The 71,756-nt window shown below is 38.5% G+C and overlaps 3 protein-coding genes across 10 annotated transcripts in view; 2 read left to right on the top strand and 1 right to left on the bottom strand.

Annotated features, from left to right (window-relative positions):
* Positions 1-4,421, top strand: part of LOC111345487 (developmentally-regulated GTP-binding protein 1) — a 6,868-nt gene extending 2,447 nt beyond the window's left edge. The window contains exons 5-11 of one of the 2 annotated variants that reach the window (XM_022952771.2): positions 688-787; positions 1,784-1,853; positions 2,127-2,257; positions 2,766-2,933; positions 3,462-3,584; positions 3,740-3,835; positions 4,214-4,421. In XM_022952771.2, the coding sequence (XP_022808506.1) occupies positions 688-787; positions 1,784-1,853; positions 2,127-2,257; positions 2,766-2,933; positions 3,462-3,584; positions 3,740-3,835; positions 4,214-4,220 (695 nt within the window). In that variant the 3' untranslated portion in view covers positions 4,221-4,421. Of the gene's footprint in view, positions 1-687; positions 788-1,783; positions 1,854-2,126; positions 2,258-2,765; positions 2,934-3,461; positions 3,585-3,739; positions 3,840-4,213 lie in introns of those variants that run through there. The other variant, XM_022952779.2, reaches the window with a different exon arrangement.
* A 3,488-nt stretch (positions 4,422-7,909) lies between these two features.
* LOC111345660 (ran-specific GTPase-activating protein) lies at positions 7,910-10,198 on the bottom strand. Its single transcript, XM_022952952.2, has 5 exons — positions 10,055-10,198; positions 9,853-9,968; positions 9,574-9,731; positions 8,819-8,944; positions 7,910-8,402 (listed from the first exon to the last, which is right to left on the bottom strand). Exons 1-5 carry the CDS (start codon positions 10,067-10,069, stop codon positions 8,119-8,121), a joined length of 699 nt encoding a protein of 232 aa, XP_022808687.1. The 5' UTR covers positions 10,070-10,198; the 3' UTR covers positions 7,910-8,118.
* Positions 10,199-27,124: 16,926 nt separating this feature from the next.
* Positions 27,125-64,125, top strand: LOC111345090 (nitric oxide synthase 3). 7 transcript variants are annotated; one of them, XM_088743328.1, is made up of 35 exons: positions 27,155-27,239; positions 30,376-30,454; positions 40,508-41,255; positions 42,953-43,110; positions 43,782-43,944; positions 44,980-45,071; positions 45,786-45,927; positions 46,093-46,232; positions 46,803-46,913; positions 47,101-47,164; positions 47,358-47,459; positions 47,706-47,774; positions 48,216-48,299; positions 48,535-48,576; positions 48,924-49,009; positions 49,645-49,789; positions 50,296-50,400; positions 50,696-50,739; positions 51,064-51,174; positions 51,590-51,764; positions 52,111-52,291; positions 52,900-52,978; positions 56,644-56,828; positions 57,091-57,227; positions 57,702-57,746; positions 57,903-58,028; positions 58,405-58,489; positions 59,041-59,128; positions 59,439-59,892; positions 60,603-60,728; positions 61,184-61,249; positions 61,780-61,865; positions 62,195-62,231; positions 62,444-62,523; positions 62,994-64,125. In XM_088743328.1, the coding sequence occupies exons 3-35, from the start codon at positions 40,554-40,556 to the stop codon at positions 63,037-63,039; spliced, it is 4,356 nt and encodes a 1,451-aa protein (XP_088599454.1). In that variant the 5' UTR covers positions 27,155-27,239; positions 30,376-30,454; positions 40,508-40,553; the 3' UTR covers positions 63,040-64,125. The 7 variants fall into 7 exon arrangements, with proteins under 7 accessions (XP_022808112.2, XP_088599454.1, XP_022808096.2 ...); XM_022952377.2 differs by lacking the exon at positions 30,376-30,454 and having other exon boundaries at positions 27,125-27,239; XM_022952361.2 differs by lacking the exon at positions 27,155-27,239 and having other exon boundaries at positions 30,315-30,454.
* The last annotated feature ends 7,631 nt before the right edge of the window (positions 64,126-71,756 follow it).

Here is a 71,756-nt window from a genome sequence, read left to right as displayed (position 1 = left end):
AGTGAAAGTGAAAGTGAATGATTCGATACCTTACTAGCAGCATCTATAGGCTGAATTGCTAAGGTCTACAGTGCCACCAAGGTTGAGATTGGACGCCAGCATTATCAGGGGCCTCTTGCAGCCGCTTTAGTCCATGTAACGACCTCACCTTTTCCCCCCACACATTCCACCCCAGGGGAGGACATCCATCGCACAGTAATCTCCTGTGTGAGAAATTAACGTCTCCTACCCCTAACCCTGCAGGAGATGGGACCTCCATTTATTCATCCTTATCCGAGAAGACTAGAATATCTATTCATTTCATTGATGTTATAGAAAGGTAGCAAATTCTCCTCAGTTATTTTAAGACCATGTGTATTGGTCTGGCCGGGGCTTGAACCCTCAACCTCCTGAAGAACACAATCCGGCACTCTAACCAATTGAGCTAACCAGGAGGCGGTTATATTCTGCTTTGCTCAACTTTATTTCAATTGATATGAGGGCTCTGGATAGAATTTGAAGTAGGTTTGTGTCCAACCTGAATTAGGGGACTCAGATAAATGACAAGAAGACAGCAAATTATTAGTTGGAGTCACCTTCTGTTGAGAAACCTGTAATGCAGGCTATTGTTTGCTACTGTTTGCTGTTTTTAGCTTTAAAAAAAAGTGATGTAATAATGCCAGTTTTCTGTTGGTTGATTTCCTACAGTTGCCAGGACATGCAGCCTAATTTTTATTGTACTAGATGTGCTAAAGCCTTTAGGACACAAGCGACTCATTGAGCATGAATTGGAAGGATTTGGTATAAGGTAAAGGTTGTAATTAAACTTCCCACCCTTGTGGCTGCAGATCAAAAAACCACTCTGGGGGTTTCCTAAGCTTATTCAAAATGCTCACACATGCCATGTTATATTAATTTGAACCATGAAAACAAAAGAAAGGTCCTTGAAAGTGAAAAACTGTACTTTCCCTGAGGGCTGTGGAGTCACATTTCTGTGAAGTATACAGAATTCAGATTGTAATCTGATGTCATGGGATCAGATTCCTTATGAGAAATCCTGACTTTCTTGCAATGAAAAGCTGGTCCCCTACTTTATTGCTTAGCCCTTTACAAGCTAACTTTAGTATGCATATTCTCTATACTGTTCTCTATACATTTCATAAGGTGTTCACCGCGAGAATTTGTTGAACAATCAAGAACTTCTTTAGTTGGTGATAATTTGCTTTATTCTCATGATTTTAATGGTTGATTCAGAGATGATATTGTAAGGAGAAATTAAAAGTAAGTAAGTAAGTAATTTTCTTTTTTTTTTTCCTTTTTTTTCTTTTTCTAACCATTTTCACTGCATTACCGCAGTAGAGTAGGACTAGAACGGAACATATGTAAACCATGTGAGTAGTCCACCAAATAAAACCCACCCATCCCACCCCAGGGGAGGACATCTATCACACAGTAATCTTGTGCAGGGGAAATTAACGTCTGCTACACCTAACCCTGTACTAGACGGGACCTCCATTTGTTCATCCCTATCCGAGAAGACTAGAATATCTAACCATTTCTTGATGTTATAAAAAGGTAGCATATTCTCAATTATTTCAAGACCTTGAGTGTTGGCCCAGCTGGGGCTTGAACCCTCAACCTCCTGCACAACAGTCCAGTGCTCTATCCATTGAGCTAACTGGGAGGCTTGTCAAAGGGTTAAAATAAAATACATGGAGTTGTATTATTAATTTTTATGTTCCTAGTCGAACAATTGTTATTTTATCACCAACTAACACAGGTGGTGTTATTTTTTTTTGGTCAGGCTTAATAAGGAACCACCAAACATAACATTCAGAAAGAAAGAAAAGGGTGGAATCAACCTCCAAACCACAGTATGTATTAAGACACAGAACTTATTATCACACAGGAGAAATATAGCCAAAAGGAAGGCTTACTTCTTAATCACTCTTGGAAATGGTGTAATTGTAATAAGGTCCTGATTTATTTTTGAAATAGCAAATTCATTGGTGGTCAGAGAATGGAAAAATCTCTTTAATGAAGATTTAAAACATAGACATTTGCCAAGATATGCCTTGTTCATTTTGTGTTTTATTCTCTCATTTAATCAAAAAAGGTTTGAAGTGGTTGTTTAAACTCTGTTACAGTGCACTCAGTCTGAGCTGGACATTGATTCTGTGAGATCCATCTTGAGTGAATACCGCATTGCTAATGCTGACATAACCCTAAGATATGATGCCAATGCAGATGATCTCATTGATGTAATAGAAGGAAACAGGTACAGAAATACAGAACCTAAAAATCTTGATATCTCTATACAAGGCTGTTATTCTGTACCATAAAACAGAGATTAAGTTATGCAAGGAATGCACTGGTAACATTTCTCAAGGGTTACCCAGACCATACATTTTATTCTTAACCAGGGGTTTCTGTAACAATTAAATTATACTAAATCTAACTACTGTACCAACAGTAAATGGCAACAAACGAAATAAACCCAGCGAAATGAAAGATTAAAACATACCTGAGAGTTTATACCCCTAAAGGGACACGAGACGCAGCATTATAAACATACAATGACAAAATACATAACATTGATGAATCTCTTGGCACAAAACTAAAATATATACTGAAACAATGGGGACTGAACCCTATTATGTTGCTGGACTGTGGGCCCTTAAAATTTGTTGTAACAAGTTCTTTTCTGGACTTTGACCAGTTGTTAAAAGAGGCATTTGTTAACATGGTTTGATATAATTTACTGATTCCTCTTTTTTCAATTTCAGGGTTTACATTCCTTGCATCTATATTCTGAACAAAATTGATCAAATTTCAATAGAGGAATTAGATTTGATATACCGCATTCCACATGCAGTTCCATTATCAGCTCACCATAAGTGGAACTTTGATGATTTGCTAGAAAAAACTTGGGAATACCTCAGTCTTATAAGGATGTGAGTGGCCCTTGATTTAGTTTTTGAAGCAGTGTTTTGATGTATTTCTTGACAGATTGCTGGGACAGCTACTTTTAATTATTAAACTGGATATCGATTACTCAAACAAGTCTTATAAACCAGTGGTGTTAACCAATGCTAATATCAACAGAGTCATGGCCAGAGTCAAAAGCCATTATATCTTGACGTACAGAAGAAAAAAAGAAGCACTCCTTTCTTTTCTCTATGCTCTTGGGTGGCAGTATATGTATAAACAATGGGAAGAAACAGATTATGAATTCTAACAAATTCAACTCTGAACTGATGGGTGACCAACTGTGAAGGAGTTGGCCTTTTGTCAATTGCATGGTAGTAAGTGAACTTGATACTTTTGAAACACAAATCAAATAAGTGGTGGAGTGGAGGAATTGAACTCTGGTCCTACCAATTCCAAATATAACACCCAGTGAGTACAGTGAAAGAGGGGTGGGGGCAAAAGTAGCCCCAGTACTTAACTTGAAACCATGTTTTATTTCTTATGCTTGGTAGATACACAAAGCCCAAAGGTCAGCTACCAGATTATGAAAGCCCAGTGGTGCTGAAAAATGGACAGTCATCTATTGAAGACTTCTGTAACAATTTACACAAGAGTATCATGAAAGAATTCAAACAGTAAGGCTTATTCTTCTTAATAATCTATAAGCATACAGTTTAAAGTTATTATCCAAATCCAGAGCCTGTTATTACATATACTAGTATTTATCATTTCAGTTAAATTTATATCGTGCAGTAGAATGGCTGATTGTTTACTTTTTCATTCTTTGCAGTGCATTAGTTTGGGGCTCCTCTGTGAAATTTAGCCCACAGAAAGTTGGTAAAGAGCATATATTGCATGATGAAGATGTTGTCCAAATAGTAAAAAAGTAAGCACCTGGAGTAAACTGATATTCATTCTTGGTCAGTTTATTTGTCCTGATTTCTGTTTCAGTTACTTTTGACATTATGGTTAGAATGCTGCATAGATTTTTGAATTGACCAGGATATAACTAACAATTATTCACCAATGAAAGTGGAGGTGAATAATTGTTTTAGTACATACGGTACAGACATTGAAAGCTTAGTTTATATCTTTCAAATATATGGAAAACTGGTCAGAAATTAAACTTGTGATGCACAATTTTGTCTCATTGGCTCTGAACTACATGTAGCCAATCAGCATGTACTAAAAGCACTATTCACCTGTGATATATGATAATTACTGATGGTCATTTGTTTCTAATTTTACCTTTTTTTCCCTGCAGAGTGTAGTTTATGGCATACAAATCCTAAGAGGGACTATTTGACTTTTCGTGAACTGACCTGACATGAGGAAAGAACTTCCTGATACCATCACTTTAGACAGATATAATTATTTTAGACAGAGTTGAAATATTTGTCTCTAGTGACAGAATAAATAAACCAACAGAAGTTTAACTGGTGATATTGATATTAAATGAAACTTACTGGTAACTTTCCATTTGTTTCTGTTCACTATAATCAGTCTTCCCTTACAGACACTGCTCCAAGCTGCAACTGTTTTGGGTTGCATGGGGAGAAAAAAAAATTTGGTCACCAGTGTTAAGTGGAGCAAAGAAAAATGAGATGAACATCTTTATTAAATGTAGCTGAAGATCTGATGTTGTCTTTAATAAATTAATGTTCATGGTTGACCTTGAGATGTTGCATGAATTTCTGTTAATAATTACTGTCACTATGGGCCATCCTACTATTTTTTTTTCCACAAACTAACTTTCAAACTGCAGTGTAGTACACAATGAATTACAACCCACCCAGTAATTTTGCATTATTTTATTGGCCACTTTGCTGCACATGTTGCAAAATCACATGACAATTACCACCCATAACCCCTGCCTGTGTCAATAGTGGTCCTCCTATTATTTCCATCAAAGCAAAGCCAGGGGAAAAAAGCTAGTTCAAGAGTTTCACCTTTTCTTCTTTGTTATTTTACATGGAAGGACAACAAACTTGTTTGATAGAGTCCAGAATAATTACAGTAAAAAAGCTGGTCACAAAAGCTGTTCCAGAAAGTAAAAAAAAAAAAAATCAAACTATACCATCACCATCTCTGAAGGTGTAGAAAGTTATGAGTAACCTTTAGGTTTAGTCCTAAGCAATTTTCTTCAGTCATTAATTTTTTGTAAAATAGGGAATTAAGACAACCGTGTTATTATCATAAAAGAAACCAACAGTTTTTCATCCAACTTTAGCATGGAGGAAAGAGAGAAAGTCCCAACCCCACTTGAAAACTGGCATGACCATACAATTCCTTTATTTCTTAAAGCAGAACTTTTCCTTTTTATGAGTCTGTATCAACCCTAATGCACAATATTGATAATGATAAAGCTCCAGCAAACATACTTAATCTATTTCAGAAAACATCTAATATTCATTCATACAATACACAATCATTTATGTCTAGAAAGTTTATGTTAAAAATTTGAGACTAGAAATACAAAATAATTCCTTCTCTCGGATCGGAGTAAAGCTGTGGAATAAGATACCAAGCTGTGTAAGGGATCTTACAAGAAGGCTTTCTAAAAAGTCCTTTGCAAACTGCTATTTGATATCTTAGAAAAAGAAGATAACTATATTCAAACCCCCATGATCATTAAAAAAGTAGGTACATAGATACACCTAAGTTTGAATGTCTTCTCTTTTCTGTGTGACTCTGTGACTGTGTAAATAACAACTCCTTGTGCTTAGATACTAGATGATTTATGTTGTTCAGGTACTTGTCTTGCCCTGACAGGATTAGCTTTCTAGATATTTGCGGGGCAAACTATCCTACTTTTATTTTATTTAAAAAGATCAAAGAATAACATTGTCATTGTTGTTGTTGTTAAATCAAAGGCTTTTCTATACGTGGGTTTTGCATGATGTGGACATTTATGGGAGGGTCACAAACTAACCCCATCTTTTATTGCTGCTACAGTTACTGTATGTAACTTTATATTAATAGAGAGTAGAGTGGTATCAGTTGTCTGGCAGCAATTTCACTGCTATCTAGCAACCAAACCAGAAGCGATCAAGGGTCCTTGTATCCTTTTCTTTGCTTAAGCTCAATAGAAAGAACTTGATGCATGTTAGTTGATTTGTTCTTTTAAATACCTATTATTTCCATGCATGATTTGGAAAGATCAGGATTCAAATGGACCAAGCATGGACACATATCCCATCCTTACATTTAATACCAGAAACATTTCCAGAATGTAATGCCATTGAGAGAAAGAAGCCACTAACATGTAGGGTACCCTTACAGTATGCGATGTCCATAATAGTTCATGGTTTTGTAGTTTGCTTGGATGTTCTTGTAGTGGTAGTTATGATGACCTAATAACTCAAAAAGACACAGTCTACATTCAAGATCTGGTAAAGTTAATGAATCAGTGTTAATAATTAGGCAAGACACTCTTCTCCTACAGTGCTTCTCTCCACCAAGGTTGTAAATAGATACCGAGGAACTGTCAGGGAAGCTTAACACTTAAACTCCCTTGAGCAACCAAGGTAGAGATTCTCCTTACAAATCATCATAATCAATACAACTTTCAACAAGACAAGTGATGGGGAAAAATTTAATTAGGGGATTATTAGTTGACCCATTATCAATTTCTCCAAACTTGCATCACAAGAATTGTGTTAGACAATAAAGAGAATTACAAGTAAGATCTTGGGAGTGGAAGGGTTAATGAAATACATTGATAAAACAATGATGAACTAGCATCATTTTTAGAGGGCATTATAATACTTCTGCTTTGTTTATATTATCGAAAGCAAGATAAACTCTAGAAGTGTAAGCCACTTGGGTAAGGTCCTGACGTAACCTTTTCCTGAGCATGTTTTGATTTTCATTTGTGAAAGTTTAAAGGCAAGTTTAAGTACCACTTTTTATTTCTTAAATTACATAAATATCACTATACAGCATTCATAATTATTGCTTTAAAAGTACATAATGTAAAGCAAAAGCTAAAATCTAAGTAATGCACCTATATTGAAAATTAGCTAGAACTTGTACAAAACAAAAATGTGTTCAACATGTTGACAAAGAATGAGGCTATTAATTTTTGCCAGCAACCTAACAGTGAATAGAAATTAAGGAAATCAAGTCTTATCTCTTTACAAGAAAAAATGAAGCCTTGAAGACTTACAAAAGCATAGAAACACAGAATGAGATCCTGTGGCATGTGGAAAAGACATTCCTTGATAATCTGAAGAGCTGAAGAAAAACTTATTGGTTTCACCTTAGCCAATTCTATTGAGTAACTAGTTGTTATTTGTGTTTGTTCATGACCTGTGATGTCATCAAATGTAAAAATCCATTTACAGTGGCAACTTTTGAAGCTTTTATAAACTTGAATGTAATTATAAAAAATTCTATGCTATTGCAGAAGCCATTTGATTTTAAAATTTGACAACACCACACTGATGTTTTGTAACTGTATATTTCCCGAGGAAATATTTCATATGTCAGCAGTTAGATTTATTTACAGTTAGTATTGCTGTTACCTGAGTCACAAAACAATAAGACTAATCATATAATAGGAAACAATTCAGGAAACCTTAACTGTGCCAATCAGCCCTGAGGGAGAAAAGCAAGCAATAATAATGAAGAATTTAGATGTAAGTTGTAGCTCAATTCCCGTGATTGGATTGATCAGTATTGTGTAAATGAGCCAAGTGACAAGAATTTCACTGTAATTGTAAACAACAGAAAAAGGGACAGGGCTTTAATACAGGGAAAATTTCAATTCTGTTCATGAAGACAACAAAGATACTCTTAAATAGTATGCCTGTTGGGTCTCTAAGTGCACCAGTACAGGTTAATTTTGCCTCAAGGCTTGTTTCCAAAAAGGAAGAGATTATGTCTGATTTGAGATTTCGGAGATAATCAAATCAGCAGAGTTGCTGAAAGAGTTAGCTAAGTCAAGAATGAAGCAATCTGGAATCTTGAGTTTACGTTATCTTGTTCACAGAGTTGCATGGATTGCATGATGGATAATCAAAGTATTAATGCATTAAGTACGTCAACTAGCTCTAAGTGTGCTGCATCCTTGAATGTACCCTCAAAGTTTTCAGCAGCATAGGAAAAGTTACAAGTTGCAAAGTAACATTATGTGCTACATTATCTAATCTTGAACAGTTCTGAGCTTTACTTTTCTGGTGTATCTTCTGTGGTTTCTGGCTCTTTGACTTTATCATCATCCGTAGCTGTACTTGTTGATTCTTTAGCTTCTTTAGTTTCACTAGTCTTACTGTCAGTTTCATTGTCTGTATTTTCTGATTTATTTTCTTTGTCTTCATCATCATTATTTTCCTTAACATTAAGGCCTTCCAGTTCTTGGGCTAACTTGTCACTTTCCTGTTGATTAGTCTTTTTGCTTGCTGTGACCTCATCCCTGGCCTTGACAAACTCTTCTTTGAACTTCTTTGCATCTGTGTGATAAAAATAGTAACCCATGATAAACTTAGAAATGAGCAATGACAACTTTGACTTTACTCAAAAATGTACAACAGCCTTAATCACTTTGACTATGCAGGAGTGTTGCTAGGGACTGGCTGATGGACAAGCGGCAAACACCAGCTGGACTTCTAGCCAGCTTTTGCTCAGTAGAGCGCTATCTTTGCACCACCTGGCTTGAAATTTCAGCAGGCAGTCTAATTTCTTAGCTACTCCCTACTATGGAAGAGCTGAGAATCTGTTCCTTCTTTTTTTTATGAACCAAACAGGAATGGGATGTCCAAACCAAAGCAGAAACCCTTACATAGGAATACGAATGTTTCTGGAACATCACAATTAAACAGTCAACTGTAATTTAAAACAGGCACATGTAATTGATGTAAATACTCACTTTCTGCATTAGCAAATCTTATAGCCAGTGTTTCTGTTTTTATTTCTTCGTCAGCAAAGTCTGGTGCAGTCCACACCCAAGCTCTGTCACTTCCACAATTTGGCCTCAATTCCATATCTTTAGAAACTACAACAGAAAAAAATAAGCACTGTAACTTAAAAGTTCATTTGGAAAACATTAATTATGCATTCCATTTCAAAGGTTTCTTTGCAACAGTCTATGCATAATTAATCTATGGGGTTATATGGAAATCTTGCCGTTCATTTGCCACACATTATTTCATGTCTCAGAAACTTGAAAATATTTATTAAAGACCTTGGAAATACACTTTTATCTGATAATCATTTGACTTGTTACACTAAAACCTATAAATTTGACTATAGTGATTGTTCATTAATACAAAACTAGTTATTCACTTTCCAAAGCTTAATTGTTAAAATAACACCTATGCAAGAGGCAGCCCACTCATTGGCCAAGAGCCCCTCAATTAGTCACAAACAGTACAGAAAGTTGAACTGACTGCTGATTTAGTTGACTACATCAATCCATTACAAGTAATTAATTCCTTTCATTTATCAGAAAACAAAATGCACTCTCCCTTCGAAATTTTTCCAATTTGAGTATTGGAAAAATTTAGACTGGATTGAACGTTCCAAATTGGATTTGGACTCCTCTGATTAACCATGACGACCGTTTTAAGATGTGTAACTGTACAATGTAATTTTAACCGTTAATGGCGTCGAAATTATACTTACTGTAATGATTTGCACATATTTTAAACGTCTTGTCTCTTCTCATGAGAACTCTGTATGTTCCCTTATCACTATTTTTCAAAATCTTTATTTCACCGACTCCTCTTTCTTTCCATTCGTTCTCCTCGCCGCTGGTTTCGAATCGGTACAGTTTTGCTCGTCTGTATAAAGGGTAAAGGAGAGCATAATTACAGGAGAATTAGCAAGCAAAATATCGCGACCGACCCTTTATGAACCTAGCCGACAATCTGATATGAAATTTTGCGATATGCAGAGACTTACAGTTTCAAGAGCAATTCTTCGTTTTCCTCAAGTGCTTTGAAATTGACATCTATCTTAGGAAGGTTGACAATCGGTTCAAAATGAACGTCAGGACTTGCGGGAGCTTCGTCAGATGTCTGTCGTGCAAATTACATCAGAAGATTATTAACGCTTTTAAAAATTATACTAGACAAGCAAAAATATGGGAAAAGAAATAAGCTACCTTTTCATTGCTCATTGTGTACTTTCGACGATAAGATGAACGAGATAAAACAAGATTTCCAAGGCCGGTTTTCAAACGTAGCAAGAAGAAAAAATTATTTCGCGCTTCAAATCTTGCGCAATGACGTACGACGCATAGCTCAGTCAGTGGAGTCTCATCGTGGGCTCAGATTATCAAATTGGCGGGAAATTTATTCACGTCGATCCGTCGATCCACGTCGGCGCAGGTTTCCACTTCTCCTTCCGCCATATTTAAATGCACCAAGCAATTTCGCTTCGCTGGGTTCTGATGGCTTTCTTTTGTCTTTTTGCCGAAGGGCAAATTATGTTGACATTGTTCTTCGGAAAGAGGTAAGCGACAAACAGAAACACTTTACCGTTCCAAGGCTGTGGACAATCTCAAACCCAAGTCACCTCAATGAACTTCTATTTTTCAGGATTTCATTAATGTTTTGGCCAAACTAGGCCTACTCTGGGACCTTAAGTTGCCTTAAGCCGCCTAAAGTCACCTTAAATCGCCTAAAGCCGCAATATTTTTTCTATCAGTTTTGTTTAAGTCACCTTTTATCACTTCAGTCAAGTAAAATCGCTTTAAGGCGCCTTAAATCGCCTTAAGTCACCATAAATTGCCTTAAATCGCTTAAAGTGGCAATGTTTTTTCCGCCAATTTTGCTTAAGTCGCCTCAAGTCGCCTTAAATCGCCCAAAGTCGCCCAAAGTTACGGCGACTATAGGCTCCATAGTAGGCTTCAAACTGTTTACCACTAGTTGGTAAGCAGAAGTAGTAGTATTTGGTCTTTTAATCTTTAAAGACCATGCCTCCCGTAATTATCTTCATTCCGCATATAGTTCGATTCATACATGTTGTTCCCGGATTAACAAAAGTGTTGTTGTTCCAAAAACAAGATGGCGTCCACATTATCCCGCAGTCTGGTAAAATCATACACACACACGTAGTTTTACCAGTCACTGTGTTGCGTTCATAAGTGATTTATTTACAAAAATTTTACGCACCTGATAAGAATCGAAACAGAAGGAATCTTATCTCAAGCCAGTAAACATTATCAGTGTTTACAACCAATGTTGACCACGTTTTTTTGCCGACCATGATTTTAGAATGAAACTTGGCATTTATGCGTCGTTTGATACGCTTGGGAGCCTAACTTAAATTTTCCAAACGCATAAAAAACAACCCTTCCATGTACCTCGGCTACGAACCCATCGGTTGGAGAAGAAATTCGAGTTTAATATTTTAACCTCTTCTTCGACCAGGACCCTTGCCCATCAAGACTGCCCTGTCCCCAAAAAATTGTATTAATTATGCGTGAGTTGGCCAATGAAAAATTTTATTATTTATCATCGATCCTGTAAATGCACTGTTATAAGACAGGCAAGGAAAAAATAAGACTTTTATTTACTGGCGAAGGGTTGATATTGCCTTTATCAGATTTATGACCCTTGATCAATCGGCTCACAGGTAGAACCACAGCACTGAAACTGCACTCCTGGAAGTCAGGAACGACATCCTGCTTGACATGAACAAACAACATGTAACTCTTCTAGTGCTACTCAATCTTAGTGCTGCTTCGGTACAGTCGAGCACAATATGTTGTTGAAGGCACTCAATAAGCCGGGACTTGGGGGCAGGGTGTCTGTCTGAGAAGTTTGATTTGAACTGCGGAGTTCCTCAAGGCTCCTGTTTAGGGCTGCTCTTGTTTACCATCTATACGAGCTTCTTACTAGATGTCGTCCAAAATTGCCTTGTATGCGTCCATTGTGTTGTGAGGTGAAATTGGAAGTTGTTGTTTTGAGACTTTTCCAGTTAAGCCTTTTGATTTGTTAAGCTTTGCCTTTTGCGCCTACGTGTTGTTTTGGTAGATTTATATATTTTTTTGGCTCAGCTCGCGGATTTCCTTGTTACCGTGTTAGACATTTAGACCGTTAGACAGTTTCACAGGTGGTTGTGTTTGCGCTGGTAAAGCTGACCTTGAGTTCTACCCACACTGAAGTTCCTGTTTGCGTGCGCGATTCCTGCGCGCAGCTGTTAGCGTTCAATTGGTTCCTTGGCGCTCGACGAGTACTTCGGTGAGGGCCAACCAGTTTCCCCCTTTTTTGCAAAATAAACGGATACATTAAGGAAGCTCTCACGGTCAGGTAACCCAAACATGTCTACGGTTTTCCTACTTAAAACTTTGATACTCCTCGCTAGAGTAGAAGGAAAAAGAGAGAGAAGAAAAGATCTGAAGCAGGGTGGTCGAAGCTGAAGTAGCTCTCGAGGAAAGAATAAAAAGAGAAGAGTCCAGAGTCTTGGTGCCTCTCGTTAAACGATCAAGCGAGTTGCTAACCTCACTATAATTGCTACGCAGATGATACCCAGCTTTACGTCTCTTTTAGCTCTGCAGATGAGACGGGTCACTTGGGATGCCATTACTGCTATTGAGTGTTGTATCAAGGCGATAAGGTGTTGGATGAATGAGAATAACTATTGTTGAACTAGGAAAAAAACTGACTTTCTTCTGATTGGCACAAAGCAGCGGCTCATCAAAGTATATATTGGACACATTAAAGTTGGCAAAGTAAATAAAGCTCCGCACTCTCTTGTTAAAAACCATGGAGTTTAACCATGTTTATTTAAACACTGATCGTCCATAATCGTGTTTAGACCATGTTTAACCACCGCTTTAGGATCAGTAGCGACTTAGAACTGCTCTGAGATAGGTTTAGATACAGTCAGTATGGAGCACTTTCAGTGCCAGCCATCTAAGAGTGTACGGATTACTCTTTTTCAGACAGTTAAGGGAGCACGCCAATTGACGTTACTTGTAATCTACAAAAATTCGTCTGCTTGGAGATAGAATTAACCGTTTATAGGAATTAAGATATTCAAATTCGATTTCACTTTAGAAAGGACTCAGTTCCAGATCTCATCAAAAGTTTAGAGCAAGATCTCAAACATCAAAAACGGTGATGTCCGCCACTGACAATCATACAGCAAGTCTTAATTTATCAGCGATTTTATGTGACTGGGTCTTTCGAGTTAGTTATTGGCGATTTATTTGGCGTTTCTGTGTTTTGCATGCACCATCATTCACAGGATGTCGAGGGCAGTGTCGAGACGGAAAGGACAATTCCTATCATTTCCTGATTAGTCGTTTTCAACTCATTTGAGTTTCTTTCATTGTGATGTTTTAAAAATATGGAAAAAGCCATAGTTTATGGAATTATCAACTTATACATGTTGCTCCGTTACTTACCTTCATTGTACACCAATATATCGGTACTTTTGCTGACCATTACTATTGAAATTGTTGGTAAATATAACTGTTAATGGTCTTTCTGGCAAATTGGTTCTCATGCTAGTTGACAGCTGACCTTGTGCTCGTAAGTTCCTTCTCACGATCAAGTTTTTGATCGTGTCGCTTTCATTTTGGGACATCTGGCTCGTATCGTACTTTTTCAGTATTCATCCTGGTTACTAGACAGCGCGCGCGAACCCTGGCCGAGGAGACCGTTCGCCAGGAAAATTTAGCGTTGAATTCAGGTTCGAATGAGTGGTCGGCCCCTCCTCCACTCGTTCAGCTAGGGAACCGTTCCTCCGTTCATTTTTAAAAGCAATTAGTAGATCGCCGAAGGCCGACATTAGATCACAGGCGTTAAGTAGGATTCCTACTCCTAGCGAATACTCTCTATTTTCCTCTTGTACTGGTAACCACAGTTCTGACTCTGAGGAGGATCTTATTTATGAAAACGTAAAAACATTGAAAATCTTTCCGGTCGCGGAAGTGGAAGCGAAGATTCTGTTGAAACTCTTGATAACTCGTTTCTTGATATTCGACGTAACTTTTTAGAGCCAAATCAGTCGTCTCGTGCACCAGCTTGTACGGAAATGGAAGATCAAGTTAATCTGTTACGTCAAGCAGTTGAGAGAATGTAAACTTCCGTTAACTCACGAGGTAGAGGTGTCAGTGTGAAGTCGTCGGTAACGTTTCTAGTTTTTAGCGACGATGAGTCCGAGGATGCCCATGAGTTTATTAGAAACTATAAGAGAGCCGGTAGACTAAATGGTTGGGACGACGATAATCTAGTATTAGGGCTTCCCCTCTATTTGAAGGGTCACGCTAGCGCGTGGTTTAAGACTTTACCTACGGCCGACGAGATGTCTTTTGGAGAGTTATCCGAGCAATTAATTAGGCATTTTGCCTCCGGATCTAGTGAATGGCGTGTGAGACAGGCGCTAGGGCAACGACGGCAATTAGAGAAAGAATCAGTTGCAGATTATTCCTAGAGCCTTCGAACACATTGTGCGAGAATAAATTTGCCTAGATCTGAGTGGACATACTATTTTGTACAAGGTCTCTGTATTGGCAGGGTCAAATAAACGCGCAGATTTTAACCCTAAGGAGGTATCGGCGCAAATTCTAGAAGAGCTCTCAAAGACAATTAATCTTAAGGAGAAGTCAATTAGTGCTGTAGGTCCAGCGCTAATTCAAAACCCTTACGTGAACAAGTCCGAGATGAAGCAAATTATTAGAGACGAGTTTCGAGAGTTGATGGGAAGCAATATTAATACTAGACCCAATGGTGATAATCAACGTCCTAACCAGACTTTTCAGCCAAGGAGTCCCCGGTCTCGCTTTGGCGATGCCGTTTGCTACAATTGTGGTCGAAAAGGACAAACTTATTATTTTTGTCGCTCAAAACCTGCTCCTAGAAATTTTCGTCGAGAAGGTAGTAGGCAAAATTTTTATCAGAATAGAGGTCAAGATGTTTCTAATTAGCAACCTAAGCAGCAGGGAAACTGAGAAGCGCCCCTGTTTTGTTGGAAAATGAACCCGTGATGGGGGCCTCAAAAACTAAACATAAGGCTTCAATAGTTGTAGACCGAAATTTATTGGAAGGATCATGCGATACTGATAAACTTGCTTTCAGTAAAGCCAGGCCTGCCGATATCTCAGTAGACGAGAGAATTGATTGAGCGCAACATGTTATTGTCGAAGGTAGTTATCAAACTTTGCCAAAACATTCATCTAGTCGCCCTCCTCAGAGTGGTAGACTAGGAGAACAAGGTACTTGTTTGGAGAGTAGCATCATCGTTATTTTATCCGTTGTTTTCGCTATCATTGTTAAGCTACTTTAGTTGTTCGAAATAGTCATAAGCACGGTGGATGTACTTAAACGACCTCCGTTGTCTAGTAAAAGACACGCGACTTTATTTTCAGGCGCCAGTACGCCGAATTTTTCTGCTTTGTCTGTTCAGGATAAACCTCCTGAGTGCTCGTATGAGGTCTTGAAGGAAGAACCTCAAAGTTTTAAAATTGCTGTTGTGGAAGAAAACAGCCTAGTTTTTGAGCAAGCAGATGTTTTTGTTGATGATATGTCGAGTTGTGACGATATTGTTATTTCGGAGGTCATGTCACACAGTGTTAAGCAAAATAAGATAGCTGAACAGGGGTGGACAAGTTCATCCGTCCAGAGGAGTTTAGATAATTCTAGCATCACAACCCATCTCTGCTCCAGTTCTGCGGATTCTTTGGTGATGCCGGACTCAAGTCGCGTTGATAATTTCGTGGAGGTTCTCTCCTGCCTGTTAGTATAAAGGGTCATGATTTTCATTGTTTAATAGATTCTGGAGCTGCTGTCACAGCAGTGAGTGCTAAAGTGTGGCGGCAGTATTTGCGTCACGCCTACCCTAATCTTAGTGTGCTTGATTCAGAAAACGTGACTACAGTCAACGGTTCTCGTTTGACTACTACAGGGAAGACCGCCTGTTGTTCTGTTTAAGGAAAAAGATGGTTCTATGAGATTTTGCGTTGATTATCGCAAGTTGAACAAAGTTACCAAAAAAGATAGCTTTCCCTTACCCCTGATTGCCGATACTTTAAACTCTTTAAGTGCAACAAGCGTTTTCAGTACAATTGACACAAAGTCGGATTACTGGCAAATAGAGCTTCACCCTTCTGCCTAGGTCCTCCACCAAATTTGTTGTGGGTTTTACAGCTCGCTCGGCCGAATTAACGTGAGGTGCCAAGACTCTGGACTCTTCTCTTTTTATTCTTTCCTCAAGAGCTACTACAGCTTCGACTACCCTGCCTCAGATCTTTTCTTCTCTCTCTTTTTTCTTCTACTCTAGCGAGAGGTACCAACGTTTTAAGTAGGAAAACCGTAGACATGTTTGGGTTAGCTGACCGTGAGAGTTTACTTAGTGTATCCGTTCGTTTTGCAAAAAGGGGGAAATTGGTTGGCCCTCACCGAAGTACTCGTCGAGCGCCAAGGAACTAATTGGACGTTAACAGCTGCGCATAGGAATCGCGCACGGAAACCAGTTGCACGCTAACAGCTGCGCACAGGAACTGCGCACGCAAACAGGAACTTCATTGTGGGTAGAACTCAAGGTCAGCTTTACTAGCGCAAACACGACCACCTGTGAAACTGTCTAACTGTCTAAATGTCTAACACTATAACACGGAAATTTGCGAGCTGAGCCAAAAAAATATAAATCTACCAAAACAACACGTAGGCGCAAAAGGTAAGGCTTAGCAAAACAAAAGGCTTAACTGGAAAAGTCTCAAAACAACAACTTCCAATTCACCTCACAACATTCCTCCCCGATTCCTATGCACAGCTGTTATCCTTTCGGGTAAATGTTTTTCAGGGCCCGTCCAACACACAAACCTTGCTTTAATTAATTGTCCAAATTCAAGGCAGGTAGTCTCTTTAGACGGATTTAATAGGTGTTTTAAAAGTGAAGTAGGTTTCTTATGCCCGAAGAACGTCTTGAAGTCGGTTTCTAGCTCGCAATAGTTAGGTTTTGCTTGGAATCCAGACCTGAAACTTTCCTTCCCACGAAATCACCAACTCACTCCGAAGTGCGACCATGTTCATCCGTTAGTTCACATTGGGGGTAGATATTTTCTTTCCATCACTTCTGGAACTTTGGCTTTGAGCAATGGCAAGCTTAATATTTCTCCGTTGGCCATCTATAACTTCCCTTGCAACGTTAGTTTTGTTGGAATCGAGACCAGGTTGGGCACCTGTCCCCATAGGCTAATGGTACCCGCTTTCATATGTCTAGTGGGATCCAAACTCAGATGATTTTTCCCACACTGGAGTTACATCGTAAGTCACTGACCATCCCACCACCTATTAATCTTAATAGGTGGTGGTGGTGGTGGTGGTGGGATTAGTGATTGGTGGAGGCGCGGTGGCCTCATGGTTAGTGCGTTCGACTCCGGATCGAGTGGTCCGGGTTCGAGCCCCGGCCGGGACATTGTGTTGTGTTCGTAGACAAGACACTTTACTCTCACATTGCCTCTCTTCACCCAGGTGTAGAAATGGGTACCGGCAATTTAATGCTGGGGGTAACCCTGCGATGAACTGGCATCCCATCCAGGGGGAGTAAAAATACTTCTAGTCGCTTCATGCTACAGAAACCGGAGTTAAGCACCGGCCTAATGGGCCACTAGGCTCGTAAACAGACTTTACCTATACAGTGATTGACAACTTTGACGAGTTGTTTCAACTTTATGATAGCCAGCTTAGTGGTGCTTTGCAGGCAGACAGTTTAATTGATCAGATAGCGCAGGGCTCGAAACTAAAAAAAAATTCCAAGTCGCCTTTTGGCGACTATCATAGAAAAAATGGTCGCCAAGTGCAAAAATGCAGTCGCCAGATAGTACAAGAACAGAAATCAGACTAGAGCCTTCTTCAATTGGCGTTGTTGTTCGGCTTCTGGTGGATTGTGGCTGCGATTGTGGGGTAGACCGAAATACTAGATCTTGAATGACTTAAAACATGAAAACACAAAAGAAGAAACTCCGAAAGACTTTTGCATGACAATCTTACCTTAAGCAGTAAGCGAAAAAAGTAATAAGAGCATTTCAGGGCTACTTTAGCAAGGAAAATATGTCACATTGCATGCAAGAAATCGTACGATACGAAGGCATCAAACATTTATCAAACATGGCGGATAGGCATTTAGTATCAGACCTCCTGTTCTCAACGGATTAATTTCAAATTCAGAAGCTTTTTAACAAATTATTGCGCCCGCGATCACCATGAAGAAGCCACTGTAATATGTCGTCTCGGAAGACGCAATTTGAAAGCCATTTCAAGTTTTAGCTTAAAGGTAAACAGACTTAATTTGCATTTCCTTCGGCAGAAAAGCAGAAACGCAGAAACGAGACTTAAGAAATTTTTCTCATCTACAATCTTTTATTTGTCAGAGGAAGTTAGTTTAGTCACCAAAGTGGCGACTAAACTCGAGCTTCTAGTCGCCAAGTTAAAAGTTTTAGTCGCATTGGCGACCGTATCGGTCGCAATTTCGAGCCCTGAGATAGAGGAGACCACTCAAACCACTTACATTGAGTATATTGCTTTCGTTGCACTTGGTCTATCAGTGGTCAATTTCATTGTGTTCTGTATTCTTTGCCGATGCATCTCCAAAATATCTGTGTAACATTCCACGCCTTCCAGTCCACCTACCTTGCCAACAGCCGTTGCAGATAGTCACCAATATAAAATCTGCACTCATTGTTCGAAGCACAAGAGGACCAATCGTCCGAAAACAACAGCCTCCAAGGAAACTCGTACAGCACGCGACCCCAAAGGGGAAAGGGAATCCAAGTTATCCAAGACAAGTCATTCAAGGAACTGAACTGAACTGGACTCTTATTTTCTTTTTTCTTCCAATAATGAACTATATGATAACCTTAACTTTCCTTAATTTTTCTAGATTTATAGACGAGGTAACCGCCATTCAGTTATCATCGGTTAGCGGTTTATTTGCAACATTTAATTGGTCAATATTTGTCATTACTTCATGATTCATGAACGCTTCTTTTTTGACGTTTTCCGCGTCACTTTTCCACAAAATTATTTTACTTCTTTTGAAGAAAACCAATTCTGCGAAATATTATTGACTTTGAAAACAAAAGGTTACCTTTCTCTGGCCCGTAGCCTTTTAATCCGCGCCTCACGCGAGTGCGAGGACGTTTTCATTTTCGAAAACCTTTGGTCAGCAGATAGCACAGTTCAATTTCGACAGTTAATTAATGACCGCCTGATTGGACTAAGCCTAAATTGATAGGTAATTAAAAAAAAAAAAACAAACCAAAAAAAAAAACACATTCAATTATTTTGTTAATAGAGCGAAGAGGTATCAATTAGCGACTTCATATCTATCATCCATGCAATCTTTCCCTACCGTCCGCATCGAGGACGATGCCCGATTTAGGCGGGGAGGAATGTTGTGAGGTGAATTGGAAGTTGTTGTTTTGAGACTTTTCCAGTTAAGCCTTGCCTTTTGCGCCTATATGTTGTTTGGATAGACATATATTTTTGGCTCAGCTCGCGAATTTTCTTGTTACCGTGTTAGACATTTAGACAGACAGTTTCACAGGTGGTCGTGTTTGCGCTGGTAAAGCTGACCTTGAGTTCTACCCACACTGAAGTTCCTGTTTGCGTGCGCAATTCCTGTGCGCAGCTGTTAGCGTTCAATTGGTTTGCGTGCGCGATTCCTATGCGCAGCTGTTAACGTTCAATTAGTTCCTTGGCGCTCGACGAGTACTTCGGTGAGGGCCAACCAATTTCCCCCTTTCTGCAAAACGAACGGATACACTAAGGAAACTCTCACGGTCAGCTAACCCAAACATGTCTACGGTTTTCCTACTTAAAACGTTGGTACCTCTCGCTAGAGTAGAAGAAAAAAGAGAGAGAAGAAAAGATCTGAGGCAGGGTAGTCGAAGCTGTAGTAGCTCTTGAGGAAAGAATAAAAAGAGAAGAGTCCAGAGTCTTGGCACCTCTCGTTAATTCGGCCGAGCGAGCTGTAAAACCTCCAACCATAGGATAATTTTCCACGTTGCTGTTTTCAATCAATCAATCAATAATCTTTATTTATACACGATGAGTATTTAAAGCGACACTTCGCTTGTGGGGTCGTGTCTGAATAATTAAGTGAGATAACTAATGAATTAGAGAATAAATAGGATATGCACCAGCTAAAATCCTATTGCTACTTACTACTTACAAGTCTAAAACGATAAAAGCTTAAAAATTCTAAAAAACAAGGTGGTACTCTAGTATCGTCTAATTATTAACACTAATTATACTTAAAATCTTCCTCCCCTCTGGTTAATTTTTGAGGGGAGATGCAGTCGAAATCAAGGTGTAGCAAAGCCTTAGATCGTCTTGCCATAATCGCATATTTATTAACACTGTCTATGTCGTCATTAAGTTGAGGAACCAACGTGTTCCAAACTATTGCTCCTCTACGAGCTACAGAGTTCCTCATGTAGTAGGTGTTAAAACGAGGGACATCAATTTTCAGTTTTTTCCTAGTTTTTTCCTATCGCTTGATGTTATCATTGTTCTTAATAATAGCTGACATAGCTTCTGGAGTCAGGTTATTATGGATTTTATACATAAGCCTAGCTAAGCTAATTTTATACATAAAGGCTAAAGGGGACCAATTTGCCTTTTTCATAACATCAGCATTAGACATCTCCCAAGGTAGCTCAAAGATAATTCTCGCAGCTCTATAATGCAGTGCTTTTAATGCCTTAAAACCCTCGTTATTTCTGAGACCTCCCCATACTGATATTCCATTGACGATCGACGGGATAATAACTCTAAAATACAAGTCTAATAACATTCTTTGGAAGAAATTTGCTACGTTTTAACAACCAACTTAACATCAACATCTCGTAGACAAGCAAATTTTCTTATTACTTCTCACTTTAATCTCAAAAGCTGCCCAACCGTAATTAAGAAAGGTATCTTTAATAACGGAGCTATGAGTTTGTTTGCTCTATAGAATAGTCTAGATTTTATTGTATCCACTTTTTTGTTTGGAAATTCTTTCCGTCGTGGAAATAGCTAGAATATTTTAGTAGGAATCGCTTAACTTCAGATACACTTTTCCGCTCTTTTGTGTCCTATTGTCAAATATTGCGCGGATTTGTGCTCGAAATTACCTAAGGAAGTACATTGTAAAGCTTTTTTCTATTACATTTGATTACATTCTGCGATGACGTAGCTGAGTATGATGGTGGTCATGTCGGTTTTCGGAATGAACTAGAAGAATAAAGTTACTGTGGAACCAAACGCCGTCTAGTCCTTGACTTTCGTACAAGTTCGCTTGAAGCAGATCTCCGTGTACCAGGAAATCGTGTGACGAGTTTTTGTTTCCGCTGCCAAGTTGTTTCTTCCGGGGTATTCCCCCCCCCCCCTCCCCCTTTCCTTCGTGGTTGTTGCGTACCCCGCAACAGTCCAGTTGTAGTGGGAAAAAACCGATCCTCAAACTTATCATATTGCTTAGTTTCCATGTGTCATCGGGTGCATCGATTGCACCCACATTAGGATCGTATGTCCAAACAAGAGTGGATGTTAGTGGATAAGCTTGCGCTTGCAAGGCGAATTTAAGCCAAAGAATCGAGAAGAAATGGGCGATAACATAGTTGCACGAGATGCGTCAATTTACTAACGAAACGATTTCTATGTCTGCACCTAGGACTGCACACAGCCCTGGAGAATATTCTCGTCATTACTGTAACATCGGCACGACGTTTAAAATCGTATTCCTTTTTTTGACTGTGGTTTCAACTGCTTCCAGCATCTTCGGATTTGATTTATGTCCCGTTTCATCCCATTTGGATTTAGGGGGTTAAATTTTTTCAGAATTTCCTCTCACACTCTTACCTCTTTAGTCAAGGTCTTATCGTCATATACTTTAATTTCTATGTCTGAGAATAACCTTGCCACCGACAAAAGGTTCTCTCCTTCGCTAAAAATTTGCTTTTTGGCCGGATTTTTGGGTCAAACCTTCAAAATGTGCATGCAAACCGACACTATAAAAAAACGCATCGTATGTTTACAATAAGAGCAAACTCTTGATGAGCAAAGTTATAATCGTGTTGAGCGTAATACTTTCGTTATTTGTCATGAAAATCGTACCTTGACAAACACTTCTTTTTCATTTAGGAGCTCAAAAAAATGCCTAGAGCAAATCTACTGGGAAAAGAAAAACAAAACTACGACAGAATCTTACAACTTTGCCAATATTAACATTCCTCTTGAACTTACTGAACTTGAAAACAAAAGTATTTTTTATGCCCACTGTTGGCAGTAGGAGTAAAGTCCGTCGTTTGCAAGATCATGCAAATATGGAACTGCAGAGAGGCACCATCCGGAAGGGTCCCAAAGGGCGCATACATGTGACGAACAACCATCTTGCAGATCTTGAGACGAACGAGGCGAGAAAGGAAGGTAAGCTGTCCTCTTTCAATCTTTCTTTGTTACCCGCCTGATTCTTGGCAAGAGCGACTCGTCTGAGCTTATTTCTTCGTAAAATCAAATACCCAACATTAGACAATCGGCATTTTCTTCTGTTACTTAAAAAATTAAAACAATTACTTCGTAAGTAACTTAACCGGTATTTACCTATCACTCAGTCATGAAAAACTCAGGGGTTAAAGAAATCGCCTCATTGAAACGCCGCCCACCGGGATTCTATGGATTAGCACTTGTTTATTTTCCTTTGCACTAGTTTATCTGAATACAGGATATACATTCCAGTAAGGCTTTACTCGTGGCTTGGAATGGTATTTGGGCTATTTAAAAATAGAGACCTACACTTCGTGAGACATACACCCTTGTGAAATGACCTATCGCCTCTTGTCATGCTTACGTTGGAGCCTTCAAGTGTTTCCTTGGCTGCTCATGGACGGTTAACATAGTTAAAATATTTATACAACAAAGTTAAGAAACCTAACTGGCAGGAGATTAGCAAAATATTTCTGTTAAATTCATCTTTGTTTGATATTGTTCATCAAGATTAGACTGATTCCATTTATTCCTGTTAAAATAAGTTATCAGGTTTTTGTTACTAATAGAATCGGTTGCTTTAGGGAATAAACACTATCGATTTCCTTTGTCAAAACCAAACCGTGTCTGTCTGCTGTACCTCTAAACAGTCTGTTTTTAAGCCTCATTTCATTTCTTATTTGATCTAAATATTGAATTTAGCCAAATTAAACCGAGGCAAGGAGCATTGGAAAGTGCCAGAATCTCAGCTGGAATGTTTATTCTGAAAAGTTTATTCCACCATTTAAAAACCAGATCAACTCTTACTGTACTGATAACAATATTTTTTTTATCTACGATCACTCGTAAACATTGAGATAAGACAAGTGAAACAACTTTTAGGATACTCGTTTGCTTAAGTGACGCTTCTAATTTCTATCAGGACATATCATGAGGTAATTAAATTGAATCAGACTTAACATAAGTTATTCTTCAAAGTGTTAATGCGTGGACTTAAAGCAGTGGACTGGTCGACAGTTACCCACACCACTGTATTTGATGAGCTATCTTGAGGGTTTAAAGACAAGTACGGAAACCAGGAGATTGAACTTGCTTTGTCAGGTGAGAGCATGATTGTTAAATAAAGGATTCGTCAATGTGGGTAATAAAAACTAGAACAGGAATTCATTTTGTCGGTAACAGTGAACTACTCGTGAGCAAGGTTATAGGCAAAGTTTAGCTTTGAAACAAGTTTTTAATGGCCAAGCAGGCATTGTTACAATGTTTATTTATGGGGTTGAGGAAGAATATAACAGTCGGTGTAGGAAGTGATTAATTACTGCCTTTTGCAGATTCACATCATCTGCTCTCCTAACTTCATCCTTGTTCCAACAGCTTCTAGGAGTTCTTGTAATTGTAACCTCCTCCTTCTTTCGCACTCTCTTTCATAATATAAGTTAAAATGTAACAACTAAAATATCAAACGTAAGAACACTTTAGAAACATCACCCTTACTAAGCCCTAAGAAACTGAGCAGAGCTTTGCCGGTATTCCACCGGTTTCAAATTTATGGTCTAACGTAACGTAAACGCAACGACAAGAAGACGATAGTAGTATTTAGCTTTGCTTTGAATGTATTGTAGAACGGAAACAGAAAGAGAGTTATTGCTTTGTGACTTGTGACCCTCGCGCTAATGCTGCGAGGCAAGGTTTGTACAAGGAAAATATTCTTATGATACACTGTTATCGGACCTATCTATTTATACGTAACGCTACTTCCCTTAAGTGGCATTACTGTGTACAGTTCAAAGGCTCTTGCAAAAAGGCAGTATATGTTACTTAATTTTGTCCTATATCTTTTTTTTTGAGTCGGAAAACCGGCACAACAAAATTGTTTTCACTTTTTTAACACCTTCTGCTTAGTTAGGTCTCTTATTTTGAAGATGTCGTTACGATTCAGAGTTACACGCAGAGGTTTCCTATAAGCTCCTAAAGAGAACACGATACGCTTTATGAGAGTTTTTCAGGTGAAGGACTGAAGGAAACTCGATGTACAACGATAACATGCTTTGCACCGGCGCGGATAAGCATTCTTTTATAGTCTCAGTTAAGTCGGACTGCTTTCTTCATTTGCTTTCGCTGGTATGCAAAACATCTTAGGAAGGATGATCTTTTCAAAGTTGTCCAGCTGAAACACGCATTTTATAATCTGAAAGTGAAATGAATGTTTAACCATTGTTTGTTCAGTGCCTAAACATATACGAATTTCTCTAAATGTATAGAAAAGTATTCTATCTAAAGACAGGTATATTTCTATTTCTATTTCACCTAATCATTTAATTTAATGAAGTAATAGTCACAACAAATCTGCATAAACTAATATGTTTTTTTTTATCAGTGATAACCATATTCCGATGTCTACTGTGACATTTGGTGACCTAAACAGGAAGCTTCGGACCACAGGAACTACCAATCAAAAGATAATACTTGAAATGAGTGTGTCATGATAAAACTTTTACGGTTACAGTTAAGTGTGACCTATCGGTACCTTGGGTCCAAGCAATTCATTCTGTAGCAAAGGGGAATTAGTTCACTTTCTTTCAAGGGACTGGTACTCTTGGTATTTACTTACAGAGCGAGAGTGTGTAAAAGGTTTAGGACAGTCGCTACTTTTAGAATTTGGTATTTCATTGAAATATTGTATCGCTACTTTCAGGTTTGTTACTCTAGAAAGTAAACGGGGTAGATTGACTTGACATTAGCCTTTCCTTTTTCCTTTCCTTGTAAGTATTTCCAGTCTCAGATGACAAAAGTAATGTATGATGCACGATCCTCGTTTCTATAACCGCAGTTCAAAATATATGAACTTTCATATATTCATTGTATCTGATAAAAGTAATGTTTGATGATTATGCGAACCTGGAGGAAAATATATTCTAAAGGCAATTCTATCAAGTTTTGCCAAATTCGCGTGACCGAGTGTTTTCAACACTCTCAGAATCCAGAGAAATAACTCTGCATTGATACCTCACTAAAATCAACACCTGCACTCGATGATTTTGTAACTGAAGTTTCTTCCTAATGTTAAGAGAGAACGCCATGAAACCGTTCCTTTTGATTTTTTTCTTTGGCCTCGGTTGTAATGTAATTCACAACTGTGATACCAGAACAGCCAGTAATTATCGAACGCATTTGTGCCGTACAAATCTCAAGCAATTTACAATTCTCTACCAAGGTCCTAAAATTTGGAACCCTCTCCCTATTTCAGTCACTCGCTCGTTAAACTTTCTTAACCTAAATACGAAAATGCAAGAGTTTTTACTTAAATAATCACTGAATTGGCTAAGCCGCACCTTCGCAGCACTTTTTCTTTACTTGATTTATTATTATAAGTGAGGTGGCTCTCCCATAAGCCCGGTGGCTTCCTGGGTCTCCTCGCCTTACAGCTGTTAACGCTGTAAATAAATCTTTGTATTTTTAAAATAAGGCAAATAAAGATGATGATGATGATGACGAATGGAAATTCAAGATCTTATGCTTAATGTGCAGTGTTGTGCAGAATTAGCACTTTGTTGTACTTTTTGTTGTATGTTAGCTGTAAGAACATATAATATGAATGCAATATTTCATTGTAGGTCAAGATCGTTTTCTACATAAATTTTGTCCCGTAATATCCTGAATGTATTGGATACAACAAGGACCCCTTACGCGTGGGACAATCTTGGCTTGCCTTGAAAGAGCTAAGTATCTTTTCCAGCTGAATAATGCAGTTTTGGTATGATTTAAAGTTCAGATTTAAAAGCGCGCTCTGATTGAGTTATTAAAACAATGCGCCTTCAACTTCCCACCTGGTGAGGGAGGGGGGTTGATCGATACAGGAGGGTTTTTTGGCGCTGCCTCTAGCGTCAGGGGTACGTTTGAAGAAAAGGGTCTTCCCTGTTAACTTTGGCCCTTAATGATCATTCCCGTCAGTTCGATTTCGACGCACGCCATCATGATTGTAACGTCGCATCAGGGGCTGGATCAGTGTTCCTTTATCGTGTCAATCTAACTAGCAAGCTGGCCAAACCTGCTGAGAATGTTCGCAAGTTAACAAAACCGCAATAAAATGCGGTGGAATCATAAAGAATCTCCGACTAACAGAAAATAGACTAAGAGACCTTGGAGATTTTTGTTTTCTTTAGTGTCTCTTATTAACATAGCAATACTAGGAAGTTATCATTTGACGCGGTGTTACGTTTGTTTGTATTTCAACTAACTAGTGTCGCGTCGTTATATTTCAATCAATATAATAATCTGATACCATTTTGGCTATCTTTTTCATCTTTTACAATTTTAAAATATACGCCACCACTCCACGAAATTCCTCGCAGCACTCCTTTTGTAGTTATCCTTAATTTTCAGTCCCTAGACTCGATATAACAGGCACTATCACTCTAATACGCCGGAGAAGCAACTACTTTGAACACACCCTTCGCACATGTTCTGTGGCTTACACTGGATTTGAAAATGAAAAGAACGTAATGAAAGTTTCCATGACACAAAAGTGCTGAGTCATAAGTAAAAAGCTTTATTGTGTGAAAAAACTGGAAAGCTATACCTAGAAAAAATACATCGAATCGATGTTAAAAGGATGATAAACACAGTGGTTAGAATATTTCATTTTCTTTGGTAACAAAGGCTAAAATCTGATTAAAACTAACCTCTCCTGATAGGAGGAGGCGAAATCTTGGTTTGAAATATTTTCTTTGGTGAGGGTGGTTGATTCTGAAATACATATGAGATGCGATGGGAATCGCAGAAGATACAAACTGAGAATGGAGATTATACTGTTTTGGAAGTAGCCGAGCGCAAGTAATTCAGTTATTTTTTCTTTCCTCTGGAAACAAGGTAACTTAAACGTTTTTAAACCAGACATTGCAATTTTAATACTTATTGACTCTTAGCCAGTTTCTAGTTTTTCAAGTAGAGTGAGACTACAAACAACCCACTCTCGAGTATGATATTGTGAAGATATTTTAATGAATAATTTCTTACTCGAGGCTTCAAAACGCGAACTAATAAGCAACAATTATGAGATAATTTTGAAAAAGTACTTCCACATAATCATAGCAAGTCAGGGTTTGCTTTGCTCGGCATTATTAAATGCGGAGAAAATCAGCTCAAGTCAACACGATGGAATGTTCCGCTTTGAAGAGCGAAAAGTCTAAAATTGTAATTTAGAAAAGGTCGATGGTAGGATGGTTCAAGAAGTTGTATGTAATACTCAAAGTGAAATAGCTGTTGAGTGGAAAATAACAAAAAAAACAAGGGTGAAACCGATCGACGGATTATGTCAATTAATTTAAGAGAAAAGCATAAGAGATTGAAAGCAGGTGTTTGTTTTTCATATTTGGATACAATTACGCAAAGTGTTCCGCTCTTCTAAGAATAAATTATCCTGAAACATTACCAGGTTACAGGCCTATTTTCGTCTTTTCTTTTATAGTTCATTCTCAGTTCTAGGAACTCTGCTCTTCTTGAGTCTAAGATGCAATAACTTCTAATCTCGTAAATATCGCTTTATTAGCAGCAAAGCCGGGTGAAAAGCTTTTTAGGCTTGAGCCCTAGATTACCACAGTCAGAAATGTATTTAACCGCCAGGTCAATAGTCCCATTTAAACGGATATTCAATAGCTTGTCGAAAACTTTCCGTCTTTGCTACCAATCTTACCAATTTGCTTATTAATTCATTTCCTAACCAGCAATAATAAGAAAAGTTCGAGAAAATCCTGCAAGAATTGGATCCAAATTATCTCTACGACTTTCACCCTGATAACTTATGGCCTTTCTTGTTATTGTTTAATTAACTTGAAAGAGACAACTACCGAAAATTAGTTGCAGTTTTTCTAAGATCTTGATTTTTACAGCTCATTTTCCGAATTTTCAAAAGGAACTCTCGATAGCCCAATAGTAGTATCTTAAAGGAAGGAGTTAGAAGGAAGAAACAATGATGCCCCAGTTTTGTTTGGAAAATAATATGTTTTATTATCCAACTACACTCCGTAGAGTACAAGTAACGCCCAAGACGCGTACAAATATCAAGCGATATTTGTACTCCAGAGAACCAGTTAGACAGGTTTCCTCGCATCGCGCAGGCGACGAATTAGATCGAAGTTACGATAAAAATGGAGGACAGTTTAAATCATTTTTCTCACGACGAAGAGTCGGAATGGCTGGCGAGTATTGATTCAAGTTTATCAGATAAATCGAACGAAGAAAAGCAGTTAGACGACAATGAAATTGCATCATTCATTGAAGAAAATCGAAACAGCAACACGACAACGCGCCAATTCCGTTCCGCTTCGCTTACTTCTATCGCGCACTTCCCGTAAATAAATATCCGCGAAATTCGCCTGCACTGAAATAACAATTTGGTGTGTTGGATAATAGGTAACTTATTACACGTTGTAAATAACTTATTACTCGTTATTTGTATTTTGACACGCCCTACGGGCTCGTCAAAATACGGCACAGCTCGTTAAAATACTCAGCGATACTACGCGACAAAACGTCTAATAAGATATATATTTACATTTAACAATTATTCGCCTCAGGTTCGGTGAATATCGTCGAATAATCCCCGAGACAAAGTCGAGGGGATTATTCGACAATATTCACCGAACCTGAGGCGAATAATTGTTTAGTATAATTTCAGAGCTGAGCAACAGAGAAATTTCTAAAATCATAACATTTTAGTAACATTTATTAATATTTCATTTTAACATTTTATATAAGGAACCGCTCGACCAATCAGATTGCTGGAAACTCTTTGATCAGCTCTAAAACTATACTAATAAAACATACAAATAATATCCGCGTGATAGTTATAACAATGTTGATGATGATGATGATGATGACAATAATCAGAAACTAATTCATATCAGAGATAATTATTAGAAATAATAAAATGGTTCTTAAGAATGTATATTTAAAAAAAAGTGATCAGATTTAGACTTACTGACTGACAAGAAAGCATATATAGCTAGTAGCAAAATTGAGCTTGGAAATTCCTCTAGCTTTAACCATTTTAAAATTCTTACGAATTCGCTACTTTCAAATGAATCTGGTCACACTCTCGTTCATAAGGTTTAAAGTAGAAAACGGGATTAATCGCCTCGTTTGATAATCTGGAAGTAACCACAATTTTGCATGGAATTGAAAGCCACTTCTCAGATTTTTTTTTAAACGATAAAACTTAATTTCAGGCACGTCAAAGAACCATTTTCTCATGATGTGCGGAACAAAGAATCCTCCGAGCTGTTAATTTAAAATTTAAACGAAGTCTTGCGTTGTCAATCTTCATTCTTTTAATCTCATAGCACCCAATATTTCACTTTTGACATAAATTTGACTTCTGTAATTAAGCGAGGGAAGGGTAATTTACCTGGTCATTACTTATTGATCATGAGGGCTAGTTACCACCTCCAAAGAAGAACAGTTGTTATCCTGGTGTATTTCCCTACCACATTATTCCCAGCATGAGATTCCATCTAAAACACCCAAAAACACAAAATCGTGGGAAAAAATTATCTCTCTGAACGGTAAAGCGAAAAAAAAACTTAAAGTGATGGAACGAATACTCGTTGGTGATTTGAAAATGATAAATTCATTTGTGGGTAGACTACAAAGATGGCGGTTCAAGGGGGCTTCAGATAATATATGTGTAGGCTCAACGTTCTCTACTAGTTTTAAAAAAAATAAATATAATTGTTTTGAATTTGCGTCCGAAGCGAGCTTAGGCAAAGCCTTAGAATTGAACTTTATTTCATTTTTATCATAACTTTTTAATGATTTTTGACATAGATTGAACATTTGCGTATTTAATATGTGACTCCCATCTCAGTGGTTTAGCATTTTAGGAAGTCTATGAGAGATTATGAGCCTTCCGCCTTAAGGCAAAAACTGAGGTATAGAATGGTTAAGCATGACGTTAACGCCAAAAGGCAAAAATTATACTTCTTGTTTACGTTAAACTTTTGCGCAGGGACGAAGATATAGGCACAAGCTATGAACAAGAGACTTTTGTTATTTTAGGATTACTGATTTCAAGGATAAAGGTAAAGGTGAGTAGAATTAGAGGTCATTTTTGCCGTTTGCTGTAAACACAACAGTAAATTAATATCACTTTAGAAGCAAATACAGGTAGTATGCCGAATAACTTCGACCAAATCGCAACAGTTCAAGTTTCCAGTTGCTCGACATACCTGCGTGGCCCGTGCGACGAAATAGTTTCACGGGCTTGGAAAAGTTTCAGTTACAGCAAATTATACAAAAAATCTTGAGAGATTTAGGCTTACATCTCATCTAACGTTTAAAGCAACATATGAATGCTTGCAACCATTATGTTTTCTAAGAACCTCGCAAACTTTTAAACACGTTCTCTTGTGATACCTGCGAAAGTATTCAGTATAATTTCCGGTAAGATTTGATCGATTTCTCTTACATTGTGTGCTGAGACTGAAACTTTTCACCTCGGGCAAAGCTTCGTCGCACGGCCCAAACAAACATAGCGAGCAACAGAGTTTGTTGTATATGTGCGTGTTAAAACACACGAAAGGACTCCAAAGGACACTTCACTCTGATTGGGCAGAAAAACACAAAGATTTTCTAGCACCAATCAGATGCCTGAACGACTGCGACCGTTTGGAACTAGTCTTGTAAGACAATGTCCCCAGGGGCTCTTCTGTCCTTAACTTGAAATCGACTCACAGCCCCTGGGGTCTCCGAGGATGAAATTTTGGACATGCCTTTCAAATTTCGATGTCTTGTCTAAAGAGGTAACAGACACTAAGACTGAATTATAAGCTCTCCTTTTCCCCTGAATAGATGCGTCAGTGACTTACTCTTTGCGTTTTGGTTTCCCAAAGGAGCATTTATACTGTACTACTCAATTTCCTTAAACTTATAATAATTTTCAGAGCATGACCAACCTAAAAACCAAACAAGTAACCAAAATAACCAAGTACAACTTAGATAAATCTCATAGTGAGTCATGTCAAGGAGTACTTTAACAGTAGACAACCAGTTGGCCTCAAAAGAGAAAAAATGTCAGAAAGCAACCAAGTCCCAAGTATTTTTACTTTTAATCTGATTGGCTGAAGGCGAGTTGTTGCCGACCAATCATGGAGCTTAGTTTAGTGAAATCATTTACTTCCCCGATCACTTTGGTCAGTCGATTGAAAATTGCTCCACAGATAACCGAGCAGATTAAGGTAAGGTGTCCATTTATTTTTATTTCTATGTCACGTCTGCAAAAGTGCACTTCAGTCATATCAGTATGATTTATCCTGTTTTGCTTGTCACACTTCCTGCCATTAAAAACTCCAATTTAAAAGCATTCAGTGATATGAACAGAATGCATAATCATTTGTTGCTTTGAAATATGGAGACCACATGCCTGAATTCTAATAGAAGGTTCACGACATGAGCTCATTATGATCTTCTTTAAATGTTAAAAGTTAATCGGTAGACTAGTGATAACGTGAGATTTAGCAATCAGTTTTGGACTAGTAAGGTATAGGCTTACATGATTCATGCGCGGAAAATTTTAACTTGCATCCCATACCAGAGAACATTCTGGTCTTACAATTTAAATTCATAATAACATATCTTGTTGCCATCGATCAATATTAAAAATAAAATCAACACAACTTGTTTGCATGGAATTGATGACCATCGGTTCATCTGAGGTTCCATGCAATTAGCGAGCCGGATGAAATATCTCTTCTTTTTGTCGGCAAAATAGTTACAGTTGATTACTTAAATGTACACTGACGATTTCCTGTGTATGTGACCAGTTATTTGCTGTTGACCAATAATAAGACGGGGCGGAAAACTGTTCCATTGTAATTCTTATGAGCCTTGAACAAACAAATACGAGTCCATAGGAAGAATAATTTTATTTAGTTGGCCAGTAGAGTGTGTCAGAGGGGACGCTTTAAATTACGGAATTAAGATATGATTTCATGATTAATATACATGATTATGGATCAGCAATATAGATTGTTCTTTGGCTAAGGTGAAAGAAAACGAAATACGATAGATCATTTTATTGCTGGCTTGTCCAGTGGAGATAGATCTTTGTTCAATCTATTTGTCATAAGAACTGATCGAAAAAATGTAAAAATGTAAAATAAGAAAGACTAAATTGGGTTTGTTGTCGAAATTCGAATATTGTGCTTCTCACAAACCGGAAGCCATGGATCTTTTTAGCTGATTTTGTATTGGTTGAGGTATTCATCTGGAACATGCGTCGATTATCTACAAAATATATCTTCTCACTTATACCATCTTAAAGATGACAGTGACGTATTGGGTTAAATTGAACTCCTGCACTATATAAAATGATAAAACTGCTTCACTAGCAAATGCAAACATGCCTTGATCCTGTCAACACAGCCGTCCACCACTGGTCTGCAGATTGGTCCACATTGTTGTCTGCTTACACTTAAAAAGAAAGTTTTTACGTCGAGTCTCGACATATTTGAACAACATTACTGTCAACCTTTTACCGATAAACCAGTGGAAAGGTAAGAAAACCTCGTATTTGGTGAGCGTAAGTTTTACTTCAAAAAGGAAAAAAAATTCTCTCATTTTCTAAAGGTACTTTCAGTCAAGAAATCAAAAATTCTGTCGAAAGTGATTCGTTTCTGTTATTCTGTTTACACATTCATAAAACATTTAAATTCACTCAGACATCGAGTGAAAAAAAAAAAACTTAAATCATATTATAACAGTGACGTGATGCTGGCCGGATGGATATGGAAATAACTATAAATTGTAAGAGGATGTTATTAATTCAGTTAAGATATACTGATTAACCAAGTATCTTCCAATGCTGCACACGATTATTAATTTTTGAGGTGACCTGTACGAAATTACATTTATAAAAGTTACCTCCAGACTATTTGCGCGCTGTTACCATATCATTCAAGTTGATTGTTAGGAAAACGGTATACAACCTCCATTTCGGAAAAATACTGAAACATCCGAATGAACCCTTTATTTAAGTATGTCCCTCCTTTCTTTCGAAAATTTGTGAGTGCTTTAAGAACGGAGAATATCGAAGAACTACGCAAAGATACTCCGTGACTATATGATATGACCCTTTGTGAAGATTTCCAAATTAAGATAATTTGTTCAGACTGTGAGCTAGTTGATTTTGTAAGTATTGTGTTCCTTCCTTCTTGCGGTCAACTGCTGAAAATCCTCGAGAACATTCGCAATCTATCTTCACTGCCCTATTTTTCTGGTTTCACATCCCCTTTTCCAACCTTTGCTATTGAATTGCAGTTGCCGACAGCCTCGAGCTTAATAACAGAATTTAAAGGTGTGCTGGCTGCGCTTAGTCAACAATTGAACGATCCATTGGATGGTGGAATCAGAGAGTTTTGATTGTCTGAGTCACAATGATATCTGATCCATTGTATCCTGGCTAAAGGAAGTCTCATTCCCACGCGTTTTTTGGTTATGTTTACAGCCAAATGGCTAGGCATTGTCTCTTTAACTGTATACCATTCCATATCCATTATGTTCTCATAAAATAATTGCTAAGAAACGAACAAAAGCACCTGTTGCGCCTGTGTAAAGAAAGCAATACAACATGTTAAAAAGCATCAAGATGGAGAACTTCAAAATTCAAAACTAATGGCACAATTATTGCTTCTGTCTCAATGAGCTACTTCAGCAGAACATATTCAAATTTAGCGATAAAATACAATTCAGGACGATAACTTTTCTTGACAAAGGTTATAAAACGCGAGGGCTTGAAAGTGGATTACACCTTTCGTGGCGTAATTTTTATGATAATTTCATAAAATTTCTTTAGCTCATTCAACCTGAATATAACTCAAATAACTCACCCGCGCTGAGTGAAAAAAAGAAAAGGTTTGTGAACTTATTAAGGAACATGTGACAAAATGGTATGAGGAACAAAATGTGTGACAACATGGAACCAAGGCTAAGTTATAACATGGTGCCATGGCTGGGTACAAATGATTTGTTGTAACGTGGTCTTTAGGATGGTTAGCAATACGGTTTTGAGGATACCTTCTAAAGTAATTCGAAGGCTGCGGTGTTACATGCTGAGCAAGCTTGCTTGTAACTTGCTATCAAGTATGAATTCTAACGTAACATGGTGCCAAATATGGATGGTCACATGATATCAAGTATGCGTGGCAACATGGTGCCAAGGGAGGATTCTACCATGGTATCGAGAATGTGTGGTAACCAAGTGCTAAGGGTGGATTGTGCCATTGTAACATGATGCCTAGGGTGGATTGAGCCATGGTAACAAGGATGGGTGGAAACGTAGCGCCAGGTGTGATTTTATCATAGCGTAAAGGTTGAATACTGGCATAGTGCCAAGGGCGCATCTTACGACGATAACAAAGATGAGTAATAACAGGGTGCCAAGGGTAGATTGTACCATGGCATCAGGGATGAGTATTAACTTGGTGCCGAGGATAGATTGTACCATGGGGACATAGTGCCAAGGGTGGATTTTACCATGATAACAAGGATGAGTGTTAACATGGTGCCGAGGATAGATTGTACCATGGTAACATGGTGCCAAGGGGGGATTTCAACATGGTATCGATGATGGGTGATAACATGGTTCTAAGGGTGGATTGTAACAAAGTGTTAAGGATCGGTTTTAAAACGGTGTCAAGGCTTGGTTATGACATGTTTTAAAGGATTGCTTTCAAAATCGTGTTAGAGATGGTTTGCTGAAAATGATGCTGTTTAATATGGATTTCAGTTTGAGAGAACTGAACTGAAGAGGAAACTGGGGCTTAAGCATGATGTCAAAGCTGTTGACTACAGCGTCGATGGACATATTTATGGTAACTGTGTCACTTAATTAGCTCCAAGACCTTGTAATTCCATTGTAAAAGCCATTACATTGGATTTACTGCATTATATTTATGTATGGCAAAATTCTTTTTTAGTTCGAGATTCAAACCGCAAACTTAATACGTATTCCTTTTATCTCGTTCCTGTATTCGATAATCTTTTACTAATATCGGATGACAGAGACAGGCAACCGGACAATGAACAAATCAATCAGCTTCTTTTCAAGTGGTTTTGCCGCCACAGCTATGTTTAGTGCGGAAAGAATCCTATTCAGTCTCTGGACGAAGTATGGATAAATTTTTCTCTAATAATACAATACAACCTCAGACGAGGGTCGAACATTTTTGTTAGTTAAATTTGAAAATCTTGGTTCCTTTTTTGTAATGAAGAACCAAATCACAGTAACGTCCTATTTCGCACACATTTCAACTATGCTTTAACGCCTTCAAATTGATAATAATAAGACGCCTTTGGCAAACGAACAGAGAGCTAAGATTGCGAAAGCCGACGGGAGGAAAAAAATTTCCAAAATACCTGATTTTTTTTTAAATGCGTATATGTGTTAGATATTATCAGATTTAAACATCTCATTTTGGATCCGAAAAAGTGAAACAACAGTCAGAAAACTGAAGATTTTCAAGCATTGTTTCCTCCAAAATGATGACTTTGACTAAGCACGTACATTAGCGGAATCAACCAAGAATATACAATCATCATAATGACATATTTGACAAGCCAAGTGATATTTTATTTATCTGTTCTGAGATCGGAAAAACCACAATTTGCTTTCCCTATTCCCTCTTGTACAAGTGTTAAATTTTAATTAGCCTTGTGTAAATGACAAATCACCAGCTTGTGACAGTACACATTGCATCCATAAGCCGAGTTTATTTTGCTTTATTCTTGTGAGTGAAGGTGTCTGCCAGGTTTTCGCCATCGGTCTAACAAACCGCTTGGGTGAAAGCAGTGAGTATAATTTCCATTCATGCTTTTCCTCGGGAAATGCCGCTTTCTAGTATTTTTCCAAATATGTAGGTTAAATAGTGGTGCGATAAGCTATTCTGATGTTGAATTATGTTCTTTGTGTCACATATATTTCAGTTACGCTGTCACAGTAATTCTAGCAAGTTACAATGCACCTTTATCTACCCTTTTTTTCGCTACCTTTTGAAAATTATGTTTTGTCTTATTAGGCCTAAGTAAATCACTGTTTCACGCACTCGTGATTATTTTGGTTATTCTATTGGCCTATGAATTTTAAACACATTTCTTGTGAGATATCCTGTTGTCTGACGTGTGAATATTGACAAAGATGCCTCGCTATAAAGTGGCCGCTGTCGAGCGGCCTCATAATACTGTTAGCATAACAATTTACGACTTATCATTTAGGAGGAAATGGAATTATTGTTAAGAGTTTCTATTTAGATGACTTTGCGAATGAATCACATAATGATTGGAAATGTTATTACCACGAAGACTGTTAATCCTTAGTTCATCTGCATGTCCACGTTGATATCGAATTTCTTTCAAAGGTTCGTGCATTTGTTCCGTTCCAAACCGATTTAAAAAAAAAAATACTCAATGCTTTTCTTTTATTAATATGACCACATCAAAGTACCAAAATTTGAAGATAAATTTTTACTTTCGCCGTGAGGTTTGATGACAGTAAGCTTAAAATGAGCCATCTTTCAATGTAAATTCAGATCGGTTATTGCGTTAGCCAGGTTTTAACAATTTTTACTTATATTACTATAATCCTACAAATGACTTACGGTCACTTATGATGGTCTTCATATTCACATATATGTATGCACAATTCTTTGTCTTTTCGTGAGCGCGCTGTGATAATTACTTTACATCAAGGAAGGCGGGTAAAGAGTTTTGTTAATGCTGCATCTACCTGTTTTGCTAACCCCACCAAAAGCCAGTTTTGTTTCGGAACAAAATAAGTGTGAATTCTTTACTGATTTGTGTGAGAATATTCTTATATAGAATAATTGATATAAGAGTCAGGACATTTATCACAAACCAGGTATGGCGTTTTCTCGCATAAATATTTCTCCCATTGGCTAATTTGGTGTGATAATTTGATATAATGATTTGACTCATAAAATAAAAATTATATAGCGTGGTACGACGGAAGGCATGCGGAAGAAAGTTCTGCAGTGTGGAGTCGTGTCTCTACTTTTTCGGTTAAATCTGCGTTTTTCAAATCCTCAGAAGAGTTAAGATCGTCTTCTATTTTCAGTTTTTGAAGGTGAGACAACGAACTAACTTTCCTTGTTGATCCACATCACACTACCCTAATTAGTCTTGAAGGTGGTCCAATTTTACTTTTGTTGAAGAAAACTATTAAGATGTCTGCTCCTGGGAAGAGAAATTAATGCTCCCAATGTTTTAGTCTGTTTGCATGCTCTAGAGTATCACACGCCGATTGCTAGGGTACTATATCTCATCACCATGATATGACTGTAACTCTAAATCAATATAGCTTTTTTTTTTTCAATTCAAAATTCTGTGGTGTTTAGTTGACTTTTACAATAGGGTAATGTGTAATTGGTTCGGATGAAGTCCCATAACTAGCAAATGTCGCTTATTGATTTCTCTTGTCCGCTGACTGAAGTTTGGTCAAACGAAAGAAGTTGTTAGATGTAAACCAAAAATATCAAATTGTAGTAAACGCTAGATTAGAATTGAATGTACCTCAAAGCACCAAAGGAAATATATAGCAAAGTGTTGAGGATAAATTCATGCAGTCAGAACGGCACTCTTTAGAACTAAATGGTGAGAATCATTACCTGCTCTACTGTTTCTGTGTTTACTGCTTCACATTCAGGATTGTTAATGACTAAAATCCAACACTAAGATTTAGCCACGCAGCTTTCTTGCTTCGTGGCTTCTTCATAGGTAGCGGTTTAAATAACTAGGGACAAAAATAAGACCACAGCAAAGAAAAAATAAACAAAGTAAAAGAAAAACAACATTTGACAGAACATAAAAAAAAAAAACTTCTAGCACGCGTGAAAGAATACAGCGGTCCTTTTTGTTTTTGGTTTGGGAATTAGTTACTACAGTCGATCCTCAACCTAAAGAATTTCTACTGTTACTTTGTTTACTTTGCTGATTTCACCTAACTTGTATTCCTGCAGCAGCATATCTCACCTTAGGTCTAATGCTCATTCACTTGTGACTATCAACGAGCTTATGTTTGTCCCCCAGCTCAGGCATGTTCCGGTACGTGTAAACTTAATTTCATGGAAAGAAAATGACCCAGGACTTGAAGAGCTCTTTCCTTACGCAGGAAATTCTTGCTCAACGCATGGCTCACTTAGTATTGCGTGTTTTCGTGTTTCTTTCTTAGACGACACATTAATATATTATTTTGGTGACCTTATTTTACATTCAGATGGGCGGTTAACACTTGTTTCGTCACACGTACCCATACAAATCTATTCAGTAGCCACGAAAAAATATACAATTATAATTAAAGTGTGACTTGATTTTCGTAGAACAGTGCTCAATACATAGAAGTAGAGCGAAGTATATATTGTGGGAGGAAAAAGACAAGTAAACTACAAGTTCATTCCTACAAGCCTGTTTCGTGGTCGCCCACTCATCGGATGAGTGGGCGACCACGAAACAGGCTTGTAGGGATGAACTTGTAGTTTACTTGTCTTTTTCCTCCCACAATATATACAATTATAATTATATAGACATACAGTATGGTGCTGACCGCCACTGGCGGTTAGAATCAGTATATTTGGCGCTTACAGCTTTTTTGAGGGAATCAAAGATTGTTATTGCAAATTGTACCTTTGTAGACTTTTTTAACCAACGCTGAAAACTGGTATTCAATATTGAATTTTATCATATCATTCGCACGGTCTGGGTCACGTAATTCTATGGAATACTGAAAGCTGACGCACGTTGGATCGAACGGGTTGACGTGAACCGTTTCGGGAATACCCGTCCCGAACCTCGCACACACGGATCCGTGTTGGTTGTAATCTCCTAGTGCGTGGATTTGAATAGTGGACTTAAACTTGCAATAAAACAGAAATGAGAAGATAACTCACGTTTTTCGGTAAATTGTGAGTTTCTTGTTCTGACTCTAAGAAATAAAGGAAAATTTTTTATTGTAGAATCTCCTTTTCTAGGTGTCTAGTGCGCTCCTTTTTATGTAATTAGTTGCGTTTTATTTGGTTTCAAACAAAATCTCAAACAGTTTTAAGACTTAGTGGTCATACGATAAAATGCTTATTGACTGAGTTTGATTGGGCTACGCCGGAAAATATTTGGTTGAGGGTCATGACGCATAGACCGAATGCAGCAAAGTCCTTGCGTCATGACCTAACACCAAATATTTAACCGTCGGCCCTCCCACTCATTAAGTAAGTACACATTATGAGATAACAATGAGATTCGACTGTTTAAAATCTCACCTTCATGAAACCGCAAAATTTATCTTAACATGAGGAACTAATTCAGTTTGTAGTGGCATAAGAGATGATTTAAAAAGAAATTGCTTTCAAAACAATCTTCTCAAAGACAACATCAGTTTTATAAAATTCGAATAGTTTATACATATCCATGTGACGTAACTTTGAATGGGTAGTTTGTCCTTAAATGTCGATTAATGTTATAAGGGAACATAGCGGGCCAAGGTTTTGTACAAATTGTCGAAAAGTTACGGTTTCTAAAGTCAGTGTGGATGAGTCACGGTATTAAACAAACTCCTTGGTTTTCTCGAGAGTAGCTTTTAGCGTTTCTCTCACCTCTTTCACAGTGTATTAAGACCCGGGTTTGCCAGCAAATCATGTTCATGACTTTACCCATCAGATTACTGAATATTTTATTGCAAGTGGTGCGATAAGATTAAAAATCGCGTGTCAACTGTGAACTGACGTGTTGGGGAAAATCTCTTGTTTAAACCATCAAAGCCAGTTGAAAAGTCGCTAAGCTGATTACGTTAGAAAACAAAAAACCAAGTAACCGCGAGAGTCACATTCTTTGATCATTTTTATTCACGAAAAAATTGCAAAGTGATGGCGTGTTTACGAGAAAGGCCATTAATAATAAACTCGCGTAGGAGAAAATCCTCTCAGATTTTATCTGTCCTCTGTTTGCGATGAGAACCACGGAATCACGAGAGGCTTTTCCAGTTATAAACTCTTTGAGTGTCCCTGAAAATCATATCATTCACACTTTTATCTGAAGTGGCTTTAAGAACACTATTCAACAACTGCTGTTATATTTTCCAGGTTCGTGCCGTTGTGTTGTGGACGATTCCTATGAAAAGAAGACAAAATGGATGCAAACTCCAGCGACGGCAGAATTATTGTTAATATCGCAAAGAAGAAACTAGGCGGAGTGGGTTTTGTGACGAGCAAGCGAAGCGAAAGTCCTTACCTCGTTGTGTCACACGTCGTTAAGGGAGGAGTAGCTCACGAGACGGGTTTGATACAAACTGGGGACGTCATTCTTGAATTGAATGGGAAGTCTCTGGAGAGCCTGCCCTACCATAGGGCGCTAGAGATTATCGACAAAGTCCCCACCGGGGAGGTGATGGCGATCAAACTACGTGCCCAGGACGGATTTCAAGCGTATCTAGAAACGGTCTTTGACGACCAAGGTGCTGTAAAGACGGTGCGAAAAACCAGGCCACAAACGCCAAAAACTCCAAAAGCTAACAAGAACGTTAACGGAGAGTTAAATGGTGAATCACATTCCGGTCAACCGCAGACCACGCAAGTGGAGCCAGTTTCTACCATTGAAGAAGACACAGGAAAAGAGCCCCACGATGACAACGAACCTGAAGCGCCAACGTCTCAAAATATTACCAACGGACATCCAGACAACGAACGTGAAATAGTCAAAGAGTCACCAGAATCCAAAGGATGCCCAGTCACCAACATTTTATCAAAACCGCAAAATCCAAAATATGTCAGGTTACAGAATCTCCTCGATGGCAAGTACACGACAGACACACTACATCAAATGGCCATGATAGTAAGTTGCAATTTTTGTCACTTGAACGTGTCTAAATGGTAGTTGTCCTGATTGTCTTCTTAGTAAAGTGGGTTCTTATTCTTGAAACTAATCATATAGACTTTAATAGTTTCAGTTAGTAGTTTCAAAATATTTTAATGATTATCCATTTAGCCATCGCCACCCACTCCTTACCCAAACAATGACCTGCCCTTAAATTGTTGTAAATGTCTTCAACAGACTGTACATTGTTTTAATAGATAAAAGTGATGGACAGTGCAGTATTAGCTAACGGGAGCTCCTCTTATAGGCTTGAATAAATCTTCGTCGTGAATTCCTGGAGATTCTCTTCTCCGCCCACCCGGAAAACAACAAAACAGTAATGATCAACAATTTCCCAGCAAATATATTTGTGGCATTTCCAAAATCAATAGTGAAAAACTTGGTCAGGTCGCCGATGGTTTGTAGGCCGTGGTCGTTCTTTAGATGTTTGCCGATGGCCGAATTACGGTGCTCATTAATACGTTGATGTAAATGCCGGCTGGTGTACCCGACGTACTCTGCATCACACAGATCACATTTATAATTATATACAACGCATTGTACTTTTTAAGTACGTTGAAATGCTTGGTCAGGTCGTAATTCGGCCATCGGCAAACATCTAAAGAACGACCACGGCCTACAAACCATCGGCGACCTGACCAAGCATTTCAACGTACTTAAAAAGTACAATGCGTTGTATATAATTATAAATAGTGAAAAAAGCGAAGTTAGTAGCGTTGAGTGAATACTAACGTCATTAAATATTTTCAACAGCATTCTCAGCACGGGTTAGAATGCTTTCGAGGGCTGGATTTTTTTCAAGCTTTTATTCAGCAATTGCTTAAGTTGCAGAGCAATTGCTTAAATTGCAATGCAATTGCTTTAATTGCAGAGCAATTCAGTGCTTAAATTGAAGTCCACCTGCAAGGATCAATTTGCTTGACTTGATTTTCATTCGCAAGTTTATTTCAGTCTTAAAAAAAACAAGGACTTTCAACATACGTGGATGATCTGCCGCTCTCTATTTTAATAGAAAATTGTTTCCTTCAACTGTTTTGCTTGTTCTTCTTCCGTCTAATTAACCCTTTCGTTAAAAGCACGAGCGCTTCTGTACTTAAAAGTTACTTGGTGGTTGTAAACTAATGGAGCCTGACATTTGTAAAAACAGTTAGCGGACCAACCGTTATAACCAACAGCATACAAATGAATAAAGGCTGATAGTTTCGAAAGAAACTGTTTGGGGCTGCGTCGGTGGGAGTAACGAAATAATTTGGATCATATCAACAAAGTTGAAATGGTAAATTGGCCACCGTAACGATTACAAAAGCTGACGTTTCGAGCGTTAGGCCTTCGTCGGAGCGAATAGAGGAATTGTGGGTTGTGTGTGCTTTTAAAGGCAGAAAATGGAGCTACGTTATTGGTGGGAACATGGCAACGAGAAAAACATGAATAAATTGGTGGAATGAAAAGCGTTCGTTGATCCCTGTGGGATTTAGACTGCCGGTTTGAAAGATGAGCTTTTGTTCAAGATTTTTACGGCTTTCCGTGCCACCTAAGTGCAAGGAAAGACCGCAGATTGCCATATGTTGCTTAGAATGATTAGGTAAATTAAAATGTCTAGCGACTGGTTTCGATGTGTCCTTGTCATTCCAACAGCACTTTGTTTGCATTTTCAGCCCATAAACTGCACTGCAGGCCGTTGTTTGGGGTCCTTGATGCAACCTTATGGAGGAGAGGCTGCTCCAAAGAGGCTTTATGGTGTACCACGACAACCAGAAGAGGTCATAGTTCACGCTAAGGATTTTCTCCAACAGTATTACGGAGGCATGAAACTGTGAGTTTAAAAAAAATAACGTTAGTATACCATGGTATTCATGACAAAAAAAAGAAACATTTGAGATTCATGTCACCCTTATAGAGTGAAACGTCACTCCCGAAGCCCCAATTTTCAATAGCAAGGTTATTTAGAAAGGTCAGGTAACTATTTTTTGAGAAACAGCTAGTTTTCAAAAATATTTATATGTGTAAATAAAGGGAACCGAGAAAATAACTTATATAACAATGAGAAAGTATTAAGGAAAGAAACAAATCTTTTGTTTACGTCATAGATCGTAAGTGTAAACCAGGATTAAAAGGAAGCAGTCTTATGGTGACAGACATAGCTCTAAGTGTAGTGAAGACTTGGTACTCACTCTTCTTGTATAAAAAGCGTTTATTAGGGCTGAAGTTTTGTTGGGTTGTATCTAACTGTAAAGAAGTGCTGAAGGATATAGAATTATCAAAAGTAAAACTGTGTGAAGGGCTACAAGCTTCGAGGCTTAATAAAAGATGTTACGGTAACTTTGCGTTAGCTTAATGATGGTCTGAACAGCTCTTCTCGAGGGGGTTTTCTGACCAAACAAGCCATCACTAAACAGTCCAACAGTCTTCGTTTATTGTAAATTAATACCCGATTTCCCAATTGAGATAAGTTTCATTCGCGGATTTATGTTTTTTTTTTTTCAGTGAGAATAGTCCGGCCCACAAGTTGCGTTTAGGGGAGGTAATGAAGGAGATTGAAAAGACGGGGACCTATGACCTCACCGAAAAGGAACTTATCTTTGGATGTAGAATGGCTTGGAGAAATGCCCCTCGATGTATAGGACGAATTCAGTGGAACAAACTTCAAGTACGTCACTGTGTTTCCCTCAGTAGCGTTAGCCCTTTAATCCCCATGAGTGATTAGAGGCGCACTTATTCTTACGGTATCACCCCTAAATCAAACATTAAGGTTATGAAGATATAGGAAATGACAGCCGACTAAAGAGGTTCTTGATTGTCAAACAAATTCTACCTTTTGGTACCACAGGAAAAGTTAAGATGATAGGTTGAAGACTATTGATCAGTATCAGGGTGTAAAGGGTTTTAGAGCAAAGCAAATTAATAAGGATTACTATGACGAGCTTGAAAATGTAGGCTGAACAGTTTAGAGATTTAGATAGCGTCACCCGCCTTCCTTTGATTTTGGATTTTTGCCGCTAGTGGCCGTTTTTGATTTTGGCCACTGATGGCCGATTTTGGATTTTGGCTAGAAGTGGCCGATTATAGATTTTTGACATTAGCGGCCGATTATGGATTTTGGGCACTAGTGGCCGATTTTGGATTTAGGCCATCAGTGGCTGATTTTGGATTTTGGACGATAGTTGTTCTTTCTGGACTTTGGGGGCTAGAAAAATAATCAGATATTCCCTTATTTTTAATGATAGTAAAAGATAAAGGAGAACAATTTTTGGTAACGTTGATTGTGCTGTCTGAGTCGACAGTTTTTAAACAAACACGAACTTAATTTTACTGGAGCTTAGACCGTCAAAGTAAATTTCAGTTCTATTCAAACTTCTTCACTGCTGAGCTATTGGAATGATTAAAGGCTGATAGTTTCGAAAGAAACTGTTTGGGGCTGCGTCGGTGGGAATAACGAAATAATTTGGATATATCAACAAAATTGAAATGGTAAATTGGCCACCGTAACGATTACAAAAGCTGACGTTTCGAGCGTTAGCCCCTCGTCGGGGCGAAGGGCTAACGCTCGAAACGTCAGCTTTTGTAATCGTTACGGTGGCCAATTTACCATTTCAACTTTGTTGATATATCCAAATTATATTGGAATGATTGCTTCGTGTTTATGTCCTTTCGTTTTTACAAGAAGTCTTTTCATTTGTTATAGGTATTTGACGCTCGACATGTGAATACACCCTCCGAAATGTTCGAGGCTATTTGTAAGCACATAAAGTACGGAACAAACAAGGGAAATATCAGGTGATTATGAAATATTTACGTTGTATTTAAGTATTTTTGTTGGTTCTATAAGTGTTTTCAATATCATAATTATCAGTAAAAAGAAAAAGAAATATTTAGGCTTTTCACTATTCAATAGCTTATTTGTCTCTGATCTATCACCAGAACGTACATAACCGCACGCATCAACTTGCCACCAGATTGTCATATTGTTTGTGATTAGAGAGAGTTATATTGCGCCTTTCATTCAGAGCAGGGGAACTGTATTGCTAACCAGTTTCGAGTCAACAAGCAGTGATCTGATGTTTTGGACAGAAAATTAATGAATTTATAGATGTTGGCCTCTATCCAACCTCCAATTCTCATGACATAATTCTAATTTCGCTGCCGCTCTTTCATACACCAAAATGCGTAGCAGTAAGTGCGCTGGAATCCAGGGCCCGGTTGTTCGAACGGTTGGATAACGCTATCCACTGGATAAATCTCTCTCCTTTGGAAAGCGTTATATGCGCTTTGAACAATTGGGCCTAGACCGAGAAATTCGGGTTTCGAGTCTTAGCTGGGTCATTGTGCCCTCTTCATTTTTGTTTTGCTTCTCTCCACCCGGGAATATAAATGAGAACATGTAAACTCTTGGGGAAAATTTGAAATAACTATTTTGAAGTGACCAGTGGGTAATCATTTTGCTAATCATTTTAATTTGTCTTGTTTTGTCGTTGCATCTCTTGATCTAAGGTCCACGATAACGGTTTTTCCTCAAAGGAAGACTTCTTTCAAAGACTTCCGCGTGTGGAATACACAGCTGATTCGTTATGCTGGATATAAAAAACCCGACGGTTCGTGCATTGGAGATCCTTCAAACATTGAGTTCACGGAGGTAAAAATGGATTTGGCTCCGACAAACTTGCATCAGTTCCAACAAATGCAAAACTAGTTTGGGTTTTGCTCTTTCGATTTCCTTTGAGTCTTCTGTGCTTGTCAGCTGTGATTTGACGGTTCTAGTTACTTGTGTTTTGTTTTTAAGACAGTATGTTTTCAACAGATTTGTCAGACCCTTGGCTGGGAAGGAAAGGGAGGTCCTTTTGATGTTTTGCCTTTGATTCTTCAAGCTAACGGTGGAGAACCCGAAATGTTCGAGATTCCGCCTGAAATCGTACTCGAAGTGGAAATAAAGCACCCAAAGTAAGTCTCAGACACAATCGATTGTAATGGCAGATATTTTTAATAATTGCTGTTTGTTAATAGCACAAGGAAGTCAGGGGGAAATTTTCTGTGTCTGAAGAATAATCTTCCAATGTCACCATAAGTAACCGCGGATCCTTACATGTCTTGCTGCCTAGCTAATCAACGATGTATTTTCCTTGACACCATTAAGTGGCGCATCTGTTTTTTTTTTTTTTTATGAAGACTTGTCACATAATTCTGGAGAAAATTTGTCAGTATCAACGACAAAGATACTGGCCGAGGAAATTCTGAGTGGTTGAAGAGAAATTCCTCTCTAACATGAATTACTCGGCCTGTCAGTTTTTTTTCAAAGTTTTATGGCCAGCCATTTTCACTTGTCAAGAGTAACTGCTAAGAAAACTTTTGATGTTCCAGAATTAACTCGTCTTCATTCGTAATCACCTTCAGTGGTCAATACATTTAAAACGAATTCTGTGTGAACCTTCCCCTTTTCGCGACCCTGCCTGACCCTCCCCCAGAAGTGATCAATTTGTAACTTTTCCTTACCATATCATCGTCTCTGCCAAGGTATCCGTGGTTTGAAGAGCTGGGATTGAAATGGTATGCGCTTCCCGCAGTCTCTTGTCTTTGTCTTGATGTCGGAGGAGTAGAAATACCTGCATGTCCCTTTAATGGCTGGTAAGAAACAGAATACTATATGAGTAATTCTAAACCAAACACGAAAAAGGAACCAAATAAAGTCTGGCTTAAATTTTTGATTAAAAAAAAAAAAATTGGTTTTCGTTTACCGGAATGTAAATTACACTGGACAGTTGTATTAAAAAGCGCTAGGTCATTTTATCGCTGTCTGTATCCATTTTCATAGGTACATGGTTACAGAAATTGGAGCACGAGATTTCGGTGATACAAACCGATACAATATGCTTAAGGTAGGTTACCCACGAAGAGAGGTAACAGAGACCATAATATAAGAATTGAAAACACTCACCAAATATATCATTTATGTAACACTTGTGATACAAATTAAATTTTCATATGAAAAGTTTTATTTCTATTCTGTTCTTAACTCACTTTAAAGAGTTTTTAGTTTTGCTTTTTGTCTTCTCCCGCTCTCTTCCAAAGCCCGTAGCGCTGCGTATGGGTCTGGACACTAAGAGTAATGCTTCTCTCTGGAAGGATCTCGCTTTGGTGGAACTTAATCTGGCAGTGATGCACAGCTTCCAGGTTTGTCTGGACGATAACTCTTTCCACTTTAGCCAGTTACCACTCAAGTGGCTATGAGTGTTTTACTATTAGAAAATCGTACGAGTTTGAATACGTTTTGATTTAAGGAATGTTCATGTCTCCATTATTTCAGAGGGTCTAAAATTACACAGCGTAACAAATGCATGAGCTGTTTGTTGTATAAATGTTCTCGTCAGATTAAGTTAAACGAGTAACTTTTCCACAATTTCGTAATTTCTCTTCAAGGAAGCTGGAGTTACAATGACTGATCACCACAGCGCTTCCGAATCTTTCTTAAAGCACCTTGAGAATGAGGTTCGTGGTCAGTTTGTTTGTTTGTAAACTGAAAGCTTAATTAATATTTATACCACTGAGGGTTCCCCTTGGTTAGGAACATTTGGGGGGCAAAGAAAATGGTTTAAGACATCGAGGGCCAGAGTTATCCTAGGTAAGTTCACACTTCAGAGATTTCAAACTAGGGGGATCTTGCACCGACCCAATATTAGTTGGAAGAATGCCAAATCTATTTTAGTTGTCATCAATCATAAATTCTCCTTGACAGAGAGGGGTAACATTCATCTTGAGATAATCCAACCTTCCTTTTAGCTACGGGGCTCTGTCGCAAGTTGAAAGAAAGAATAAATTGTGACAAACCAATATCGATGTCTCTGAATTACCTTCAAGATCACACTATTCGCCAAAAATAGTATCTTGACTTTGAAGGTGGCATTGACCATCTTACTTAAACTGACACAGGTAAAACTTCGTGGAGGCTGCCCGGGAGACTGGGTGTGGATTGTACCTCCCATCTCAGGCAGTGCTACGCAGGTGTTTCATCAGGTTAGTTCATTCTAAAGTAACCATTTGACCAGTCGAGAGAGCTTAAAAATGATATCTCTAGTTTAGGATGCAAAGGGATCCAGATTGCGTGCCAAAACGTGCATGAGTGGGGTCCTGTATCCTCGGGGGCTTTGAATATTGCACCCCAAATTTCAGTTCATTTTATTTCCATCTCTGCTGTCCACGGTACCCCCTTGGTACTCCTGACGATAATTGACGTTCCTTTCGTCTACAGGAAATGTTAAATTACACTTTGAAACCAAGCTACGAATACCAGGTTAGTCATATTAACTTAAAATCGAAATCTCTTACGCGCACTTAGATATCATGTGTATTAAATGTAAATTTGGAATGAACGGATCGACCAATATGGCGTCCCATTAGTCAGATGTTTTAAAAGTTTTAGTGTATTTCTCAGACTTTTCTCAATTATTAAATGTTCCCCGCCTCATGATGATTTCAAAGAAACTATTATGTTATGAAAAATGATGCTCAACTCTCTCAACTGGCACATCTCTGTGAAGCTCATGATACTCTTTTCCAAGAATGAGATTTCGTAACCTAGGTTTTTCTTTTGTTTGCTTACGCCTCAAGATTGATGATAATTATTGTTGTGTATTCCAGGACGATCCTTGGAAACACTATTCAATAAAGAAAGACACGTCTAGCGATTCTCCAAGGAAGAAAGCTTCCTTTAAGGAAGTAGCAAAGTAAGTTGAACGTACATGATTCATCGGCGCAAACGAGTAGAACGTACACAGTTCTTGCCATGAACCTGATGACAAGAACTATGTTAAAGAGTCCTTTCTTGCGGTAGTTCATTACTGCTCTCAGTTAATGTTCGTGAAAAAGTCCTCGTAACGTTTCTTTTGATGAATATGTAATGTGAAACACTATGTGAGGGTAAAGTCACATAGCAGGTCACAGCAGGCAAACAGGTCTGATCAAAGTGTAGAGTCCTTTGTAAAAGGAGAGAAAGAGGAAGAGGAATCAGGTAAAGCTTTTACTTACGCCTCTGTTCCACCTGGAATTATCTAAGTGAAGAACACGGTTCTCCAGAATATGGTAGTTTCTGTTGTTAGAATCAGATATTTCTTATTGTTTTCTAACTAATGAGATGAACTAACTCATAGCTGTAACTACATTTTTGCAAGAGATCTATAATTATACCGCTTCATCTTTCAACTTCGAGAACCGTTGATGTTGTTCACAATTGATCAGCATTCTACATTGACTTGGGCTGGTTAAGGTCTATTCCAGCCAATGCTTTCATTTCAGTGTCATCCTTCGATGAACAGGAGGGTTACATTTTTAGCACTCAAACCTATGCTTACCTCCATTTTAGGGCAGTTAAATTCTCTGCTAAACTATTTAGCAAAGCTTTGGCTAAAAGACAGAAGGCCGTCATCCTTTATGCAACAGAAACAGGAAAATCAGAGCGTTACGCCAAGATGCTCGGAGAACTCTTCTCTCATGCGTTTGATCCGAAGGTTAGGAAAGTTTGATTTTGAGATAATGTATGCCGACGAGGAATGTGAGACTTAAGTCGCTCACAGAATGCTTAACTTAGTTACTTGAAAAGTTAGAGGTTTCATCGTATTTCAATCATGCTTGTCGAGTTTGTAAATTGTCATAGTGAACGAGCGCTTTTAGAGAAATAATTATTATTATTATTAAAAACTGGATCATTGGATAATGCAATTCAAGGCTTGTTATTGGTTTGGCCATTATGGTATATGAGCCAATATACCATAATATAATATCAGTACTTTGTAACATCCGGTTTCTTCTTACAAAATAAAGTTTAGAAGATTTGTCTAATATCTTGGGGGCGTTTTTTTTTTTTAATTAAACATCTATTCCATCGCGCTTGTTGGATATGAGATGATTATAACCAACTCGGCGCTACGCGCCTCGTTGGCTATCTATCATCTCATATCCAACGCGCTCTCGTGGAATAATTGTTAAATACCGTTTTACTATATGTATTTCACAGGTTGTTTGTATGCAGGACTATGCTCATCCTGAGATGGAGAATGAACAGCTTGTCCTAATTGTAACTAGCACGTTTGGAAACGGAGACCCTCCTGAGAACGGAGAAGTAAGCCAAAGTTGAAGTGCCATTCTCTCACACTTTACAAACATTGTGGACTTATTAGCATTGACAGATAGAATATTCTCTATAAGTACTCCCCCCCTCATCGCTATCTTGAACTAGATGAGATGTAAGTGAGGCCTATTCATTCTACCTTACCACTTATAGGGATATCATGACCCTCACAACAAACTTTTCAAATTAGGGGGCATGCAAACCTTTGTAACCTCTACATCACCCAGTAGCCAGTACCGAATGATCCGGATTTTTGCTGAAATGTGCATCTATGTTTTCTCCCCAGGAATTCGCTCGTTACTTGTACGAACTCCGCCATCCACCAGATGGGTAAGTTAAATCTTATTACGTTCAACTATTTTTCCTTGATTACCTTCAAAAGGCAAACATCCTGATGCACGCTAAGCAGAGAACAGAAGGTGGCACAGCCCTAGAAGCTCGTTCAATGTTTATTTTTTCTTTAATCAACAATTATGTTTCGTCCTAAACAACCTTTCAAAAGCCTCTCCTTACAGTTCTTATTGTTATTATTATCATTATTGTTATTTTTAGTATTATCATTATTATTACTGTTATTTCGCTCAAAAACTAATAGTTAGATAAATGATGCAGATTATTTTTAATTTTATTTCCTCGATGGTACATGTCTTTTAGAAGTCGATCGTCGCGCAACATGATGAAACAACTCGGCAGCCTGTTGATTCAAAAAGAGAAGGAGAAAAGAATTGATTTAATGAACAACAGTCAACCACTTGCTAACCTCAGGTAATCATACATAAAAAGAGACAATCAGAAATTCCTATACTAGTAATTGTTTTAAATCATATATTAGACGAACCACGTTTAGTGGATGTAGCTCCTAACTAAAGAGCCAGTCTAAACGAAATGTTTAGAATTCGAACCAGCCTTGAACAAAATCAAATACAGACAACATTAAGCGACAGGGGTGCAAATGAAATAGAAGTGTATGGAGGTCCAAGATTGGAGTTTTTCTCCTTCACGAACAAAGACCCCATAGTTCGATTTGCACGATTGGTTGCTTTTTGTTCGATCTGGCTCATTGAAATAATCTTTTACGACATGTTTGTTTTATCGAATGTTATTTTATGTGACGGAAGAGAAAAGTGGCTTCTTTATAATGCGCAGACTATGATGACATACCTATTTTTTAACCTTAAAGGTACTCTGTGTTTGGCCTGGGCTCCAGGGCTTACCCAAACTTCTGTGCATTTGCGCGTTCGCTTGATAAGATCATCCGGGAACTTGGAGGAGAGCCCGTGTTGAAGATGGGAGAAGGGGACGAGTTGTGTGGTCAAGAGGAGTCGTTCAAATTGTGGGCCAAAGACGTATTTAAGGTAAACAATAACGCTTACTGAACAGTAGCATTACTGGCTCGCACGCTCGTTAAGTGTTAACTTACTGCTAGACTCACCCTGACAGCTGCTTTATTCTTCTCAGAACGAGCAAAAAACTATTAAGAAACGAATTTAGATAAGGTTACTAAAGAACTTAATCACGGACATTTTTTAGACGTGAACGGCAGCTGGGCGTTGAGTGTCCTTGGGTTTTCCTATTGACTGTCGATGGTTAAAATGCTCCAAAAGCAGTTGTCTTCAACTGCCGGTCAATTCATCTTCTCTAATGGTCCTTAGATGTTAAATTCCTCACTATTACTCAGTGCATCAATCTTTGAATCCTCAGGCCGCTTGCGACTCATTCTGTATCAGTGACGAAATAACAAACGAAGCCAGTCAATCTCTGGACACAGTGCCAAGTGGCTGGGTACCAGGCCGCTTTCGGCTTGCGAATGTTATGATCTCCGCCGTGAATGCTTTCACTGAAGCGGTTGATGGACCGGACGGACACAATGAAATTATCCGAGGTAAGAAATGTGTTCAGCGGCCATTTTGTTTTCATAAATTATTAGCTTAGCTTCTCATTATAAAGACGAAGTATACTTCAAACACAATGTAATATTTTCATCGCTATTAATTTTAAGTGTGTTGGACAATTGTGACACTAAATACGTGTCCAGAAATAAGGAAAATTATGAGGGGTTTGAAAAATATACTTCTTCTTTAATTAACCCTTGAACTCTCAAGATCTGAGGGAAATTCTCCTCTCTAGCTGCTACGCATTTTCATTTTAAATCAGTTACGAGAATTTGGTGTTAGATCGAGATAACATCTCCTGCCGGATAAGTTTGAGCATTTTCACTACCTGTTTGCTGGATAACTTACGGATATTATGGGGAAAAGTTACCTGTGAATCACTTCTGGGAGTGTAAGGGTTAACAGATTTTTGAAATAGCCACAGATGATTATTCAGCGATATTTATAGTTGCAATTTGACTCAAATACTTGCCAAGGACAAGAGACTGCAATCGCGCACAAAGTAGACCAAATTCCAAGTTTATGATATATGATATTTAAATAATCTGTCACTTTTCTTGCCATCCAATATTTGTTTGATCTCTCCTTGTCTGTGTAGGTTTGACTCATATTTGTGGAAAAGCAGTGCGATCTGCGACGTTATTATCAGTTAAGAATTTACAGTGTCCTGAATCCAGGTCAGTGAATGAGTAAAGAAGTTTTTTTCTACCTTTTTGATTCGCAAGAATCTCCTTTTTGCGTCCTGAAAAGTCAAACAAAATAAGTATTAAAACCCTATATATATATATACGCCTATAGCCCGAGCAAGGGTATGTCCACAGCTTTAACTGTGGGGCTGCACCTATGATGACGACACTGCCTGGCGCATGGGAAGCGTCCCTTGGCAAGGTACTCTGTTGATCGATGACACAGCAAAGCTGAGATGATCGCAGAGAAGATCGTTGCATAACACCCACCCATCCCACCCCAGGGGAGGACATCCACCACACATTAATCTTGTACGTGGGAAATTAACGTCTCCTACCCCTAACCCTGCAGGAGACGGGGCCTACGGTGTATTCGTCCTTATCCTAGAAGACTAAAATATCTATCCATTTCTTGGTATTATAGAAAGGTAGCAAATTCTCCTCAGTTATTTTAAGGCGATGAGTATTGGTCCGACCGGGGCTCGAACCCTCGACCTCGCGCACAACACAATCCCCGTATTACAAACGCTTTGAGGGGGTAGTTGTTGTGCCAAAGGGTGGTGATAAGGCTTGAAATGGAGATCGTCACTAATGTATGTGCTTCATTCAGTTACACTGAGTTAGCAGAAAAAATGTCATGGCGAATATCCTCATACTCACTGCAAGTTCGTCGTTTTCTGTTGTCTGATTGTTAAGTGGAATCATCGTGATTCCACGATTATGTGTGATTCCACGATTATGTATGATTCCACGATGATGTGTGATTCCACGATGACGTATTAGGAGTTGAGTGGTGTATAAACCCTAACAATTTTAAGTCATATGTGTGAAACAATGAAGAGATTCTACTGAAGTTAGGTATGGTCTGTTCGAAGCTCCTGATGGCAGTAAACTGACTCGAAAATTATAGGGGAAAGCAAAAAAACATAAGCAAGAAGAGAACACAAAATGAAACACAAATAAGTTACATGCGTTATATTCGGAATGAAATGAAGATATAATGTAATTGTTTGCGTGACAGAACTGAATAATTTATTTATTTACGTCAGAAGACCTATTTCGTTATGAAATGTGTCAGAAAACAGATACTAATTACCCATGACGTAACCGTCAAATCTCATTGCCACTATAGTAAAAAATATTTTGATTGTTTCCTTGCCGACAAGGTTATAGATATTGGGTTGCTGTCTGACCGTACGTCATGGAGTGGGTAATTGATGTCGGTACGAGATTAAAAAGGCCAGGGTGGCAAAAGAATCTGCCTATAATAAAGGAAGATCTAGTCTGAATGTACAACCAAATAATTTAATAGCGTTACATTGTAAACTAAAAAGGTTTTGGCAAGAATTGTGGGTCGTTTCTGTGTAAAACGATGAAAATTGGTAATAGGTAAAGATCTCGTGAGGCTTCGCATTTACGTCACCATCGTTCACTAGGTCTTCGCCAAACAGACTACTTTCACCTAAGGGAGGTCTGGTGCGATTATATGACCAAAAAATTTGGCCGAGAAATTAAGCAGTGTAGCCTAAAAATTCGTGGTAACAAATGTAGAAAGTTACTGTGTCAAACCTTTTTCAATTTGATCCACAAAGAAATAATTTGATAGGCTTCACATTTACGTTGTTCCTGTTGACTCTCGGCATACCAAACACCTTTGATGTCATCCAATTAAAATATTAAAATGCATCCAAATTAACAATTCTCAATTTTTCCAACTCATAAGAGTTTTCTAGTTGCTCCCTGAAATTTCAAAGAATATGAGCCGAAAAACCCGCACTCAAACGATGATGGAGTTATGTGAGGCTTTCCAAAAAAGAGATCGATGCCTTTCTTCAGAAGGTACTGGTGTTAGGTCATCGAAACTGCCCAAAGGGGTTGTCACTCAGACTTCGTTGCACAAAATTGAAGACTGAAACATCGAAGTTTCCCTGTTACACTTCGTTCCCCAAGATTCAAGAAACACCAATAGTTTCTTGTGCTACGCTGTCAACGAAGTGTGGAGAACCACCGCTGGTTGCTAACTCCTCTTCTCAGAATATAGAAGGGGAGCAGAAGGAGGCCTGTTGCCTTGCATTCAAAACTCTCAAGATAAATACACTTCGTTTGCCTGCAATCGATGAACGGCGAGTGAGAGAGCTCAGTGGTAGTTTGGTTCAAGATCAGTGTCCTGTCAGAGATAAACAGGTTGAAGTCCCCCGCCGAAAAACAACACAGCGTCAAATCTCTCGAATCAAACATCCACAAGATCAACAAAAAAAGAGTCGAGAAGAGGTAGTGGTAGCTAAGCCGGTGTCAGTACGTGGGAATGTTACTGTCGAAGGTCCGAGGAGAAGAAGGTCTCCAGCAGTCCAGAGTGAAAGAAAGATCTCCAAGCCTACCTTAGTATGTCAAACGCGAGTAGCAGTTAAAGTGTCCAAGCGTGAAGGGGGACAAGGTGGTCGTGGTACGATCAACAAAAAGTTCACACCTGGAGAACACGAACTTTGGATGCCACGAGCCTGGGTGAGTATCTATACAACCTGGATCAATAAAGAAAAAACAGAGCGTTGAGGGACATCAGATCACGAAACAGCAGCAGAATTTGACCGAAAACCAAATGCGACCCGAAAGTAGAAGAGCTGCGCCTTTGGTTCAAGTTTTGTGCATGCGCAGAGTTGGTCGTCAGGTTGTGACTGGTAATATGAAGATCACTGATAGAAGGAATGGACTCTGCGCCCAGACAAACCCTAGTCAAGAACACTTGACGTTTCTACGTGTTTTACGGAAACGATTCTAAATTAGCACTGGGGTTTTCCGTTATCAACTGCAAAATTTTCTTTTTTTTATGCTCAAAAATACCGTTGTATATATATTGTAATTTTCGATCGATTGACCATCGTAATCCGGAACAAGGTTGATTTTGGTTTACTCTGTCTTAAGCAATCACACTCGGTCAATTTTCCTACCCTTCAGCCTTTTGATAGGTTAAAACTGGTGTTTACCTTCTTTCTGATCAACTGTTGTGGCTATTTGGTTTTTTTATTTTCGACCTTCGATTGATAGGCGCTTTAAAGAGCTAGTCGTTGTCCTAAAAGGGTCGTGAACAGGCTTAAAATGGAGTTCGCCATTGGGATATATGCTTTGCTCAGCCATTCTTCTAGGAAGATTTCGTCTCGAATATTTTCATATATAGTCAGCGCAAGTTGTTCGATTTATGTAGTTTAAATATTTAGTGTGAGTACTCCTCAGTGATGTATCATAAGATTTGACTGGTGTATAAACCGTTAGAGCTTTGAATCGTATTTATGCAAGAATAAAAATGATTCTACCAGGGTTCGAAGCTCTCAACAAGTGTCTCCCAATAATTAAGAGCGGGCTGACAAAAAAAATTTAAATCTTGTGGGTCATGACCTCCCTCAAAAGCATGACTGTCTGAAAGCAACAAGCTAACCAGTCATGGAATTTGGAAAAATGCTGTAAAGTTCAAGATCATAAATTCCTTAAAACCTACTAAAAGCAATCAGTGTTGTTCCCTTCCAAATTAAAATATTATAACGATGCCCAAAGATTGCTGTTGTCAGTTCTCTTCGGGAGCAACCACACAGGGAGACGAAATATCTTGAATAATGGCTGACAATCAGACAAATTATGACTCTATACCTTTTTACTTCTTTTAGTCGCTCGACCATCTCAGTCCAGCTCAAAACAGAGAACAGCACAGAATTGCAGTACAAACCAGGGGATCACGTGGCCATCTTTCCCGCTAATCGCCCAGAGCTGGTACAAGCTTTGATTGACGGGCTATCAGATGACGTCGATCCTGATAAGCCAATCGCTGTTGAGGCCTTACGAGAAGTCAAAGGTGAATGCAAGTTCAGTTAAAAGTAGTAAGATATTTTCAGTGACCAGTCAGTACGTCTTCTGGATGAGATACTAGCCAACCCAAAACCTTCCACAAGAATTTCGTCCAGTTTCCACGACAGTTCGCCGGCCCCCGTCCTTACTCCTGGTTAGAAAGAGGCATTGAGAGGATGTAGTATCTTGCTTAGAACACACTACAAATTACATAGTGCAAACGAGTAAGGTTACAAAAGGTAACAATTTCATTACGATTATTACCTTAGGTATTCTAAAAACAGCCAAGAAATGGGAAGTTTTCACCCGTCTTCCTTCACAAATTACACTGCGTCAAGCTCTCTCGCGTTACCTAGACGTTACGAGTGTTCCTTCACCACAGATCCTGAAAGCTTTGTCTGCTACGGTAAACTCTCAACTTATTATAGTGATCCAGAATTCCTCCACAGTTCATTCGTAGAATAACTGACTCCTCTTGCTACAGCTATTACCTGTGCTTTTTGCTGTAGTTCCTTCTTACCTCACTGACACTCAACTTCAAGTTGAAACAGCTGAATGAATCCTTCTACAGCGGCGGTGTGTTCCTTGTCGTTTGCGTTCAAGGGCAAGGCTATCTAATGCATTTGCAGTACATTGAGCCCCGAATATCTCGAACTTTCCTGTAACTCGGCGGCGTACCCAGGTTGGGATGAGTGTCATTGTGTCACTGTTAATTTCGTTGGGTTGTCTGTGGGATCCCAGTGTCTCAAACCAGTCTTGTTTGTACCTCGTTCATTGATAATATCTCATTTCCACTTCTTTGTTTGCCTGTACTTCTGACCTACACTGAACTGAGACATTTCCATTTTAAAATTATTTTAAAATGTCTACACTTGTTTAGGCTACTGACCCAGCAGAAAAGGAAAAACTTGAAATTCTTAGCCAGGTGAGGTGTTGGTAATTTTTTTATTTTTAAGTTAAATCATACAATAAAAAAAACTCCGTCTTTCGCTCGTTTACATTTGTATATGTCCTTCTAAGTTCTCAACTTAAGTCTTCCTCTACAACACTTTGGTATTTTTTTCATTTCTTTTTCTCTCAGGGTAATAACCGATACGAGGACTGGAAGTTTGAAAGTGAATGTAACATTCTTGACGTGCTACAAGAGTATCCCTCCTTACAAGTTCCAGCTGACTTATTACTCACTCAGTTGCCTTTGTTGCAGCCGGTAAGTCACACTGCTTGCTAGGTCAGCAAGCAGTTATACTGAATCATTCAACTTTTTACGGTGCAACCGCCCCTCTCCCCTCCCCCCCCCAAAAAAATTGTTGGGATCATAGGAATTGTGTAGAGGGAGTGAAGTCCGAGTTTTAAAACCCGTCTCAATGGGACTGAGATAAGACGTAAAGTTTGTTTTTACTCCACGTGAAACTCCGTTACGCGTTACGAGCCCACTCAAAGAGCAAAGATCTCCAAAACAATTCTTGTAAGTCCAGCGTGTCTACCTCACTCAAAGCTATGACAAACGCTACTTGGAGACTTTTTTAATCTCCTCTCACAAATTACTACGATCTTTGTCAGAATAATTTCTTTGTTATCAACAGCGTTTCTACTCCATCTCATCATCGCCAGACTTTTTCCCAGGTGAAGTTCACCTGACGGTGGCAGTGGTACAGTATAAGAAGAGAGGTAAGATATTTGAGTTTGAAGTATCGAGAAATCACAGTTTTAATGCACTTGATTCATTGTCAATGAAGGTGATAGATTGATAGATGTGAAACATTGTCCAAGTATTACAACACAATACGAGAGAGCGTGTTTAATTGGAGATTCTTCTCTGGACAATAGAGGCCAAGTTGTGCTTTTCACGAGCGCTTCGGAAGTGATTACGAAGTTCTTTTCGTCTCCGTGCGGCCGAAGAGACATAATCTCGCGTCAAGAGTTTAATTTCCCAGCATTTTCCGGCACATTGGCAAAAATAAAGTAGTTTTTGGTTCGTTCTGTCCAGTATATACTAAATAAATATTCCCCTCAGTTGGTGTCATCTCGATATCACACCAAGCACACCAACTATTTGACAGTAAAATGTATAGTTGGTTAAAGGGAGGATTACAATATGATTCATATATTATGAGTTTAAGGGTTTACTATTGTATTCTTCTGGTGCTGTTTGCAACCTGATATATTTTGCGAATTTCTCTCATGGAATGTCTTGGTAACTCTGCTGCGTTACGTCTTAGATGGAAAAGGTCCCATACATCATGGCGTTTGCTCCACATGGTTAAACAGTTTGCAACCTGGAGACAAAGTGGCTTGCTACGTGCGGCAGTAAGTCATGTCTCAACTTATTTTGCGTTGTGAAACTCAGTGAATTTAAAAACGTTGCTATGTACTGATTATGCGTGAAGAAGAATGGCTTTACAGCTCAGAACTTCGCCTCAGGACAGTACACACCTTTACAAATGAAGCAGCAAGAGACCACGTCCGATGTGGATCAGATATGTGTTAGACATTTGAATGTGTGCAAATCTGAGCACTTTTTTAAAATGTTTGAAAAAGAAATTTTTTATCTTTGATTAGCAAACATAATGAGGAGCGAAGTCCCCTTTCACCAGGTTACTTATTTCCTTTGTCGTAGAGCCCAAACCTTTCATTTGCCCGAGGATGGATCGGTCCCAGTAATAATGGTTGGGCCTGGGACTGGTATAGCTCCATTCAGAAGCTTTTGGCAACAGCGCCAGTTTGACGTCGTGAACACAAGTGCTCCCAAGCCAAGGACGATGGACGTCACTCCGGACTCAAGCCCTCTGATACAGCGTCGAAACTTTAACTCCCCGGAAACGACTCCTCATACACGACATCGTTCCGTCGGCGGAAGCCCCTCTTTACAGCGCCAACTCTTTTCAGAAAAAGAACAAAACGAGAACGCTTCAAACCCTTCGTCAGGAAAGTGGGGTGAAATGTTGCTGTTTTTCGGATGTAGAAACGCTACTCAGGATTATATCTACAAGGATGAAATGGCGGAAGCGAAAAACGATGGCGCGTTGACTGAAGTATGGACAGCTCTCTCACGTGAACCAGGACAGCCAAAGGTAAGCAAATATTTTTTAGAGGCAAATTATCCTTTAGCTCCTCAACAAATGCGAACACAACAAAGTAAGTTCAAGTTAGCCTTGCTGCATTTCCATTTTTAATAGTGAGGAAAATGAAAGAATGTCAAAACAGCTGCTGTTTCTTTCTTCTAAGTGGTACATACACTTGGCATTTTACCGTTGACAATAAAGTAACTTCGAAGTAGACCAGTGGCTGTTTTCTCTAATATGTATATCTTTAAAACGTTTACGTCACCTCTTCAAATTTGCAGGCTACTTTTTTATCCAAACGATAGATAGATAGAGAGATAGATAGATAGATAGACGTTTATTAAGAATACCTTAATAGCAGCTGGAAGCTGAGTTGCAAAGCTGTACAAATTATGTAATAGAACTATACAATAAAATCAAACCTAAAAGGGAACTAATTTATATATACAATTATCATAAATGTCAGTTAAAATGTCTTGCGCTTACTGGAATGAAAGTATCTCTGAACCGATTTGTTTTAAAGGAAACTCTAAATGGTCTGCGTCGTCGTAACTACATAAGTTGATCTCGGTTATCGAAAGGCAGTAAGTGGTACAAACAAGCCAAGGGATTGGAGACGATCTTGTTAGAGAATTTTAAGCAAAGGTCTTCTCTCCGATCCCTAAGGGTTATGAACAATTTTATCTTACATAGCCAATCTCATTTCGTACATATTTCAGAAATATGTTCAGGATATGTTGAAAATGGAGGCGTTTGACATTTGTGACAAGCTGCTGAGTCAGCGAGGACATTTCTACGTGTGCGGCGATGTTTCAATGGCTGAGGATGTTTGTAGAACACTGCAGGTAATCCCGTCACTATAGTAAAGTTTACTTGCACTGCGCGCGTAATCGAAGTGCTCGTAAATAGGACTGTGCCTGCCAGTTCTGAACACAAATTTTCCTGAGTGAAAATTTCAGCAAAGGCGTGGGTTGCGAATGAAGAGGTTGCTTTTCTTATCCTACACTATTAATATAGAGAATATCAAATTACCATGGCGACGGTCAGATTCTATAGTGTAGGTACTGTGAAGCGAGTGCGCGCCTATTCTATCTCTTGTTGCAATCCACCTGGTGGTATTCGCTTCTAATCAAACGTTCCTCTGTCAAAGGAAAACTCAGTAACTTTGAAAGTTTATTGGACACAAATAACGCATCTGCGAGGTTATCGGGGGAGGATTTAAGCTTCTAAGAACGGGTAAATATTATGCGATCTGATCATCAGATAATTTCGCTTTGTTTATTGTTTTTAACCTCCTCAGACCCTCTTACAAGAATACGCCGCCATGTCTCAGCAGGAAGCTCAGGACACAGTAAACAAAATGAAGGTAAGGTGTGCATGTTGTATTCTTTGGGAGCACGATGTGCCATGCGGACAACTTACAATTGAGGGGAGTGCACACCTGAAAAATATGTTACGCTCCTTTGGGTTTGGTTTACTCTAATCGCATGAAGGTATTGGAATTCCTTGTGTTCCCCAGTTTTGAGCCCCCTCTCAAAAATTAGAAAAAATGCGAAGTTACTGTTCCAGCAAAGCGGGACTTTTTGTAAAAAGTTATTGTGATAATATGTCAAGTGCATTCTCATCCTCCGCCGGTGGCTAACGCAAAAGAAAATCTTGTAGACCTGTTAAATTTTATGTATCGGTGTGCATGCTGCAAAATAGAAAAAAATAACAGAAACGAAAACTTTTGCCGTTACTTTAAGGAATTCAGTCGCTTACATAATTTAGTAAGATCAATATTCTATCTGTCAGCCGATGTTTTTGGTCTTGTCGCGCAAAAGCCCGCTCCCTCAGAGAACGGCAGCAAGAGAATCAAACAATCAAACATAGAAGATTCTTGTTTATCTTTTTCAGAGTTCCGGCCGATATCATGAGGATATTTTTGGAGTAACTTTGAAAACACGAGAAGTGACTGACCGCGTCCGAACCGCAGCTAAAAGGTTGGTTAGTAGAATGATAGCTAAGGAAGTAAACTGGTTAAAAAACTCAACGGATTTAATTTGACATTGGTTCTCGTCAGTTTTTTTGGAGTTTGCTGTAAAGAGTTTACAAAAGTTTTACAACCAACTGACCAATACAGACTTTCCATGAATACAAAAGACTGCAGCGCCGTTGTTCCCATCTTTAAATTTAAAAGCCATCCTCCTTAAACCAACATTCCCTTCCTGTTCGACGATTAAACAAACAAACGCCTGTTTAGACAATTCTCGTCTTTTTTTCACTGACAAGGCTACTTAAGATTCACGGTTGTTCTGTACTCTTTCGACAGATCTTGGATGTATCTAAGGACTTCTAGTAAAATGAGGGTGAGTAATAAGTTGTGCTTTAAATACCCATTAGAGTGACTAGCATCTAATTTCTCCTTACAATATCACCGCTGAATCAATCATTAGAGTCACGAGAATAAAGAAAATGGTCACCAACTAAAGAAGCTCTTGATTGTTAAACAAATTCTAAGGCTTTAAAGCGCTTTGAGGAGTAGGTTATGTATGAATTTTGAAATGTCTTTTAACTTTAGATAAGTCAGCACAATTTGAAGCCGCGCGCGCCTACTATTACCTTGCCCGTGGACAGAGATGAAGCAGAAGGCACAGCAGTGTGAGTACGTCAGTCGGTAAAACTGCAAATCATACACGTACGTACACTCATTCTTCCTCGTACATTATAGACTTTGTTGTCTGTTTGTTGTAACCGCACGAACGTGAGGATTTCTCCAGAAGAGGGGTAACAATTGCGCGCTCTGCTCCATGTTCTTCCGTGCATGCATGATACAATAATATGCCTGTAGATATTTACCACGCACTCTTATGTCTTTCTCACATGCAACGGTTATAACTGGCTCAAAATAAGAAGACAACTTTAAATCCTCGTCATACGTAGTTGTGAACTAAACCGTCAAGTACTAATCGAAAACCGGTACTTCAATTCAATTTAGTTACTAGCTGTGGCTGGCACCCACTAAAACGTTCTTGGCACTATATTACAGATCTCGCTCGGTATCTTTGGGATTTGTTTGAAAAATAGAGTCGTGTACCTCCGTTCTACACCATATACATTTTTTTTTTCAGTCAAGACTCCACAAGAGGAAGAACTTATTCAACTCCAATGCAATAGAATGAGAGTTAAGACGAGAAGACCTCAGACAACGGCATGGAAGCATGCGTATCACACTGACACAAAAGAACCTGCGCTTAAACGCTACAATCAAAATACATTTATGATTTTATTAAAATGTAGTGAAATAGTCTTAAATAATGATGATATAAATTTATTACAGAATGGTAGTTGAAATTAAGGTTACGCTGATAAAGCAATATTATATTTATCAGGAAACTTATAAGAAAAATATAGAAATATGTAGTATTGGCTTCCATAATGCTCGGGCTTTCTCGTTTCCATTAGGGACCCTAAGTAGCTAGAATTATAGAATCTGTTTGCAATTATCAGCGAAAGAATTATTCTCCAGCAATACAGGGATCTCTTCGTTCTTTCTTTGTAACACCTTGGTTACACCTATTAGGTAATTTTCTCGCAGAAACGGGACAGATTAAATTCCCTTTGCACAAGAGCACCCCTTTTACTCAACGTCTTATTAGTCATAGCAATGAAAGCGAAATGCATCCGTAGTTTTCCAGATTGCCCATTGTGTTTCTTTCTTTCTTCGTTGCGTGGGCTTACAATCCTTTTCAGAACACCATTCAATTATGAATACGAGGTTAAAAAGTGCCCTAGCACAATAATAATTTAAATCAACTTTAACCTAACACAGATTCAGACATGAGATACTTATTGGGAGAAATGTATATTAGATCATGCAATTATGTTATGCAATACCGCTTTGCTTTTTTGATTCAATCAGACTACGAGCCGGCATTCCCTTTTTTTCCCAATGCGATCCTACGCGCGAGTCGGTAGAAATCGATGAGATAACATCCCTGTGCGCCGAAATATCGTGGAAGTAGCGTGCGGGAAAGAGCGCGCCTTGCTTCTCTAAGTTCACGCGATGCCAGAATGTTTGGATTACGCAACGGATTACTGAGGGAGAGAAGGACTGATCGTAGTCTCTGGCTAAATGGAAAACATAATCCATGTATACTCAGTTTCCTGATTGTTTATTATACACTTTGATGTGGATGCTTTTAATTGATTAGCGAGATTGTAACATGACAACATGGTAAGGATTAAAATATGAAATCTACAGCGTTGTTTGGAGATCAAACAATTTAAAGTCGTCCACCCCCCTCCCCCCACTCCATAACCTGCTTTTCCTACGTCATTACTGTCTCACCTTCTCTTCTTTTAAAACTGATCAATACTAAGTCCCACTCCCTCTTCTTCTTCTCAAAACCATAAGTTATTGCAGTGAATGACATTTAGGGTGTTTCCTATTGCTAGAGTAGGAGTTAATCTTTAGAGCAAGCCCCCATGCCCTTTCATCTCACAACCACTATGGACAGTCGGAGACAATGGAAATCCTGGCGAATTTGAAAGTTTATAGGAATGCCATGAGGTCGTAGAGAAACAGAGCGGAAAGTTGAAAATAAGCAAGCGATCGCAACTGATTACTAATCAATTCTCATCAATGTATAGCATAAATATTCCCGAACTGAGTTCATCTTGCCACTACCCTTCGACCCATTCCCAAGCATTGGTCCACGCCATCAGTCGCAAAGAGGTTGTATTCCCTACGGCAGGACGCTGATTTTTTCCACAACCCACACCTGTGACACATGCTTAACATCTCTCTTTGTTACACGATATACCTCCTCAAACCCTTACAAGCTCGAACTCGCCGGTCCTAAACCATACTTAAAGGAGTTATTTACCATTTTCCTACTTCTACGCACAGAACACTTTGACATAACTGATCTTATCAGTCACTAGCCACGGCAGTACCCAGGAGGTGGTGAACGTCAAATATGTATCTTATACTTGACTTGCAACCATCGTGGCACAGTTGGTAGAGTAATATAAAGCGAATCCGATGGCGGATGGGGTTCTAATCTCCTGCGTTCTGTTTTCCTTTGTTTTTCGTTTAGAAATTTGCGTTTGGATATGTGTTCAAAGACCCTTTTTATCACTTATGTTTTTCCCATTAAAGCCGGTTTCCATCACAACAATGCCCCGTCCGTTAAGCTTTTTCCTCAAATAACATCTCTTGAGAAAAAAATTCCTTTTTTTTCCTTGAATTTTCTCTTCAAAATAACAACTGATATCAATAACCCGTGGCATTTCAATCGTGGTGGGATTTTGTTGCTTTAGGAAAGTTAGTGAACATAACAAAACGCCCCTAAAATGTGTAAAAAATATGCAGCTGAGACACTCTCTCGTTAAAAATGTGTGACGCATCTGCTGGCAATTGGTTCAAATTCTATTCCATATTCATGAAGATTTACAGGCATGGGTAACGTAATTTGCCAGTTAAACGAGTTCGTGTTTTAGGAAAGGTAGCTTGATTTGGTTATGTTCTGCTCGAGGAGCCATTTGTGACTTTGAAAGCGTTTGGACTGGAGAATCTCTTTGTACTTTACTTTATGGTGAGTACCAGTTCTTGATATTTTACTACCTTTGACATTCAAGGCGTAAAAAACTTTGGACATGTTTGTTTGAGATGTTAACACGCGCACTTGCTGAAGAAATTCACGTTCCGCGTCGAGGATGTTTGACTCTTTATGTCGTCTGTAGCAAACGCTTAAAATTGGCATAACAAGGTCAGAGGGATCGATAGCCGAAAGCACTATTAAATTGAATGTTAGGCTAACGTAAACTTCTGGAAAAAGATGGGCTGATTTGTTGCTCATCGCTACTGTCTCACACGCCTAAACAAGCTGCGAAAATGTTTTGTTTCACGAGTCTTTGAATTATTAAATGTCGGAGCTGAAAACTCTACCTTTTAAGGCTTTCAGCTCGCAGCTTCTAATAAAAATTATCAATTTACTTTTATGTTAGCTTTCTTTCTTATGTATTTTTTTATCCTATCGACTTCAGGGTGATATATTTGATATATTGAGGGCAACCCCAAGACCTTCTTGACTCGAAGAACCCAGCTTAGAGCGCACTAATGAATACTTTGAATGATTCACATGTAGAGCCACCTTAGAGCTAGAAGATTTTGAGAGATTGAAGGTTTCTGAAATTATCCTTGCACACTGAGAACTTTGAATCGACAAAAGTTCTTTTTATGTAACTTCAAATAACCTCTTAGAAGCTTCCAGCCCCTTCATGTAGAGTGATCTTCTATGCATTCATGTCTGGCAAATTGAAAATAATTCCTGGGCGGTTGACTAAAAACTTTTCATGAAAAAATAATCATCGATTGAACAGAAACTCAACATTGTTGTCATATGTCACAACAATATTTTTTTTGAGTCTATCTCAAATTGATTTCTTCCATTTGATTGTTTAATCATATAATTGCCTCTGGCGAAAATTGTACTTAATTCAACGTCATTAACTCTTTCTACTTAAAGCGTGCCATGCAAAACGTGAAATACATTGCCAGATATGAGTTTTAGAATCTCACTTAATTTCATATAGAGCGTTGCCACTCACGTGACCTGCAGCGATATTAGTTTACTAAATAAAAGATGATATTGGCATAAAAATAGTTTATCTCCCGGAGGATTGGTTTTGAACACTTATATGGCCACGGTTATTTGTCTTGGAACACCAATATGTCTGCTGTGACGTCTCGTGAAAACGCACTCAACCGTTTCCAAATGCTGCAAAAAGTTTAAAGAAAGAGTACAAATTTGAAAAGGCATTGGTTTTCAATTCTATGGCATCAAAAGTACAAAACAATTACCTTTAAGTTGTGCTGGAATTTTATCCAAACATAGTTACTCGATTAACTATGATCCAAACAATGAGCATGAACCATTTTATAATATTTGCTGATCAAAAGTTTCCAAGAGGATGAAGAATGACTGAAAAGATCAAATAGTACGTCCTTGAAAAGGCCTCGAAAGTATATTCTTGATTCATCTGAACTTAAGGGCGAAGAAAGATTTCTCAAAATCGCTTTGAAGCTTTCAGAAGATAAAGACGTAAACTGGAAGAACAGCACGTATAAAATGCTTTTCACTTATATTGAGATTGCTTCTAAACTCAAAACATCGACTTTTTTTTAATGAAACTGCTTACACGAAAGTGCCCAAAGGATAAAGAAATGAATTTATTTCAATCGTTTTGAATTATTGGAACTTTTTCAAGACGCCACACGTGAAAGAAGTCGTGATTTTTTCTATGTAAATTTCTCAGAAAGTCATAGCTATTTCATCAACATTCGAAACATTATCGATTCCAAAAACTTTTTGCTTCTGCATCGTTGTTTGTCTCGCAACTTCTCGTTAATAGCATTGGAAACGGTGTTGCCAGAGATAGCAGAGTATATGTCAACATACAAAGACCTTTTTCGGCCTTCGATTAGAACAAATATTTTGACATTAGAACTTCGATTTTTATCCGTGGCAAATGAAACTTCAAATGAAATCTTGTAGCTACGATTTGAAGATACTTAGGCCAAGAGATTATCTGATTGTCTGATAAAAATATAAATTTTGGCCAAACCTTGGACTACTCTGCCTGAAAAATACATTTTATTACAAATACTATCAGTTTTGCATAAATTCCTTCTGTGAACGGAGAAATCAAAAGCTAGAAAAAGGTCTTCTTTAGTGCAACATGGCAGAATTAAGGTAATCTAAATTAAGTTTTAGTATAGAAAAATTAATATAGCTTGCCATGTTGTTCAAGTCGTGTGTATGTACCTTGTGCAAAAACCTCAAAGACACAATTTCAACGGTTACTAGTTACATTTGAAAATTTAACTTCATTTTAAGAAGTGGAACATTTTATCGAGCTTTATCAGAAGCTAGAGCATACAGCCGTTCAAAACATGTTTTAGAAAACTTTTTTGCACTAGGTAGTTATCACATATCTTTTGGCGGAAAATTTTAAAGGGAGCCACATTTAAATTTTTTGTGAGAAATGTTATTGTATTTTTGTGAGAAATTTTTGATTATTTAATGAAAAATCACTTAATTAATTAAAGACGAATACTTGTAGTATTATTGAACGAAATATTAATTTAGAAATAAAGATAACAATAAACAAAAATGCGGTGTTTAATGAATTTTATTTACAACGAGATATAGATAAAATAAGACTACTAGAATGTGAACTTCATTTTATTTGTATTATATATTAGGAAAAAAACGGCGCGTGCGTACTTTGGGCGCCCGTATTTTTCTAAGTTTTTTGGCGGGAAAACTGTAACGAGTTGATAAAGAAAAAAATTGGCGCATGCGTATTAAAGGCGCCTCTATTTTTCTAAGTTTTTTGGCGGGAAAAATTAAATTCTAACTATGGGTTACTAAGGATATACGTCAACTGAAACTGGTTTTGAAATAATCTTAACTTGATAAAGAAAACCTAGATTTCTTGCGTCATCTGTCAAAATAAAATCTTGTCAATAAGTTTCTACTTGCTCTGTTCTCTTCAAGATTTTTACCACTCACGGGTAAATTTGGAAAAGTAATTTAGAAAATCTTCGCTGCAATTCGTTTCGAATAATCTTACCTGAAGGAGACCAGTTAACTTTATTTTCTATCTTTACTGTAAACTTGTCTTTCGCTTGATTCGTTGTCTTTAAGTCTTAAGTGAAACATCACGGTCATCCAACAAGCTGGTCAGCGGTGATTATGGCGGTAAGACGTGTTCCGAGCCTGTCCGTAATTTTATTAAGTTTTTCGCTGTTAGCTTTATTCTCTGTCAACTTATACTCTCTCAAGCTCTCGAAGAATGCTCAAGTGTATTACGGGGATAAATACTTCAAGTATTTCAACTCATACCCGGTCGATTTCAATCTAATTTCGCCAAGGCATATGTCAAGGATCGGCGGCCATTTTGTCACCTCACCTCACAAGAAGTTTCAGAAGTCAAGAGTGGCGTACTATTCAAACTGTACGGCTTCCTTCAACCCGGTTGCTCTTTCTGTGGTTAGAAGTGGAGACATTCATCCTCATCCAGGACCTCACAGACAATGTAACTCAACTTGTAAATCAGCCGTCCGCCATCACAGTTCTCGTAAAAAATGCAAGGAGTGTGATCGGACGATTGCTAGAAATCACCGTGCAACCATATGCGACTGCTGCTCGTTGTGGTCTCACCTTAAATGCGGCGGTGTGACCCCTAAGCAATATCTAATTTTGCAGTCGTCTGGCAATACATCGCACACTTGCGAGTCATGTATGGAGGCTCTTCGCCAACTACCTTTTGCGGACTCGAGTTTGAACTCCAGCACAAGTACCAACAGTTCTACTGGATCATGTTTCGACGATGAAACATGGAGTGAATATGACGCCTTGATTAAGAAACACTGGACCAACATTAAAATCGGACATGTTAATGTGGACCATATTGCAGGCTTTAAATTCTTTGAGGTCAAGTATTGGCTATTAGAAGGAAAGTTTGATATTTTAGTACTTTCTGAAACGAAGCTGGATTCCAGTTTTCCAGATAGTCAATTTATGGTCACCGGATATCGAATGTGTAGGGCAGACAGAAACATTCACGGCGGTGGTTTAATGATCTATATCCGTGCAGACCTCTGCTTTAAAGTCATCAAAGACCTACCCAATCTTCGAGTAAGTGAGCGCGAACGGTACAAGACTGAATCGATTGTGCTGAAGGTGAGGATAGCTAAGAAGTGGGAAACCATCGTCGGTATCTATAGACCTCCTACATCTGCGAATGTCCCACAATCGCTATGGAAATTTGAACTATCCTCCATACTTGAGGCGATCACAATACTTCCTGGTAACTGCTTTTTCGTAGGCGACTTTAACTCGGATATGTTACTACCAGACAAGCCGCCAAGGGATGGTACAGTTATGGCAAACCTACTTGATATTTACGACTTGAAGAATTTGATACATGAAGCCACCCGTATTACCAAGACATCAGAAACCCTACTGGACCTTTTTCTCACTGACAACTTGAGAAAAATACAGTCATCGGGCGTAGTCCATGTTAACATAAGCGATCACTCTCTTGTGTTTGCCATGCTCAGGGCATCGGAACCGAGAATACAATCTCGGAAAATACAATTCAGAAGCCTTAAGAATTTTGATAAACAGCATTTTCTACATGATTTGCATAATATTCCTTTCCAAGTGGCTGAAATGTTTGATGACGTCAACGGTAAACTCTACGTGTTTGATTGTCCATACGAGGACATTCTGGATGAGCACGCACCTTTGAAACAGGTCCGCATAAGGGGAAATCAAGTTCCCTTTATGAATGAACAATGGCGCAAAGCCATTCGTTAGAAAAACCGTTTGTGGAAACGTTTCATCCGCGAAAGAACTGATACTAATTATGAACTGTACAAGAGACAAAGGAACATTTGCACTTCTCTAAGACGTAAAGCTATTAAAACTTTCTTCGACAAGAAAAGTGAGTCGGAAAACCCAAGGGAGTTTTGGGACACATACCGCCCATTTTTGCATTCAAGGAAAAGCACGCAAGCAAATGACATAATATTAAAAGAACATGATGTCGTGATAACAGACAAAAAACAAATGGCGGAGCTTTTTAATACTTATTTTGTCAACATCGCGGACGGCGTGCCAGAGATAACTGAACAGAGTTATGGAAAAGAGTTGGTTGCGCACCCTAGCATTCAGGCGATTTTCGACAACAATGAACAGCTCGCTGTGAGAAACAAATTTGCTCTTCAATATACGAATAAAACCCAAGTGGAAGCGTTGTTATTCAAAATCAACTCCCGCAAAACCGGTGGTCATGACAGAATACCGCCCCGACTGGTAAAAGAGTCTGCCAACGCGATTGCTGGTCCTATTGCTGCAATAATGAATCACGCGATCAGGACAGGACAGTATCTGTCGCGCTGGAAATTAGGTCAAGTTACTCCTTTATTTAAAAAGGACAATGAACTGAATAAAAGCAATTACCGACCAGTGACCGTTCTACCTGCGCTTAATAATGTTTTCGAGAGGTTGCTTTCAGCTCAAATGCGCGACTTTTACCAAAACATATTGTCTGAATACGTATCTGCGTACAGAAGGCACCATGGCTGTGAGACATCTTTGCTTAGGATGACTGAGGACTGGAGGCGTAGTCTAGATAATAAAGAGATCGTGGCGGTTATATCAATGGATTTGTCAAAAGCTTTCGACACTCATGCTTTGCTACTGGCGAAACTGAAAGTGTATGGTATGCATGAATCCAGCTGTGCCCTTATCGGTGACTACTTGACGGATAGAATGCAGCGAGTGAAAATTGGTGATACTTATTCGGATTGGATGAGCGTGAAGCGTGGTGTGCCCCAAGGCAACGTCCTGGGACCCATGTTTTTCAACATGTTCCTCAATGACCTCATCTTTCACATTAAGTCTGTAAAACTAAACACATATGCTGATGACTGCCAACTGCACACATCTGACGTAGACCCAGTAGCCTTGGAACAGCGGATCAATCATGATGTACAAATAGCAAACAAATGGTTCGAAGACTATGGGATGAAAGCCAACCCCGCTAAACACCAAGGGATGGTTCTTGGCAAAACCGATTACCCTTTCTCCTTCTCAACCACAAGATGCCTAACACTTTTCGGAATAATTCTTGATGATGAACTTAACTTCAAGGAACACATATTCTCTGTATGTAAAAAAATAAATAATCAGTTCAGTGTCCTCAAAAGATTTGGCAAACTTATTTCTACCGAAATTATGCTTCGCCTTTATAAAACGTTTATGTTACCCCATTTTCACTACTGTTCAACGATATGGCACTTTTGTAACTCAGAG

Source organism: Stylophora pistillata, chromosome 13, assembly GCF_964205215.1.
Source record: "Stylophora pistillata chromosome 13, jaStyPist1.2, whole genome shotgun sequence".
Taxonomy (NCBI): domain Eukaryota; kingdom Metazoa; phylum Cnidaria; class Anthozoa; order Scleractinia; family Pocilloporidae; genus Stylophora; species Stylophora pistillata.
The sequence above is the reverse complement of the archived record's forward strand: the minus strand, read 5'-3'. Positions and strand labels throughout refer to the sequence as shown.

Coding starts and splice junctions, on each gene's coding strand:
- LOC111345660 (XM_022952952.2), bottom strand. Junction 9,732..9,852: donor GAAGAATTGCTCTTGAAACT/GTAAGTCTCTGC, acceptor CCCTTTATACAG/ACGAGCAAAACTGTACCGAT. Junction 8,403..8,818: donor AAGATTTGCTAATGCAGAAA/GTGAGTATTTAC, acceptor TTTATCACACAG/ATGCAAAGAAGTTCAAAGAA.
- LOC111345090 (XM_022952377.2), top strand. CDS start 40,554: ATGGATGCAAACTCCAGCGACGGCAGAATTATTGTTAATATCGCAAAG. Junction 47,775..48,215: donor TAAAGCACCTTGAGAATGAG/GTTCGTGGTCAG, acceptor AAACTGACACAG/GTAAAACTTCGTGGAGGCTG. Junction 61,250..61,779: donor ACACAGTAAACAAAATGAAG/GTAAGGTGTGCA, acceptor TATCTTTTTCAG/AGTTCCGGCCGATATCATGA.